The sequence below is a fragment of the Pipra filicauda genome, unplaced genomic scaffold (assembly GCF_003945595.2).
Source record: "Pipra filicauda isolate LSUMZ 115617 unplaced genomic scaffold, ASM394559v2 scaffold90_size2875636_pilon, whole genome shotgun sequence".
In the NCBI taxonomy this organism is placed as follows: domain Eukaryota; kingdom Metazoa; phylum Chordata; class Aves; order Passeriformes; family Pipridae; genus Pipra; species Pipra filicauda.
The window spans coordinates 68,235-140,323 of NW_024105098.1; the positions used below are offsets into that span (position 1 = coordinate 68,235).

Below are 72,089 nucleotides of genomic sequence, written 5' to 3' on the forward strand. Positions count from 1 at the left end.
ATAGCAAAAATGGAAGTACCGCTTTCCTATTAATATGGAAATTCAGAAATTATTGGAGTTATCTGGTATAAATCAACCTTCTCATTTTTTGCTGACGGAAACGCCATTTATGCACTACAATAAATTCCCAAACTACTAATGCAACTCCCCTTTTACTCTGATAAATCAGTGTAATGGTTGTCATGCTTACCCTCAAATTTGGCAGTTCTGCTCTTAGATTAAAATGGGTCAAACCAACACTTGGTGCAATACCACTACAGGGGTTTTTTTGGGAATTAGAGCAAAGAAGGATTTGCTCTCACAACCTTGTTAGTCTCACAACCTGCTTAGTTCAGCTGCCCCAAACAGATGCTTCCCAGCCACGGGGTAGCTGCATTATTCACTTACACTGACCAGAGCAGGCCGAGGCAATATCTGATGTGCCTGCACTGTGGGAGTGACCTAAGGGAAACTGTCAAGAACAAGAGATTTTTCAAGGATTTGTTTTCGTAACAAGAATTGCACATTGCTTGATATTCAAGGCAATGTTAGCCTATCCTCTTCCACAGAGGAGTGCAACAGTGGATGCCTTCTTCTGGAGCAGAAGAGCCATCTGTCCTTATCTAGAAACCAGCTGGCAGATGCTGAAATCACAGTTTGGCCCCCTAAAGACATTGTTCCTCTTTCCCAAAAGTTGTTTTACAATTCTGCAACACCTCTAGAAGATGTGGCAGCTGATATAATAGCTTATACCAGGACCTGACATGGATCTGCTCTCTCTTAATGCCAAAATTCTCTGTCACATAAAGGGTAATCATTGACACTTAGTGTTGTTCCCCCAGTTTCTCCATGTATCGAACTTGTCCTTTCTCAAATGAACATCAGAGCCTACCTGGGTTGGTTATTTGCTGTTTAAAATGAAGGTGGATTCTCAGGCTATTGACACTGTGCCTGTATTTAGCTCTTTATAAGGTGAACCACAGATAATGCAACTGAGAGCTCAGAAGTTCTCAGGCTTCAGAGTGGGGGTTCACATACCCAGAATAACCTGTCTCCCAAGATGATGCCACTTCAATCAAACGCTGGAAGAGAATCCCACCAGGCCCTTTCAGGCAGCACCTGCTTGCTGCACAGCCTGTGAGGCAGTTGGCTGGAAGAGCATTCCACAGGCACGGCACTGTCAGAAGCAGCAGCAACCAAATGTGAGCAGTAACACCCTTCCCTGTTTTTCCATAGCACTAATTCACACATAAAAGGTGAAATGCTGAAGCTGCATCCAACAACATCAGCTTCACAAAACTGTCTCTACAGGGGACTTTTCCACCCAGAAGAAGTCAAATGAGAGACTGCTTCACTACTTAGCAGTAGGGTCCTGGTATGCACAAATGAGATGGTTCTTACCTGTTACGAGGATAAATTTAACCTTCCCAAGGAGACACCCAGAAGAAAATTTGACTTTTATGCTGTGTGTTATAAGTTCTAAGTGCATCCCACAATCTTTAGAGGGCCCTCAGTCTACCTGCTCAGAAGAAAAGCTCTTCCATCAGTGTTTCCTGCTCCTGCCAGACTCCACAGTCTCTTCTGCGTAGCTCACACAGCACAGAGCAGGCAGCTGGGGCAGAGAGCCTGAGAGTGCTTTATACAGCATTGGGCAGATACATTCTCCCAACTAAACCAGGTCCACAGGCGAGGCTGCAAACAGCACCAAAGCCCAATCAGCCACATGCCTGTCACCACTCCACACCTCGGGTCAGTAATCCCATCGGGGATACTCTTCCTTGTCGCTCTGGGTGGGTTTTAACTGTGTGGTTTCAAGCTCAACCATTACCTTTTCCCAAAATCACTTCAAGTGCTTCTAAAGCAATGTTCACGTTTGAAGAATGGAAGATCCCGAAAAATCCCTCGTGCACAGGTTAATGAGGAGCCAGGAGCCCTGCTGATACCTCTGCCACTCTGCTGCTCTGCATTCTGAGCCACAGAGATCCCTCTGCCACGACCATCGTGGCCTCCCCTCCTCCCACAGCACCCTACACCCAAAGCACACGCCACAGTTCAAAGGTCAAACAGAAAATATTGCAGAATGATGACGTGAATAATTTGTTTCAGTAATTTAGCAACATTGGTTTGTTGTGATTACTGCTACAAACTCCTTTTATATTTACAACTGTGATCCTTTTAACATCTGAATAATTTATATCCAGTGATCAGTGGTGCGTGTGTCAGACAATCAAAAAAATTAGCTTCTCTAGTGCTCCCTGACTTTAAGAGAATATATTTTCCTATCCAGTTACATTGTTTCTCTGGGGTTTACTTTTTGAATGAACAGAAATACCAGGCCAAGAGATTCTGAACAAAAGCAGCAAGATGATCTGCCCTTGAGATGTAGCGATACAGACACACCTGTAAGACATGCCAAGAGATTCCACCTTCTTACAAGAATCTAGAAAGTGCCAAGAAGATGGGAAGAACTGTCTTTTTCACCAACTCACACTGTGCTGCAATTTAAAACCAAAACACAACAATAAACAAAAAACCCCCGAACCAGACACTTCACTCTGCAACGGGTTACACAATAAACTAAACAAAAAGAAGGAGCTGAGGAAGGAAAAAATTACACCTCGTGATACTCACTTTAACTGTATGCAGGCAACAGGAAGCCTGAAGGACGATGAAGGAAGTCCTGTAACTTCAGAGACCCAGAATAAGAGGTGTTCTATGAATATTGAAGACAAACCAGCAGATAGATGGGAGATGGGTAGCGCTAAAAGTGAAATAAAGAAAAAAAAAGCAGAAAAAGTGGAAAGGAAAGTTTTATTAAAGGGCTTTAGGGCCTGGGGCAAATACCAAGGAACTTGGCCATTCCATGGGCTTACATCTTCCTACAAACCATCCTAAGCATGCCAAAAACTTCCAAGAAACAGCAATCAACAAGGCCAATACAGTTTACGGATAAGATAAATCAGAATTCCTGATTTTGGTTAACATGATCTACCAAAACAGGGGCTAATGTAATCAAGCTGCAATCATGGCAAGCAAGGCTGAGGGGACCTTTCCTTAAGAAATAGCAATATCTGGAATGACATTGACAATGATGCACTTGAGGGACTCGTCCAAAACGTCGCTTCCAGCTCAGAGCTGCCATGTCAAGGCTTGCACCAAACACCTCAAACACAGTGTGTGCAGTGTGTTACAATTCAGCTCCTACAAGATCAAGATAGGTACAGGGACAACCTGGCCTCCAGGAAACCCTTGCAGACACAGTACCTCAGACAAAGCAGAATTTTCCAAGATCCATCAAGGTGTTCAAAACAAAAAACACAAAAAGTGATAAAAAATCCCAGGTCTGCTTCCCTGTCTAGGTGTGCAGAACACAAGCAGCACAAGGTTTATGGATCCTGTCTCAGGAAACCACCACCTCAGCAAAGAGGTTGCACCACATTCCCCAGTCCCAACCAAGTGACAGATGTGAGCCAGTGCCAATCCCCCCTTCCAGGAAAGGCAGAGACAGAGACAGAGCTGCTCTGGTTGGGACCAGGTTTCACTCAAAGACAAGATGAAGCATAAAAACTGCTGCTTGACTTGACCTTCGCAGCTATTCTTTGAGTCTCTTCCTTCCTGGCAGGCTTAGGTCAAACCCGAGTTGCAGGTTGTGGAAGGCACTTCCCCAGTTCATGCTGGATTGCTCTCACACAGCAGTGCACACTGAAGAGCCCAACCCCGTTCCTATAAGCACAGTTTCCGGACACTGAAAAGCTGGAGAAGGTGCTCTCAAAAATTCCTTACAAAGAGATATTAGAGGAGCATTAAGGTATGATCCTGTTACATTAGCAAAGCAGGAGAGTTTTATCATACGGAAAAAAGGGCAGATATTAAGATGCTTATGCTTTAACAGATGAAAAATGGGAAAAAAAATATGCTGATCCCAAACAATCTCCAATATAGCAAATAGAAAAGCAAAATACATTATGTGTGGCCTAACAGCTGCAGCACTTTGAGCTGCCAAAGCCAAAACTTATAGAATATTCCTTTTGCTGATTGAAATCTGTAAGACACTTCAACATCTGTTAGAACAAGATGTTTGTTTACCACATTCCTCTACAAAATGGAATGATGTTTCTTACCTAATGTACTGAAGAATTTTTAGATGAAAGAGGGATGTTTATGAGATCCATGCAGGATGTAATTGAAAGAATATTTCTGGATAAAGATACCATATGTTTTGTATTTCTATCAGACCTATAAATATCTCTGTAACAGTTTGGGGCCATAAATATCATGATTGGGAAGAGTTTTATGCATTTGCTTAAGGCTTTTATTACTTTCAATTATCAGTTTGCTAACAGCATCTCATTTTCCTCCCACCACATAGCAGTATTCCCAAGGATAAATTCTGAGCCGTCAATAAGGTCACTGGAATGTGCACAGAACTGAGCAGTGCTGGGGCACAGACAGCAATTCCTCCCCCACCCCAAAGGCCACGTGCTCTCTACAGTGTGTGACCTGCAGGATTTATTTGCTGCCTGGGTTGCAAGGTATGATGGGGAAAGCCTTAGAAATGCAAACCTCCAGGAAGTCCCAGCTGCACAGCAGAGCTGTGTAATGTGATTCTTCCTCACAGCACATTAGCAGGAATAGTGGAATGTAAGTGCACAGAAAGAAATCTAAGCTCCTAGAGAGACAGAAATTATGGTACCTTACAACTGACCACATAAGAAACTCTTATTGGCTTTATAAACAAAATAATAAAATAAGAAACATCAGTGCTTTCTAAATCCTACCAATGGAAGAATTTTTTCCTGGTTGAATGGGAGAAACTGCCAGTGTCTTAGGGGAGGTGCCATTGTCACTATTTTTTCCCCCCACTGTATTATAGTAGTACAAGAGCTCTGTTTGCCCTTGTTTCAAGAAAAACTAATTTACTATCAGTCTTGTTAAAATCTGATTTGTGCACTACTTTTCCATTCCCTCAGAAAGATATACTCCTAAGAAAAATGAACCTTTTCAGCCTCTACTTATTGCTTTTTCAGCTTAACTTACACAATAGTTTTATTCCACTGACGTTTCATGTAGTTAAAAAATTGGAGAATGTCTCTGCACAATTAATACAAGCCTTGCAATTCACATGTGCAATGTTCCGTGGTGCCAATAATGCTATTCAGATGCATGAACATTAAAACGGGGTTTAAAAGTTGAAGAATTCAACAATATGCATCCACCCCACACAGAAGCTATTGAAGGCAGCTGAAAGAATGCACAGTTGTGTGCTTCTCTGAATTCTTTCTCATGCCACTGTCATTTGAAGGCTTTGAAGCCCTGCTGATCTCTCCATTTTGCACACAGATCACTACATGCCCCAGACCTTTACCAGGTGAAAGCCAAGAGCATTTTGTGGCCCTTGCCCAGCTGGGAGCTTTGAGGGATATCAATAACTCCATCAGTCAGGAAGACAATATGCTGTTCCCAAACAATTCCATAATCAGACTTTTACAACTTTCTTTAAGCTATAAAGATGGAAAAAAGGTAGGAAAAAATTATTTCTGGAATTGAAGCCCAAATTCAAATTCTTCAGCCAGATTCAATGGCAAGTGAGGAATTTAAATAGGATTCAGAGTTCAAGAATAAAATTCTCTGAGCCTGTGGCCCACAGCACCAGTTTAACTCTTCAGAAACTCAGTACTGAATATACAAGTTCATTTCCCAGAGAGTGCAAAACTATATGCTGCTTTTTTTTTCTTTTTACTTTTTCTAATAATTCATTTATTTTAGGTAATACTATAGCCATATACCAGGGATAAAGAAATTTATACATGTGGGTGTTCCTGATACAACAGCTATTCAACAACCAATTGTTACAGACAAACCCTACCACCACTGCTCAGACAAAACAGCAGCTTGTAAGTGGTTCTTGATTTCCTACTGCTCAAAGTACCTACTGATCATGAGGACACCATGTTTTCACCTCACCAATTTAAGGAGATTTGTATCAAGTGTTTAGGTCCTACTGGAACAGAGCTCCCACCCAATCTGAGTTCTGCAGGGTGAAGATGTCAGTGCCAAGCAATAACCAGGATCCTAGTCCATCTTTCTGGAGTCCACAGGAGCCATCAAATCAGACAAATGCCATCAAATCAGACAAAAGACTGATTCAAAAAGGACTTCAAAGTCCCTCCAAGGGAGAAATAACATCTGGTTTAGGGCAGAATTCTTCTCACTGATTAGCAAGAGATTTACAGTTACTGCATAAAAAGCAGGAAAAACCCTTTGGAATAGTGATTTTCCAGGACAGTCCAAGTTTCCTAGGGAAAAAAAAAATCTGACTAAACTGACCTAATGGCAGAATATTACAATTCAGCCAAGATCTCCCTGGGACACAGGGGCAGCTGACTCCCTGAGTCTTCTGACTCACAGCTTCCAAGGGATGAGAAAATCCACATGGCCTAGGAAACAGTGCCATTATCAGAGGAGTGTGAGGTAATTCCCCCAGCCCTCACGTGAGCCAGGAGAGACCAAATCACAGTGATCTGTGTAAACCAGCACTTGGAGCACAGAGTCAAGGACAACAGCCATGCAAAGGGTGAGGGAGAGAGGCAAGAAGTGCAACTGGGCTGTGCTCTATCGTGTTGCTGCAAACTATTGTGCTACAGTCCAGATGGAGGCGTGCACAGAACTGACTTAATGGGAAAACTTCAAGGGACCAAAGTCAGCACAGATGGCTGGACGTGCACAGGTTAGAAAGCAGGCTCTCCACAGACCTTGGGCTCCAATTATGCTGTTCCTCTCGGACTCTTTCCATAGCTGAAGACACTCCTGGAAATATCTGCAGCAGCAGCGAAGCAATGGGCTTTTCCCATTTTCTAACTGTTCACTTCCCGTGCCTACTGCACCAAAACCACCTGGAGACTATTTGCTCTCCCAGGACTGAATGACACCAACATGGATGCTCACAAAAGCCCTCCAAAATGAGGTGCTTCTGACATTTTCCCAGTGGCCTGGACCAAACTGCAGAGTTATGAACACCCCATGTTACAGCCCTGCTGCCTCACAAATGGATTTCAGGGCACTGGGAACCACCAACACCAGCCAGATACATTGTGGACATGTGTGCAGCAGCTGCCCTAGCTAAATATCACTCCACTCAACACTTCCCTGCACAAGCCTGTGCACAAGCTAAACCCAGCAGGATGTCTTCAGTTCACAGACCATTCTGGAGAGGAAACGAGTCCTGGACACCTACGGCCAGGCAGAGCTCACACAAAGGGCAAAGTCTAAGGCAGCTCTGAGCCACTGGTCTGATTTCCTGTATTTTGGTTTCCCAGACACAATATTAAAGAACAGGTTTTATATTCTGTCTTACATAAATCCCACCTCAAGGAATTAGTCTTTTGAAGTAGGCTGTTTCAGTGCAAAATTTCAGGACATTTTCTCTCAATGTTAGATCTACTTCATGTTATTCATCTGCCTTATTTTCTTCCAGAGTATTTTGAAAGCTTTTTTCCCCCATCAAGTCCGTGCTTTAGGACATCTTGAGCTCTGGGAAAGCACACAGTTGGCTAGCCTGACTTTGTAGCAGTAGTGTTGTACTCAGAAATCTAGAGCAGAACCAGGTAGGCTGAAGGTGAACTGCAGAGAACTCAAACAATCACTTCCAAAATGAAGGAGGAGGAGCCAGTGAGAAGGTTACAGATTACCTGTCAGATATGGACATCTGGACCTCAGAATAAGGAGTCTCAATACACAGCTGCCATTCAGAAAAGAGTGCTCCTGTGCTGTTTGCCAGGCTAATGGACAGAACTTTTGGCATGCCTTGTTTCAATAAGAGGATTGATTTTCTGAGAGTGCTTTGGTATCATGTGACTACAGTCTATTAGAATAGTTCCTCCTTCATTTTTACTGACTCCCTCACATCCGTCCTTAGACACAACATTGGAGAGAAGCCAAACAGGAAATAGGATTTCTAGATTTGCCAAATTATCATTTGATTAGCTTGGGTATGGAGAAAAACCACTAGTGTTGTTTTTCTTGCTTAAACTTGTTCCACAGTTGATACACAAAAACTTGCACACCCTTTAAAATAGGTTCAAAACTGCCTGCAAGAGAAGAATGGCTGTTTCCCAGACACATTCTTTGTGTTAAATCTGAAGGGCTCACATTTTCCAGAATATTATTTCTATTCATCACAGTGCAAGACGTGACACTGCAATGACTCAGTATTGCAATTGCCTTGGTGTGACATGCTCCAGCACCCATTATTATATTCTGATCTGTTATGCCAGGTTAGAATCTGGAAGAAGCTTGTTCCTGTAAAAACAGCTGGATAAAGATTCCACCTAATGGCTATTTGCTGCAATTAGACTGGAGATGGAGTGGGCCTAGAAAATTCTGTGGCCTGAGACAGAAACGTGGTCTTGAGAATTGTTTTGAATCAACGTTGCACAGCAGTTTGGGCTTCAACGTGCATGGCTTCAAAAATTTCTCCTTTAAGAATAGTATTTATGGAAGTTACAAAAGCACTACCCCAACAGCACAGTTTCCAAGTACATCACTGATCCCCTTGCAAGAGTTTTGCAGAACTAATTTACTCCGATAAAGAGCTCAATGAAATAACTCCTAATAGGTTAAAAAATTGAGCATAAATCTTAAAACATACTGAATTTAGAACATACTTTTCTATTTCTTTGCCTTCTGTCTGTGGATTGAGAAGCTTCATGAAAGCAGAGAAGGTTTTTTAGTAGAGTTTATCTGCCTTCTAACCACCTCCTGGAATGGCCATCAGTTGTACACTACAGCACAGTAATTACACAGGGAGGACAGTGGCCAGCAGATGGTCAGGACCGTAAAAGAACAAGCAGAAGTTCTATAACTGTTAGAAAAAAAATTGCTTTCTGTAATTACAGTGCTGTAAATAAAAAAGGAAGTTCATCTATTCCCATTTAAACCTGGGGCTCCTTATACAACCTTTTTTAGTGCAGTATAGTATTACTTTTTAATGGCCAATACCTCTCACTGCCTCTAGTGAAGACACTGTTCCAGAACTGCATATAAATTCAGGATGGCATATAAGAGGTACTACCCAACTCAGCTTCAGCTCTAAAAGTTTGGAATGACTGACAAGTGAAACTTGCCTTTGACCCATTTTTAACTAAGATTTTCTCAGCACCAAATGCTTTCACATAGGATGTCATTAGGCCTAGGAAGTTCATCACTACTTCATTTCAGAAAAGCTTAGCTGGAAGTGTTCTAATTAAGAAACCCTTCCAGAAGTCTAACTGCAAACATCCCAGAAACAGAAGGGCCTGACCCAGGATAGCAGGGGACAGGAAAGCAGCCTGGTTCTGCTGTTCCCAGCTTCAGAAACATGACCCTGCTGCAGCTCTGTCCTTGTACAAACATACCCACCAAGGAATAGAGTCAGACTGTGCCAGTGGCAGCCACTCACCCTTCCCAGAAAGAGCAGGTTGCCAGTACAAGTAAAGGACTGAGCTGCTGCTGGGAACACTGTTGTACTGAAGCTTTTCTGCTCACCACACACACGTTTTTCACTTCTACAGAACATGTAATAATCTCAAGACCCTCACTAATTTGAGTGTCCCTTGAAGATTGAGATTCACTGTGTGAGAAATGATGGGACGAATGAAGACAAAATTTGAAATACAAAAGTTAGAGAAAAGACAAATGGAAGTTCCACCCTGAATTAAAGGGAAGATGACCCAGCAGTGAGCAAGGAGGTGAGGGAGGGTTTAATTGCCAGTCCTTACAATAGCTCTGAAGTCCTCTGTGAAAGGCAGTAACGACACTGAGTGCTACCACATCATGTTCTTCACTTCCAAGGTCCAAATCTTGGAGAAATCCTAAGCAAACACTAGGAAGAAAGACTAATAGCAAATACATTCTAAAATGCATGTTTTACAGGTTTCAAATTGCATAAAAGCATTTTGCTAGAACGTTTTTACAGCTTATTAGGTGTTCAAGGCAAAAGCAAGAAATGGTTGTAAATTTAAGCACTGTTCTTACTTTGGAGATGGAAACACACCTTCACGTGCCTGGAACCCAGAACCAACAGAAGAATATCTGTAAATATGGGGGTTTTTTCACATCATAATGCAAAACTCAGCACTTTAGGCCTAAAATTACCAATTGCCAAATCCTGGGAGAGGTGATAAGAGAAGCCATTCCTCAGACAACAGTGTCTCATTCAACAGTGTGAGTGGCCCTAAGGGACTCCCCTTGTTGCTGCTGAAGAAAAAACCATAATAGTGTCTCCTCAATAACTGGGGGTCACCAACAGTGGGGGATTCAGCACTGACTCCTGAAGGTGCAAGCTGAAGAGTTTTTGAGAAGGGGTCAATGAGAAGTTTTAAATGATTGCTGGATAATCACAGTCCCAGCTCCATCCATCCCATGCACGTCCCAGGGGAGCCGAGCCAGGCCTGAGCACCACGGGGACTGATGGAGTGGAGCACGGAGAGCTGAGGATGTTTGCCTTGCTTTGCAGCACACCAATGCATCTGAAAGTGTTATTTCATCTATTAAGCAGCTGGCTGGGTGCAAAGGAGAATAGATTCTCTCTTTTCTTGGATGGCACTATACCTCCCACTTCAGTGATTCATTCCCCTCAGCCTTGAGAGAAGCAGCTTCTTTCCTGGCTCATAAACACATTTGTGAAGTATCTGGCAACACTGGTGATCTCTGCTCAGAATCCCTTCCCTTATCCTGCTTCCTCCTCAACTCAAACAGGCTCTTAAAAATATCAGTAGCCAACCATAAATATTCTTATTATTGTTTATAACTTTGTTGGGGAAAAAAAATTTTAAATCCTTAAAAGATTTGTGAAAAGGTCACACATTTAAACTGCATCTGTTGAAGAGCTTTCCATGTTCCTGCCAGGTAATATGGAAAGTCCAGGAATTCAATGGTACAAATATGTCACTGATGCCTGAGAAAAAACTCAGACACAAGATTTTCACCACAGATTACAGGAAAGTAGTACTACTTCTTGAAATTCAGATGCTAGACTGAAAGTGTTTCTTAATGGCATATTTACATGCTTGATGCTAAAATAAGAACTAACCCAAATGTCTGCATTTTTAATGAAAAAACATGATTGACCCAGTTTTTAATCAACAGTCTGGTTGAAATCTCCATGTTTTTCAAAAAACATTGTGCTTTCTGAAGCTGTCTAAATTTACATTCAACGTACTTGGTTATTTTTTCTCCTTTTTTTTGCAGTTTTCCTTTCCACTGTTTTCTTTTACTAGGAACTGGATGATATCATAAATGCAAAAAAAAAAAAAAACCTAAACAAAATTTCAATGTGAAACTCACTGGAAAGATTTATCAAAGACTTAGAAAAAAAATGGTTTATAACTACTTTTATGAGTTAATTTAAAATGTTAAAATGCACACACACTATATATAGTAAAGAACATATGGTTAAAGGTACTTCATTCTCATTGGTCAAACAGGGACCAGCAGAAAACAAGAAGATACTTCTCCTAGGAAAGCAATTTCAACAACAGATTATAATTTCTGAGATAAAGGAATTGCTAAGTATAGAGGTTTTCCCAAGTTCTTCAGGAGAAATGCCATGATTACCAAAAAAAGGCACTCTCTAATGATAGATTATGTTGTGACCTTAGTGACTGTCAACATTAAGATAACTGAGGTTTGCTTTCAAGTCAACATTCAACCCACTGAAATGACAGGTTCTGTATATCCCTAATCAAACACAGCTCCTGCCCTGACCTTTGTGAGGTGTGAATGTTCTGCTTTCTGTTAATCAACCTGCTAATTATACTTAGTCCCAAACAGAAATGTTCAAGTACCACAAGACTGCTGTTCTAAGACAAAAAAAATCTAAATAGGCCCATGGAAGCCTGAATTAGTGGCATCTATAGTCAACCTTCACCTATAGAACACGTGGACAGGCAGCAAAGCCAAACACTTCAGTATAAATATGTACTTTGTATATTTAATTGGTACGACTTTGGTGTTTTTCCCCTAGATGCCCACGTTAGGAGATCAGGAACTGATTGCATGGCTGAGCACGAAGTGCAGCCCATATTGAGAGAGATGCTTCTTGCAGTCCCCTGCTGAATGCCTTTCCAGAGAGGAAAATAGGGCACTGTTCCCTTCAAGCAGACTGTGTTTATAGTGCATGAAATTAAAGCACAGGCAAGCCACATCCCATCATTTAGCAGCAGTCCTGGCTAACTGGGGAGGTCCCAGTTGACTGGAGGTCAGCAAACGTGATGCCCACCTACAAGAAGGGTCGGAAGGACCCAGGGAACCACAGGCTGTCAGCCTGACCCTGGTGCTGGGGAAGGTCATGGAGCAGATCATCCTGGGTGCATCATGCAGCACGCACAGGACAAAAGGGGAGCAGGCCCAGACAGCACAGACTCGTGAAAGGCACGTCCTGCTCGACCAACCTGATCTCCTTCCATGACAAGACGACCCATTTTAGTGGATGAGGAAAAGGCTGTGGGTGTGTCTGCTTGGACTTCAGCAAAGCCTCTGATAGTGTCTCCCACAGCACTCCCCTGGAGAATGGGAGTGGCAGCCCATGGCTTGCACGGGACCACCCTTCACTGGGTCAAACCTGTCTGGGTGGCTGGGCCCAGACAGTGGTGACTGCAGTGACACCAGCTGGGGCTGGTCACCAGTGAGATACCCCAGGGCTCAGTGCTGGGGCCAGTTCTGTGGTAACATCCTCCTCCATGATCCAGGCAAGGAGATCAAGGGCACTCAGTTTGCAGATGACATCAAGTTGGGTGGGAGTGTTGATCTGTTGGAGAGCAGGAAGACTCTGCAGAGGGATCTGGACAGGCCGGATCAATGGGTCCAAGGTCAATGGTATGAGGTTCAACAAGGTGAAGTGCTGGGTCCTGCACTTGGGTCACAACAACCCCACACAGTGTTACAGCCTGGGGGCAGAGTGGCTTTTCCAACCTAAATGATTCCATGATTATCCTTTCTTCACCTGGAAATTTTCTCAGCTACCAGAGGAACTATACAGCCAAAGCTGTGTAATGGCATGACCTGTTCTTACCTCCTTAAATTTAAAGTACAGATGTATTTAAAATATTTGCTGTTCTGGCAGTTGCTTGTTATGATTTAAATGACCACCTGTCTTCTGCTGTTCTTGAGGTTGCAGGTTTTTAGCTGTGTGACACGCACCTACCTGGAGCCCAATTCCAAAGAAACAAGGGTCTGCTTTTGCCACCTTTGCACAGGCAGTGTTTACCTTGTGTACTGCAACGGGATTGATGGGACAGCTTGACACACAGTGAAGGTTTGCTTGAATTGGACTCTAATGCAACTTAACATGAATGAAAATCAGAACAGTCACAGCTGGATTTCAGTTCATGCCTCATTCAACACTAGTCAAGCACAAACTGCAGTTGGCTTTTATGTAGGCTATAAAAAATTCAAATTGTTTTTGTACTGTGACTTCACCATACTGAATTTTTAATACTTATAGACAAACTTTAGGTAAACAATCATAGAAGATACTTTAATTTTCTATGACTGTTCAAGAATGGGAGGTGTTCTTGCCACTCCACAAGTAAGTTTCTGAAAAATTAATCAAAATGTTTGTGACTAAACTACACTTTGAATTTAATATATTTATCAATATTAGTTTTGCAAGATGTTTATGCACTTCATTTGAAATATTAAAAGCTGAATTTGTTGGGTTGGAAAAATCTCAAATATATATTTTATATATTGCAATTTCAGTTTTTTAATATACTTCCATTTGCCTTTTTTACTATAAAAAAAGTGCAGAGACTCTTCTGACATTCTACAAAGGGCAGTCAGTGTGATCAAATATAATGATAAAACATAAATCTTATTTTAAATATTTGACTTCAACTTTCTGACTTCTGAGATCCAGAAAGACATAACATTACTGGCCTGGATACACTATACCTAATTTTATGGCTTCACCATTGTAAAGTCATAGTATCTCCCAAGGACACAGGGTTTCCAGATGCACTGAAAATATCAGTGCTACAACTTTTTTTATGTTCAACAGATTGTAAATTCCCTAAGATTAACTACTGGCACTCATAATAAACTTTGCTATCAGCGTATGACAAATTAGACTTATAAATTAAATATTGAATCGACTCAAGTTCTTCTGCAGATCAGAGTAAACTGTTCAGGTATTTAGGCATCTGCAGAGTTCCCCCCTTTGCTCTGAAGTTGTTGTCTCCTGGAACTAGAGAATGCAGACATACCTTTTGGATAGGTAGATTTTTAGAATAAAAAGAAGTTTTGCACAGTCCATTAAACACAAAAGTGCATTAGTAACAAGCTCTTTTTAAATCCACATCAAGCAGAAAGAGGAGCTGGTTTAGACTGTCATTATTCCCTGGCATCTTCAAGAAAGAAATGTGAAAAGCTGCTCAAAACTCTCAGTTTGCCTCTATTTCTCCCCCCCACCATCTGGGGTGGCACAGGGTGCCTGAGCCACAGCTCCAGTCAGGCTGTGCCCCTGCATTTCAGCTGGCTTTGACTCAGGCTCCAAAGGGGGGATGACACCTGCCTGTAAAGAGCTCTCAGTCACAACACCCTGCAAAGGCAGCTCAGCAGCCCCCTAAGGACTGCAGGAGGACTGGCCATCAGCTTTCACACAACAGGCCAAACACACCCAGAGTTTGACTGCAAAGAGGGCAAGGATGGGTTTCTAGATCCTAAATGATGCTTGCCCTGTAAGCAAAGAGCAACAAACTGTTATCACACAAACAGCTGGGGAACCCATCAGCTCCTCAGCAGTTCTGGTCTGCAAGGCAAGTGCACCTGGTTGGGACCTTGATGCCTGGTTTAAATCACAAAATGGTCTCCTACTTTAGTAGAATATTTACTTACTTTGGAGTGCTCTACTGCAGAGCACACTTTACCTGGGAAATTCAGGTTGCAGCCACCTCACCTGGATAGCAAACAGCCTCCTTTCATCTCGGTGATGTAAGTTTGCCTTGAATATCTTGCTCTTAAATCTGAATTTGTTTCTATAAACTAGCAACTCCTGAATTTGATGGAGCAGCTCATCTAATGCTAGGCTATCTCAGAACCAGAACTTTGAAGCACTTAGCTTTTTTCAGCAGCTGAGCATCATTCAGACATTGCTTCTTCAGCTCATTCTCAGGCTGTCCCTGGGAGTGAGCTGCCTGTCTGCTGGGAGTGCCATCCCACTAATATCTTCCACCTATATTATTTTGCTTTCTTGGATGCTGTGGTTCTTGATTGCCACTTCACCCTCACTGGACACATCTGCTACAGTCCAAGAAAAGTATGCTGCAAATGTCCACTATTTTCACAGATATTGGCCCTGTACAGATCTGCAAAAATAACTTTATCCTGAAGTCCTTTCAAGCTTTTTAGGCCCTCCTTGCTTGTGTCTTAGACTGAGGTTTTTCTATCCCTAAAACATTTTGACCACAGTATGTGAACAAAGCATCTAAATCAAAGTACAGATCCCTTCAGCTGCCCTAAAACCTTGTATTCTTCTGAGGCCATCCTGTTCAGGCAGCCTTGGACAATGAGTTCCTTTTAATTCAGTGGATAGCTTTAGCATATTAATGTTTATGAATATAAATATGTTATATTAACACCTGCTTGGATTGTCCATTAGCTGCCTCCAAAGATGAAGCGTGACAAGGTTCCTCTCAGCTCACAGCTGATTGAAAGCACAGCAACCATTTGTTGTACTTGGCTTACAAAAATCAGCATTCACAGTCTGCACGATTTCATTACGCGGCACAGCAGGGGGATGAACTTCAAGCAGCACAAAAGAAAGGAGCATCCTCCCTTGTGAAATAGCTTTGTTGGCATCCTAGAGTCTGATTCAGATATTAGGTATTTTAAAAAAAGTTACCTTTTATGCTTTTGGTACAGTATCATGCAGCCAGGTAAGATCTGTAAAGCTGAGAACAGAACAAGGAGTTATTTACGACTCACAACAATTGGCAAGCTGATCACTGCTTTGTACTTTTCTTGTCCATTGTCCCAAAGATGGAGGTTGAGCTGGATGCTGCACTGGTAGCTGAGAAGTCAAGTGCTGACAGCCTTGCCTAGAAGGTCTCTCAAAGGAAGCACCGTTATAATAACAGGTCAGCTAAAAAAAAAATAAAATTAAAAACTTGCTTTAAAATATTCTGAAGTCTCCTTATGCAGTTGCTTTCTCATAAAATACTAATATCATTTTAGCAGATGGTTACAGCTGTTAAAGGCTGAGTTGATTATATAATCAAAATATTCAATTCTGCTTGAACATTATCCAGAGAAGTCATTGGCTCTCATGCAAGATCTCAATGCACCCCTAAAAAAGGAAAGATTTGGACCTTAATTCCTGTTCTTGCTGTTTTATTTTATGGTGTTATTTTTACACCAGTCACATCCAAACACCAATGAATTTCTGCACTGCAGGTCTACATTGTTTGTAGGGGTGGTGGGAAGCTCTCAGGCCATCAAGTGAGCTCAATATTAATCACACAGTTCATGCCACAAAGCTGTGTGACATGGACTTCAAACACTTTGACAGACAGCACTCGTTTTGTAGCTAATCACAGACTTGGTGCCCTCTTGCTTCAAGGCTGAAAACGTGATTAAGTCAAAATTGTTTCAGTACATTCAGTACATGCAGCTCTTCCAATCTCCTGCACAACTACCAACTACTTCAGCCATTGATCTGCACGTGGGATATTTGATGCCTGAGGCAGACAAGGCAAATTACATGCACAGCACAATCTTTTTTTTATGGTTTTGGGTTTAAGGCCCTACATACAGAACATGGGGCAGAAGGTCCTGAAATGCTATGCTTGTCCCTGCAGGAAACCAGAGAAGCTGGAGGAGATTGCTTTGTAAGGTAGAAGCTTATCTGGTCGTTTGAAGGGTCTAGAGGGGACTACTGAGCATCCCTGAATGGGGATACCCTTAGAAAGTAGGTAAATTCACCACTGCACCAAACCTCTTAAGTGTTTACTTTACATATAAGCCAAAGGATCCAGTCACAATTCCTTTATTTTCTTCTCCAAAAAGGCATTTTCAGGTTGGCACTATGGGGTGAAAGCTGGATAGCTTTTTGTCTAACTTTAAGATAAACAGCAGACAGGTGGCACTTGCAGGTCCCCTGATCTGACACCTGCACTACACAAAGCCAGCATCTGACAGCTCACCTGCTCCACAGCCACCCAGCTTCGGGGAAACAGGCTGGAACTCCTGGTGTTCTGTGCATCTAAGGCAGCTCCCAAACCAAGAAGAAAGCTCATCCACTTTAGAATGCCTTAGCAAAATCTACCTTGGATTTGGTTCTACAGGAATGAGTTACTCATTGCAGTAACATCTTAATTTTTTCAGGTATAACACTCTGTCCCTACATTTGCACTTTTTTTTTTTTGCTTAGTTATGCCAGAAGCCCTGGAAACCAGACCTTTACTGGAGCAGATAATTCCCTTGCATAATCTAGTATCCATCTCCACAAGGCTGCTCTTCCACATCCCAGCTGTGCTCGGAGAGCCGGGGAGGAAGACAGCTGATGAATAATGAATGGCTGTCAGAGCTTCCCAATAAGTGCACTGCTTGAGGGAGAGGAGGGGAGATAAACCTGCACTCCTGCACATCCTCTCAAACACCACGTATCCAGCACTTTGGCCCAGGCAGTTTTCTTAGCCCATACCCAGGTACTTAGGGAGAGTGTAAGGAAGGGCACGGTGAGGGCAGGGGGGGGGCTTTCAGTGTGACACAGTCAGATGTCTGTAGAGGTCATTTGAGGCCCCATCTTCGAAGAAACAAACTAAAGCACTTTGTTGCATTCAGAGAAGGGGAGGCACAACACCATCTTCCTACATGAGAAGTAGCTGTAAGCCACTTAGAAGCTCAGGGTCCCAAACATAACTTGTTTTCAGAACTACAAACAGTTCCAAGATTTAAGGATCCAGCCAGCGGGTCTCCTTTAATCTCTTAGCTTATTTAGAATACTCTTAAAGTGACTTTCAACACACCATTTAATACGGTTAACGTGGATCAGTTTTAATATGTAGCAACCTCAATCATTTACAGTTTTTGAACATCAGCCTTCTGAGGTTTGGAGAGCAGCTGCTATCCAGACTGAAATCTACCTTTATTTCCAGGAACTCTTTTCTACAGTTCACCTTGTCCATTACTCCTCTAAGCCCACTTACATACTGCAAATCTCACTTTGCTATCTCTTCCTAGCTGCCAATTTTCTCTGCAATGGATGCATTTCTTTCCTCCCTATAACAGTCCTTATCTCTTATCCCCTCCCAAGGGACATCTTAAGTTCTTCCTAATCTTCCATCATTATTCTCACTCACATATTTATTCTTTTCCAAAAACCTCCTTCCAGTGAAAGCAATATTATGGAGATCTATCTTCACACTGCCCCCTTGAAACATGTCTGTTCACATTTTGTTCTACTGATGTGTTTTCTGCTAATTGGTTTTACATAGATTGTGAAGGGAAACGGCACATTTACCAGGAATACAATGATTTCTCTGGACAGCAAACTAATACAAATAATCAAATAACCTCCCAGAAAAAGTACTATTATTCACAAGCATATATAGGTGTGTTTAGGCATTGAAAAATTAAGTGAATAATTACTGTCCTACAACATGACATTTTTTTGTCTTGAAATGTGTCCTTCCTTGAAAGCAACCATTTGCTCTCACAGATCAACGCTTCTGAAGATAAATCTGGGTTCCAACCCAAAGCGTATTTGTACAGACTTAAAGCTCAACACAAACTTTTAACACCAAGTTTGGATCATGCAGTTTGTTCTGACCAGCTAATTAGAGTACACTTTTTGAGGAAATACGACTGGTAATAGAGAGCAGCATGGTACCCAGACCAAATCCAAGGCAGCTATTGCTGTCCAGAGATTTATCAAATCTAACTGTCCATTGAAGCTGCTCTAGTTCAGATTTTCTGCTTAAAATCCTATTAGGGCCTCGAGTGTTTATTTGGCTTCAGCAACACTCATGCTTAAGAAAATCCAGTCTCAGACCTTCTGCACCTTCTTTTGTTTTTAATCAGAAACTGTTGAGAGGTTGAAGTGACTCTCTTGTTCCAACAGTGCTTCATGAATTGTTACATGTCTAGAAAGGCTGACAAAGAACACCACACAGTCTGTGAATTTAAGAGGGATCCAACAGCAATGACAGCATGTTCAGATTTTGGGAGAACTTGTCTCACTTGCTAAAAAGGGCACTGCCCTCCATTTGCAGTCCATAGATCTCTACTTAAAACTTTCATTAAAGACCCAGATATTCTAGTAGTTTTCTTTCCAAGTTCACCTTGATTCACATCATTCAAATCTGCCTCCTGTCTCCCTTCCCCAGCCTCGTGTCTGCACAAGCCTGAGCTGTCATGGCAATGTTACAGGTTCAGCCTCCCTGTGTTTGCTGCCCACAGATGATTTTCTCCACCCTACAACAGGAGCTACCCCCTGCCCTAGCAGCTGCAGGAATTAATTCAGGCTCTTGTAAGACTCTGGAAGCACCCAGCAATCCAACATATGCCAGTCTGAGGCTCAGGATGTTACATTACTCTGATTCTCTTATGTAGAAACTATCAACATTTCCCCACCTTTCTCTGGCTTAGGTAAAGAGGATTTGCTTACTGCTCCTACTTCAGGGGAGAGAATACTATGGGAAAAATATGCCCTTTGTGTGGCCCAAGGCGGGCATGTTTTCAGTTCAACGTTTTGGAAATTATTTCCCAATTTCATTATTTAAAAATACAGCATTCTTTTGGAAACGAAGTGTCTTGTTTTTCCAACAACACATGGGAGAATGGCCCTGGAGATCTTACATGGCTCAGTGGACACAAGGATACGTGTCTTGACCACAGTCTCTGGTACACTTAAGCATAAAACTACGACTGAACCCTCACACGGGGCATGACAACCCTGCTTCCCACTTAACAAACTGAGTTTGTCTGGGTGGTTCTCCCAGTGCCAACTTGTGGAGGGCAACACTGACAGACCAGTTTTAAAACTGTACCCTACTAATGCTTATGTGTGGAATCCCTGTGTTTCAGATCAACAGTCCTGAAGCTGAAGCCTGACCAGGGACACTGGCAAAATTGAAAAGACCAGGCAATTTTAGTAATTCCTGCTTTCTGTAATATTGTTTTGTTAAAGCTGTGAGGGTTATTCAGACACAGAAATGGATGGCACACTAGAAAGAAACAGCAATTATTCAATCTGTAAGTCCAGACTCGAATGGTTACAGAACCTTCCTTTGATGTGACTAGAGCTGTATAAATTTATACCTGCAGAGAAGAGTGTGTAGTTCCTTTTACAGCATAAATAGGCCTCCTTAGGATGACAGCACCTTGGTAACATGCTGTAGGTCCTCTAAGGCTGACCTCCCAGACCACTCAGCACAGGAATTTTTACCTACAGACTTCTGTCAGCATCCCATCAACTACAGTTTAGGAGCTGCAATGACAGCCTCAGCTATCCCCTCCAGCCACTCTAATACAAGTTACTATGACTTCAGATTCTTTTTATGATATGCAACTAGACTTTAATCCTTATCTGCTAATGTGAAACAAACAGAAATCTTGGCTAATCTGAGAGAGGTGCACTATTTACTTGTTTCTGAACTGCTAAGTCTCCTCTGTCTTCGTAGGGTATCTCCTCCAAGTGTGTTTTAACACAGGCCCTTATTCAAAATTAAATGTCTCTAACACTGGGACCATTTAAACTATTCAATCAGTTTGAATATTCAGACTTAGAGGGTCTGAGCTTTTCTTCAGATTTTCACTCAAGATCAGAGAAGCACTTCTTGGCTGATCCTTTACTTTGCACGGACAACACCTCTGAAATCTCCTACTTTCATGCAGCTACTCCATATTCCCCTTGAAAAAGAGCTGGCTGCTAAAGCTGGCCTGTCCGTGACTTCGAGGACAAATGGAACAACCACAGGTCTGCAAGAAAAGATCAACCAGTCTTCAAATTATGCAACTGTTACTTGTGCATGGAGTTTATCTGCACAAATCCTTCCCTGCACTGCTCTCCCAGAGAGCAGCAATATTCATTTGGAGCTCTTCTAACTCAGTGACACTTATCAGGCAGAATATCCTACCTGGAAAATAACAAAGGTGGGTGTAGACTCGTTTCACAAAGAATAACTTTTTAGGAGTCTATTGTTTGGGTCTTCTTTGGATGTAACTTCTCCATACAAATAGGATCAGCCCTCACCTTCCCATGGATAAGAAATAAATTGCTTTTGACAGATCCAGGCAAGGTCTCCCACCATGTTAAGCCTCATGCTTAGATCACCTGCCAATGGATCCATCCTTTCAGCACGAGTGGGTTAGGCACTTGTGAGGACAGATGGATAGAGATCCAGCAAAGGAACTCAAATTCCCAGTACAGAAACGCCACACTCTGCTAACAGGTACCTCTGGAGAAAAATTCTCAGGCTTGTACCACTGCAGCAACCTACAGCTATTCTAAACAAGAGGAACTCTTCAACAAACCCTTCTTGTTACCTTATTGACTAACTAGTATATTTGCTTAAGACAAGACACACACTGTTGGAAGCTGTTTTAGGATGACTCCACTGCTGCTCTAAGTTACTGCACACGCCAAACCCGGCGTTCAAGGTATTCCTCATTCTGGGGTGCAGCTCTCAAAGGACACTGTATTTAATTTGCCTTTTTCACTAGGACCAACATTTAAGGGGTTTCTGTCAGTTAATAGCTGGGATATCACATAGTAATTGCAGAAAAATCCAAAGGCTGCCATCACAGCTACCACAAATATCAGTCACTACTGACTGGGCTCAAAAGCCAGTGCCAAAAAATTGCATTTTAATCCCTCCCCCCCAAGCTGCCCAGCTCTTCATTAAAAGCAAGGTAAAAAGACCAGTCAGACTGACACATGTGTGTGTGGTATTCCTCAGCCTGACTTTCCTTTTGACTGTGCTGTTCCTGCACACGCCTCATTTCATGCTAGAGTGCAGTACTGTTACTTTTCCTTTTAATTTCCTGATTTTAGGAAACTGTCCTTCCGTTCCTTGCCATCAGATGAACTCGGTTTTTTTTTTTATCCCTAGTAGCTAATTTTTAATTTGTCATTTCTTCTTGCAGCTGTGTTTTGGGTTAGTTATATGCTATCACCTGACAACAAAAATTACTTTTTTTTTGTGCTATTTTACCTCCAAACTACAATTTTATATTTTTTTTGCAGAAAACTGAAAAATGAGTGACAGGTAACAGTAATGGATTCTAAACCAGCCAGGACAAAGCCAAATAAACACAGCTATTTATGACAACCATTTGCTTCTCGTACACACTGGAAAAGCAGCTGTGCTCCTATTTCCAATTCTGTACTAACTTCCATTTATAAATTATGGGTAGAGGGAACAGGTATTGCCTGGCCCTACCACAACATACAAAGAAATAGAAAAACTGACTGATAAAATCCCATAAAATCAAAATGTTTCCACCCCAGAAACAAATTACATTGGAAAAGCCTCAGCCAACCCGGCCGTGTGTTCCCCTTTATGAAGAGGGGAGAATCTGCCCCTCAAACAGTGATGTGCAGCATCCTCTGCCTCAGGACACCCCACACAGGAAGGTGCTGGCACCCCACACTGCCAGTGTTCCCATATCATCTGTTCAACTCAAGGCAGAGCATTCGGCACAAAAATATAATTAACTGGCACATGGACAAAGTTCAGCATTACGGGTTTAACAATTCAAATAGAAATAACATCTTATACACTAAAAGGAGTTCTAGAGCTGATATTTAAAATACCAGGTAGGGTGACTTCAAAGAATCAGGTCATAATTTAAAAATGCCTATACGAGTAGCTTAATAAATTCCAGTAAAATGAAAAGCAGTTTAAGCATATTACAAACACAAGTAGCAGAGGTTAAAGGTGGTGTGCAGAGAAGGACTAAGTGGTTATAAGCCATGACTAAACTACTCTGACTAAAACAGCTGCTTTAAATGTAAGTAATAAGTTCATTTTAAAATCCATTTTAGTTAAACACATTGAAATGAGTGTCCATAAATCATAAAAAGTGTCTTGTTGGGTGACGGGGACATGAATTAGCCCAGTCCAAGGGGTGGGCATCACCACTTTGCAATGCCTGGCTAGAGAAACTGGTTCCCCAGAAGTGCTTTCTCCTATTATTTGCTGTGATTTCCATGGCATGTCCCAGGAGAGGCTGTGCTACAGGAATCTGAACTATGGATTCTTCCTCCAGAAAAATCAGAATGGGGGAATGAACTTCTTCTTGAGCATACAAAGAGACTACAGAACTCCTGAAAACAAAGACTGAATTTAAGCTGTGTGACACAAAACCAGGACTGTAAGAAGCAGAGAGAGCTCCCTACAACAGGACCACACCCACCTCAGCAAGGGCCCAATTTACTGCACCCCTAATTCCCCCAGGGTTTGTGGGTAGCATCTGTCATAATTTTGTCTACCAAGACAGAGAGAACAGTTCCCACCTCCGAAGCACATTTCTGGCTGCAGGCAGCTTGGGCAGGATGGCTGCAGCTACATCTAGAGAGCCCTCACAACCAGGATCTAGGAGTACTGCTGCTTAGGCAAACAAAGACTCTAATGGAGCCCTGATTACAGAAACTGAGGAGTAGAAAGACTCTGGTCATGCTTGAGCTGGGGCTGGTCCCCGGGCTGCACAAAGCCTTCCTTTGATCCTTGGGGCAGCGCATTTGCCTTTCAGCCGGGGCCTCATTTCAGCCTTTCAGACCTCTGACATCCCACAACAGCCAGCAACTCCTGGAGGAGGAATTCGAGAAGCTTCAGGACTCATTAGCAAAGTCTCATGCCTACTCATGAGGGGGCCTCACCAGCTTAAGTGCTGCCCTAGGGAATGTCTGCTGCAGTCACAGATATGGGTAATATAAAGATATCAAAGTTAAATTTAGACACAGTTGATACCAGGGTACTTAGTTTAGCCACAAGAGCACAAGGCTCAGCGTGAACTGACTCTCCTAGCAGGCCTGTGGGTTAGGCTTTTATTAGCAGATCTTATGCTCTCCTAAAATACACCTCCTCAATTCTTCCAATACACTGTGTGGGAAGAATATGCCTCACAGTAACTCCACTGTTAAGTGGATTTGTATGCATACCTCCCACACGACTTGAACATTCAGAGAATTTCTCACCACACCCTGTCCTAGATAGATATATATATCTTGCTGCATTACCTCAATCTCTGTTTCAGTCTTCTCTGTCTCTGAGGCTGTGCTAAATTAGGGTTATAGAGTGCTGTCACCTTAACCCCTGCACTGACCAAAAAAATGGGAGTGGGTTCAGCGGTGGTACCATGAGAAATCCAACACCACAACGGTGGCTTTGAAATCCTCCCCAAGGCAGCCAAGGTTAAACAACGCAAAGTAGAACAACTGGAATATTCAAGTCATGGGAAAATAACTGTCACCAGCTAGGATCAACAGAATTCCCCATTTGCTGTGGCTCGGGCACCTGTGAAAATGGCTTCCTTGAGACACACATTTAAAGGGGAGCAGCAAGGAATTTTTTTGCTCTTTGTATGTAAACGTAATGCATTCATTTAGCAAACCAATCATGTAGATTGCAAAGGTTTTCTCTATTTGCAACACTGAGCTTACTATTACAGTTCTGGATCCTTGGTTTTGGTAGCATGTATGCTGCCAATACACATCTGGCACATAAACTGCAGATGAATGTTCACAGATGGCAGAAAATACCTCAGCAAATGGTTTGCCCAGATATAGATGTGGATGAAATTACTCAGAGTGCACTGCTGGCAAAGTTTTGCAAGTATGTGAAGCTGTACATGAAATTACTCTGCAAATATCTTGAAGGCTAATGGCTTTCAATGCTTAAAGAAACCTGCAACAGCAGTTGATCACTGCCTGGATTAAATTTGCATGACTTTAGAAATCTAATATCTAGACACATTATGAAATTTAAAGACAGACTCCTGAAGGAAAAGTGTCCACAACTTACATGCTTTTTCTTGCCATTGCACATGCACTTACCAGAATTACAGGGACAAGCTGAGAGAACAGTTTCTGTTAAATGCCCAAAGGTGTCTCTGCATTTCACTGCTGTACACAAGTTGTACACACCTTACATTACAGTGCAGTTTTGAACAGTGTGTCCCAAACGTTTAGCCACACTTAAAAATAAGGCAAGTATGTTAACACTAATTAAATATTTTCACCTGAGCTAACGTGAAATGGATGAGGAAAGCTGAAAGCATGTGGCTAAAACTAGATGTAAACATCAGTACCTTTATCAAAGAATAATGTTTTGGTTTTCCTGTTCACCATATGCTATACACCCTTGATTTCTTCTGTTCCTTCATTTCTTACGAGATTAAAATAATTTTATTTTAAATATAAACCTTATTAAATTAACTCTCCACTATACAGTGTCCCTAATCAAAATATACTGACATTCCAAAAAAACCCAAACCAAAAGAACCCCCACCAGGCACAGTGGGAGAGCTGTGCCTGAGTTTCCAGGACTTTATCCTTAATGAAAAGCCTTACTCAAAGGGTGGTTCATTCTTGAGGAGAAATGGCATAACTCCCATCTGGTTGCCATGCTGCAGCAATTTGGCAGAAGGGATAACAGATGCTGGGACTCCAAACTGCTCCCACACTCTTTTCCCTGTCTCCAAAGGGAGTTGCACAGAGTCATCACTAAACTGTTAATGGGTGCAAGATGTGTATTTCTGCAACACTGAAGACTGTGAGCATGGGCAGGAAGTGAGGGTGGTGAGGCTTTTACAGCTAAAGAAACCACTTAAAATTCTGTTAGTATTCAACTAATGTGTATTTTCCTTCCTTCTCTCGCTAGTAAGGCATCTGCCTTCCCTCTCATCCTCTCAATGTGGCCATGAAATGGTTTGAAACTCGAAACAGATTCCCAAGGCCTGCCGAGTGAACCATAATTGTTCCTGTGCACTACTAAGATTCCCATCAGACATGGTGCAAACCTGGCTAAATCACAGCTCAGAGAAATCAAGCAGCTTCACACACAGCTTCACACAGCCAGGCCGTGTGTGTGAGCCGAGACACAAGTGGGGGCACTTCTCAGCCAGACCTTCACTGGCATCGTAACCTACACTGGGGCTTTCACTGCACCCTCTCATTGCTGCCCAGCCCTGAGCAGAGGCTCACACTGGAGATGTGGACAGGAAGGTTTCCCAGACCTGTGTAAAAGATGAAGAAGGACTGGGGAAGGAACACAGCCGAGCTTAAAATCTGCCTGCCAGGGAACAGTTAGAACACTTGAACTATACAAGATGTTGTTACCTGGATTTATGCAGGCAAAGCAAGTTAAAATCATTGATTCACCATCCACAAAGAGGTTTCAGAGGATACTCTGTGAACAGTGTCCAATTATGTTTTGCAATAAAGAAAATCACTCAAGGGTCTATTTGGTCAGTCTCATGCAAATGAGAATTGCACCAAACTGGAAACCAACAATTTTAAAGAGATCTAATGAGGCATCTGAATAAAAAAATTATTTAAGTGGGAGGGAAACTTGATGGAATCCTTCAAACTACAGACTATTTAAATTTAAATTCATCTGGCACAAAAATAAGTGCTCCCTATGCAGAGCAATCCCATATGAATGTCCCATGCATTTTGGGTTTAAGGACAACACTGAATAGAAGCAATTCACTGAGGTGTGGGTAAACTCTTGCTTCCAGTAACAATGACTCCTCCAAATCAAAGTCCTATGTCCTAGGATAAAGTCATCCAAAACGCTTTCTCCAAGTTGTATTAAAAATCACAGTAAATTCAGTTATCATTTCTGAGTACAAGAAGAAAAAAAAACCTCATCTGTTCAGACACAGAAGGGAATAATGGCATGAGTATGGGGAACTTTCAGCATTAAGGTGGTTCATTCCCTTAAAGCAAATTAGAAATTAGGATTGGATAGAAAAAAAATGTGTTTTTTTCATTCATTATGCCAAATGTTCAGCAAAAGCTGATGTAAGGTGCATGTTGGCTGAACCACATACAGCATCTTTTGGACAGATCTGACCTATACAGCTGCTTCCCTAGGCAAGAATAAATGTAGTATTGTCCTGAAAACAGTGACAAGCTGTAGTTAAACTCAGCTCCCCTTGGTGATAAAATTAATGGTGCATTTCCTCCATTTTCCTCAGGATTTGCCTGTGATGCTTCTACTGCTATAACAAGAAGAAGAGAGAGCTCTTCCAGAAGTGATTTCCACTTGAGTCATGCCTACAATAAGCTTATGCACTTAAGGGTTCCTCAAGTTGCAAGCAGGGAATGACACAGTTAAAGCACTCACAGCACATGTAATGCAGTTGCTCACCCGTGCTGCCTCCTCCCCAGGGTGGGGTGTAATTCAGGCTCTGCTCTGTGTTCTCAGCAACCAGATGGCAGCAAAGAATCCTGCAGGACTTGGTGCTATTTCAGTCTGGGGAATTGCATTTTTGTTCCATGAACTCCACTTCCTTGGCTCCAGCTCAGGCAGTCCTGGCTCTTACGTGCTTCCCAGTGCAGAGCACTTTGCGTGACCTCCCTGAAAAGCAGCGCCGCCTCCCTGAGCCCCAGCTGCTGGGAGGGGCTTTGCTCAGGAGAGTCTACGCTGGGACAAACCCAGGCCACTGATCTGGTGGTGCCACTGTTGTGGATATCAGGAAGATGGTAAAACTTCCCAGGCACCACCTTGTTAAGTGGGAAAGCTCTGCACAACCCAGGAACTGCCTCAGGATCACTGTTCAACTGCCAGTCTGGGCTTCCTGGGAGGCCAGTTCTGGAGAAAGGCTGAAAACTTCAGCAGGGACAACATGCTGGGACGTGGTGCAGCTTCTCTGCCAAAATGCCTCTTGCTGTTTTCCACCAGCATTTCGACAATACAATACTCTTCCCACAGATACCAGCCACCAATATTTTCAATAAATACCTGATATTACAGCCAAAACTACCACATTACTGCTTTGCTTCGTTTCTATGAGTGAACACAACTCTCTTTCCATAATGCTCCAATTATTAGTAGAACAAGAGTTTTGTGTGTGCAAAGCTGAAGATGAAAATTCATCCTCCGAGACATGAGACAACTATAGTTGATTTCTCCTGTGCAACTAGCATTCTAATTCTTGCATTACAAGCTGATAATAAAGCCAATACTTCAGCAGATGAACAACACCATCTCAAGTCAGCACAGACATCATCTTTCCAGCCAGAAGCCCATCTTGAGATTTTTAATATTTTACTGAATTATTAGAAAACTGTAACATTTCCCAATGCCTACATGCTTCTAACATGCTTTGAACTTAAGAACCCATTAGTGTATAAAGAAAAAGTCCAGTTCTATTCCCCAGATATCCCAGGCTGTCTGAAAATCTTAGTCACAGAAAAGACATTCTGTCCAGGAGCGAATGACGTATTGCATTTCTTTGAAAGCAGCACATAATCAGATTCTCCTCAGCAGCTGCAAATCCATTTCTGCTGAAACAACCAACTTTCTCTCCAGATTTTTTCACTATGAATTTCCCAAGAGATGAGTAGATTCACTGGTACCCTGACTCTTTGTAAAACAGCAGGAAAAACTTGACCAGTTAATTACATTGGCTGCTCTGTACTGCTATAACCTGGTCCAAACGAGGAGATGCAGTCAGATTCCCCAGGAGTCAAAAGTATCCATGTCCAGGTTAACCCCTCATAATCCTCCAAGTATTACTCTCTGGCTTGCCCAAGCTCCTCCTTACAAACCTGTGCCAAAAGCAGGGAGGCTTGGAAATGCCATCCACTACCTCCATCAAATCACGTCGACAGAGTTAGTCACTGACATCTGCCAGTACCACATTTGGAGTGCTGCTGCTTAATTACCTATGCTCCAAACATTAAGCTTGAAATGAAGAAACTTCAAAAAAAAAAGATGTTAATGGACATTGCAAAGGGATCTATCCCATTAGGTCACTTCTTCCACTGCAGTACTCCTGCAAAAGAGCATTTAGAAATCCAGTCCTAGAGAATACTGCAGGAACCCTGCAAGAAATACCACGTAGCATAACATGTGGAAAAGGTGTCCTGTCAGGACGGCTGGGAAGACAAATCCAGCGATTTGTCTTGGCTCAATAATTAACAGTGAGAGCTGAGATGGAGCCTGACAGTCCTTCCCAGCTTTTACCAGGAAGGTTTTTATCCAGGAGGCATACAGGAGCCCTTGAGTGTATTCAGTTCTCTCAGTGTGATCCAGAGGGAAGGGTAGAAGCTTGTGGAAGTTTCCACAGGGTTTGCAGAGACTCTTCTGTTTGGGCTGGTTGGGAGGAGGGCATGGATGGAGTGAGCCCCTTATGGAAATGCAGTGAAAACAACCACTGGTAAAAGACTGGGATTCCTGAAGTATTCCACAATCCAGAACATCTTCAAGGGAGCTAAATACTATCCTCTTCCCATTCTGATGTGATCTTTCTACTGAGGGGAACCTGACCACGCTGAATCATACATGCCATATATACACATGTATCTATATACATTCCCAAAATCCCAAGATATTTTGTGCACAAAGCTTTCCAGCACTATTGGTGCATTTACATGTATAAATTGACAATAACACATTTGGAATACTCAAAATTAAGGTATTAAATCCTGATTTACTCGTTTAGCAGGTAAGATTCCAGTGTATTAGCCACACTACTGCACAGTTTGACTGTACCTTTTCTTTCCCATTCCTGAAAATCTGTATTGTTACAGGTTTTCACTACACTATCAATTCTCTTTCCTGTGCCTGTAGGTCTCACCATGAAACACTTTCTATCAATTTTGCTAACCTCTTCATTATAGCACCATTTCAAAATTCAAAGTTAGGAGTACAAACATAGGTCTAAACTACTTTATTTCTGGATGGCAAAAAATGAGGGCTTGGAAAATATGAAGGGAATACAGCAGATGGAGAAAAATGAAAAATGAGTTCCAGAGAATGCATCATTTTCCAAAGTGGTTCTTATATTTGTTCCCAAACAATATAGAGCTACCTCAGGGCTTGCCTTACGTGCATTGTTACATTACTTTATCACCAAGAGCATTCGTGTCCCTTTTATGAAATACTCAGGGAAAATTATATTGCTGCAGCCTGCAACTGGAAGCTATAAAACTTCCTAATGCAGGAAGGAATATTGCAGTTGTCTCGATAATTGTAACCTCAATTAGCATGCTAATACAGGTAACAGTGAGCCCAAAACTTGTTCAGTCTGAGGGAGCTGTAACCAAACTCCTGGGCTCTGTTCACACAGTGCTGCAGTGCAGCCTCAAGGTCACGCTGCAAGGAAGAGCTACAGAATCATGAAGCACTGCAGCTCCTTGCAGCCCTGTTAGGCAAATGCTGTACCAAAGAGTTACTGTTTACAGTTGTATTTATTCTGTTTGCTTCCTGTCTTAATACCTGACATCACTGTATTAATTTTCAGCCCATAACTCCTGGAAACATCTCCTTGTTCACATATTTTCACAGAAATAACATTCTCTAGAACTATCACTCTTTTCAAAAAGTTAAGTGCTGAAGGAAGATTTTGGGATATAAGAAACATCTAAAAGTAAATGAGCTCCAAATACATGAGACCTTTACGCACAGCTACTAGTTAAAAAAAAAAAGTGTGAATCCAGACTTAACTTTTTGCTTTTCACAAATTTTGACATGTGGCTAAGGTGGTTTAGCAAGGGCTTCTCGGTATTCTGAATTTAGATTGCAAGGCCAACATGCAAACATTAATGGCATCACCCACAGCCAAGTGCAATCTTCCCACCTGAATCTTCCTGAGCTGCCAGCTGGCTCTAGCATTTTTTACCATCTCTTGGATTTAGAGCTCCCATATTGTATTTCTACACCCAAGGCTCAGGCCCAGCAGGCAGGAGGGTGCCCTGGCAGCAGTGGCACAGTGCATGTGGGGTGTGCTGTGCCCACGGCTCCCACGGCTCAGCACCACCATCAGAACTTCTCCACCACTGCTTTGTGCAGGAAAATACTGGCCAGAACTTGGAGGAGGACCAGAGTCAGAGCCTAAATGAGCAGAAGGCTGAAACCCAGCTCTGCTGAAAAACTGTTAGCTGAAGAAAAGACTAAACTGGAAGAACAACTGAAGGAAGTCACTGACAAGTACAAAAGTGTGCCTTGGCAGATGTGGAAAACGTGAGGCAAAGAAGCCAGAAACTGGTAGAAGAGGCAAAGTTATACGGGACCCAGAGCCTCTGTAAGGACTTTCTAGAAGTTGCAGACATACTGGAGAAAGCAACAGAAAGTGTTCCAAAGGAAGAAATTAAGGATGATAATCCTCATTTGAAGAGCTTATATGAAGGTCTTGTTATGACAGAAGTACAGATTCAGAAAGTGTTTAAAAAACATGGCCTGCTCAGACGGGTTCCTGCCGGAGCCAAGTCCGGTCCCTGTGAACACACAGCATTGTTCCATACTGCCAAGGAAGGGAAGGAGCCTGGCACCACTGCATTAGTAGCCAAGACTGGTTATGAGCTGCACGGGAGTACTCTGCAGCCTGCCTTGGTGGGTGCTGGGAAAGACCCTTAGCTGCTCAATCTGAGAATTTAAAATGCCATACAACTATTAAACAGCTGGATGGTTTTTGTCTCACACCATGCTTTCCTCGTTCCTCTGCTCCCAGAGAGGTTTAAATGGTTTTGGGGGGTTTTTTGTTGTTGTTGTTTGGTTTTTTTAAATATTGAGACTGGATGTGGCACTTAGGGCCATGGTCTAGTAACCACGACAGTAGTGGATCAAAGGTTGGACTTGATGATCTCAGAGGTCCTTTCCAACTCAGCTTATTCTATGATTATATGATAGCCAAGATGAATAGGGCTCGGTCTTTTCTTTCCCTGCTTCATCTGTGTCCCCATAGCTTTCAGCTCAGTGTACAAACACTGCTCATTCTGAAATGACTGTGATGGCTGAAAATCATCCAGAAAAATCTTCAGTTTTGGCCAGAGAGAAATAAACACCCAACCCTGAAAAATCAGCATTTGATTGTATGTGCTACTGGTACACATGGAAGCTTTACCGTGATATCAAAGAACTTCTAAAACCCTTCCTTCCCAGCCTCAATTTTTAAAAAGGAAGCTGGTGCAGTACATTTTGGAAGGGGCATGCAGAAAGATCTAGCATTGGCAGAAATCAAACCATGACCTCCTGTACCTCAGTTGACTGCCTTCATCTCAAGACTGCAATGGGATCTCTGTTGGGGTGTGGGACCCAGCTGAGTGCAGCACCTCTGAGGAACAGGGGCAGCTAAATGTGTCCCAAGTGGCACTGCCAGCCAGTACAGCTCTGGCACTCAGTCATACCTTGGCTTTGTCAACAGCCCTCTTGATTTCAGCACTGAACTCGTAAAATAAGAGAATAAGCACAGGACTCACCATCTGGCCCTCTGTGGATGTCCAAAATGCCATAAAGCTGCAGTTCCCGAGGAAAATTTTATTTTATGACTTGCTAATGACTTCAGATCTCAAACTTACCATTTGCCATTTGCTCTAATGCTCATTAAATTTAATATTTAACCTGGCTGGCTGGTTGCATTGTCACAACTTCTTGTCAGAAATCAATGCAACCCCCTTTCTAGCTTGCTCAGTCCCTGTCCCTCAGGCTAAACAGCCTCACTTGCAGGCATTACTAGCCTAGAGGAGAACAAGTATGCACAACTGAACCTGACTATGGGAACAGGTGATAGCTGTACAGAAACCATGAAGGGAGCAGCTTTCATTTAGGGGGTCAGGGAGGCAGTGAACTTTAGTATAGACATCTGAAAGCAGGGTTTGCAAGTTCAGCATCGACGGCATGCCTGGGTTTTAATCTTGCTTCAGCTGACTAGATAATAAAGAACTAGAAAACACCTTCATAAAAGCCTTAAATCATGGCTGAAGGACCAACAAAGCCATTTGAATGGCTGCACCTCCCAGATCTCTTTTTTAATTACCTATTCCTCAGAGGCTGGCATCTAATTGTTCCTTGCATCGATCCAGCCTGTCCCAGCCACCTCGCCTGACAGGCTGCTACAGCACTGCCAGCATTCGTTATGTTCCCAGGGATACTCACTTGCCCCATTTTTACTTTGAATGGCATTGTCTGCAGCTACCATATCCATTTCCAGCTTCAATTTCCATTGAGTAACAGAACAATTTGAATTATTAAAATTAGAAGTCAGGAAGATGCTGTCTTTGCATTTATTTCTTGCCTTGCTGTACCTCTCCTTTGAACACGGTCCTACAGCTTCAGCTGTAAAAGCCATTATTTTTATCTACATCAGGAATGTTTTGCCAAAGCCATTTTTTGAAGTGCAAATGGGTGACTGATTCCCTGTCATGTGAAGCCTCAAGAAAGTACAGGGTGAAAGTCTTCTCGGGAAAATGATCCTAATTTTCATTAATCATTCATTTGTTTTCATTTAATAAGAGTTCTTTCAAAACTGAGCCTACCAGCAACAGGGGTTTTCCCATCTCTCACTACATTCAGCACACACAAATGCAGAGTCAACTTTTAGGTAAGGCTGAGCAGAAAAAGCTCATTCCTTGCTCCTTCCCAAGGACAGGCACAGTGCCATGGGTATGCACCAAAACTAAACCCTTCATCTACCTAAACCTTCACCCAATTTCTGCATCCTTCAAACTGTAGGCTGAAATAAAACATGTTGCCACGTGCTTTTCCAGCTCCACGAGCTCTACTCGACATTCTCTTAACTTCCTTCCAGGTAGGTCCAACATTCTACTGTCCAATGCAACATCAGTAAGAAACTGATACCTCTCGTCTGGCTTTCCAAGTACTTGGTCTTCGCTAAATCTCTAGCAGCCAGTGATTATGAACAGCTCACTACAGTTACCTTGACCTCGTGTAGCTTTCAAAGTGAGTCCATGAGAAGGAAAACATCCGATAACCAAGGTATCAGCTTCCATTTCAGCACTAGTTTGTCCCTATCACTGCAGGCACACTAAGAATGTGAGTGTGAAATTATTTGCCAAGGGTACCACGGAGATCGTCAGCAAGGTGGGACCCCATGGATACCTCGAGAAAGCAAAAGAAATTGGCTTTATTAGAATGCTTGCTATTGCCCAATTGTCATACATCATCAGCTCTAAAATTGCTGTTTACCAGTATTTACTGAGATTATTCTTAAAAATATTGTCAAAGTCTGAGAAGAAAAGGCGAGTGACAGCAAAAGCGATGTCTGAGTGTGTAACGTTTCCTCATTGTGAAGTATTGCCTAAAGTGCTACAGTCTGAAAAAATGAAAGACCAAAGGTTGGACTCCTTTACAGCTTATTTTTAAAACTCAGTTTCTGCCCCAATCCTTCAGCTCCCACTGAACAACTGGAGTAATCCAAAAATGAATCATTTGAGCAATTCCCACAGGATTATTAGAAATACTAAGATTTGCTTCCTCTATTTGACACGAACACAAACCAGAGCTGTGACCCAACCTGGCCTTCTTGCTTCAGTAAGCACAAACAGACCCATTCTTACTAAAGAACACAAACTTTTCTCCCCAGCACTTGCTCCCAGAGGACACAGGCCATGGAGGAGGGTGAGCTAATTTTCTCGGGTCTTCATGACAAAAGAGTCAAGGTCATTTCATCCTACACAGATGCTGTAGAAAATGTCTGGCAGAACATGGTTTCTGACATTTGAAGCAGCCCTCTGATTCTGTTAATGTGAACAGTTGTACTGCATTTTTTGCCAAGGCCTGAATTTGGCTCTGCATAGACCAAGAACCATCCGCCAGCGTGGGAGATACAGCTGTGGAGTTCCTTCCATCTCCTAACACCTGCCTTACCCACTCCTTGCAGACCTTCCCCACCTGATCCAAGACCTGGAAACAGTCTCCATATGTTCAACACATCGTCATGTTAGAGCACCACTCCCCTCACTGACAACCTGTCTGGCTGAGCTGAGTCAAGTTCCACATGAGCTAAAAAGGGTTTTAGAGCTCTGCTCCCCACTGCAAACCACTCTGTTCCTGAATGCAGAGTCACTTTATTTAGATCAACTTATTTACATTGACCTGTAATCAGACATTAAAGTTATGCAAAAGTACCTGTCCATATCCCACAAGTCATTAACTGTAAAAGCACAGGATGATTTACAATTCACAGACCCTGCCCTGTACTCAGCACTGAGCACCATGTTTTACTGCAGGCTGGTAACCAAACTTCTGCTGCAAATGCTGAGTTTTCTGCTAGTAATAATACAGCCAGTGAAGAAAGGTGATTATGACTTGGTCATGTCAGCAGCACGAACCTTTATGTTCAACTGACAGCAGCTAAACACCAAAAGGTAAGATTCTTGTCTATACTAGTAACACAGTGGAGTAATTTGTTTGCTAATATATCTAAGTCTACACAAAATGTTTTAATTTCTAATTGCAACTTGATGGTAAGCTCATATCTGATTTAAAATATATTTAATTTTAAAAAGTAAAAGTGCTCAAATGAAGCCTGAAATCAAGGAATGCTGCATTTTAAACCTTTGGTACCATAAAAAAATACACAAGGCCAGCTTTTATTCCAGTAAATGTCAATTTGTACCCCCTTTCTCTTGTATCAAATGGAAACAATCTCAGAGAAACAAGACTATTTAAAAGGTATCAAATATTCTTTTTGTAAGTGCTTCTGTGGGGACGTGCCATAGAAAGGCAGAAGAGAAAACCCTGTTTTCAGAACAAGCTTGGAAGGCATTAAGTCAGAAAGCTACAAACTGAATGTTTTGATAATGATTTTAAATGGATCCCTAATTCAATGAGCAGCATTTGACTGAAGCAAAGCCCTTCTAAAGGAAAGACTTTTTTTCACTCCAGCCTTCTCCTCTGTGGAACAACATTCCTTTCTTAAGAATGAGTCCTCATATTCACAGCACAAGTGGCCTCTACTCTCACCACAATGTACCTACCCCCAAAAGCAGCCCATGACAACCTGCCAGCCTCCCTTACAGAACACAAAGCTCATTTCTAGTTTGCAGCTCTTCACAGCAGCAATGCTAACTGAGCCAGCAGGTAAAATTCCACTTCCACGTAAGCCTGTATTAAATGCCCTTCTGGTTTCCATTCCTGGATATCTATCAAAATGCAGTTTAGAGCAATGTCATTAATTATGCTCTCCAATACAAAAAAAGGAAGGTAGCAAGAGATGCCCTCATTTAATCAGTCAACCACGTGTGCTGAAAGACATGATGCCTTCTCCCTCTAAAAGAGACTTCTGTCTCTGGGTGGCCTCTGTCCTGAGAAATAAAGGGACATTGACTCTGTATAATTGTTTGCACAGGTACACTATCAAATTCAAGGATGTACATTAAATGGTTCCCTTGGCAACAAACCTTATCAGCATTCTTTGACTACAAAGAGGAAATATTTTTTCGTCTAGAAAAGTTCCTTCTGCTTAACAGCAGCAGACAGAATAACATTTTGAAATTCCTGCTTTGCACAGTGTTCTTTTTACTACAGGCTGCATATTAGGAAAGTAATGGTACAGTTCAAGTACACTGAAAGCAAAGATCCTCTCAGCTCCAGGTTACCAGACTCGTGCTGCACCGCTGTTCCCATCTGTGGGGAGGTCTCAGGCCACAGCACTTCACTCCCAGCTGTTCAGCACAACCCCACAGCAGGCTCTGTGCAGATGATGAACAGAGGAGCAGAGGCAGGAATGACTGTGTGGAAGGAGGGAACCTCTCATGCTGGCTTTGTTGTTGGAGACATTACAGTGTCAAACTGCACCTTCATCGGTTCTGCCTGGTGAAGACAAGCCTTGAGTCCGACTGAAAGCCCAGAATTCCCATCAAGCAGAAATACAGATTTTGGGTCAAGACAGTAGACATCCTTTCAGCATCAACTCAATCCTAAGAACAACTAAAACATAGGTTCTTCCCAAGTGGCACTACACAGGTGCCATTCATCTTTAAATTTTTGGCCCACTCCATCCTTGTTTAGGGATTTGATCCAGGAGCTCTCATCATCAAGCCACTGCAGTGGCTTATGATTATACCTCCTTCTATTTCTTGAACTTAATTGTGTCTTTTTGTTTCTAATGCCCAACAGCCAAGCACGTGGGCATGTCCTTCCAGCAGCTGGGTTAATGCTGCTGTCACCTCTGTTTCGCTCTTCCAAAGCACATCCCTTTATAACTCCTGGAAACACCCCACGATGCTGCTCTGAACACAAAGCCCTCTCCAAAGCTCATTGCCTAACGTTGCATTGCTAAGTAGAAACTATTTGTGATAAAATAAAGGCAGATTCTTAACTACTTTTGAATGCTAAGCCTCATGCTGGGTGCAAGTACTCTATGCATCTGCCAGTGTGGATGCTTTTAGCAGATTTTAATTCCAGAGCACTTCAGATGCAAACCATACTTGCAACTTCCACTGTCCCAGTGCACAGAGCCCTCAGCCCAGAGGCTGTCACAGGTGAGGCTGTGTGACTGAACAAACTCATCACACCCCATCAGCACGTCATGGCTCCCTCTGCAGACATTTCTTCCCTCCTTTTATACAAAGGATGACTACCAATGCCAAGAATAGAAACAGCATTCTGCTGGCCAGGGCGACAAGAAACCATCTCTCTGACACCGGAAAATACTTTCTCCCCTGTATTTGAGGAGTTTTGCTGCTGCTGAGAGCAAAACATACTGGCAGAATAGAGTAGGACCTGTATGGACTCATCATTGCCCAGAAACCAAAATACAGCTGACAGGTCTAAATTTAGTCCACTAGCCCTGACAGTGCCCCGTTAAACCAAGGAAAGAAAAAAAAGCAGAAAGGGTTTTTCCTAGACGCTGATATGAGTTTTATATTGGAATTAAAAAGGATGTAAAGTGGTAGAAAGCTGGTTAAGGAGCTGGGGCTAACCTTGACAGTGTTTAGTTAACAAACACACACGCAGCTCTTGAGTAGCTGGCCCTGAACTATCAGAGAATTGACAGATCTCTGCTTTTGCTGTGGGATGTATGGAGTGAGAATTCTCTTCAACCCTCACCCCTGAACTTTAAGATACAGTTACAATACACGCCTCATCAAAGCCTTACTACAGTACAGCAGCTACAGAGAAAACCAGGATAGAAAACTGAATGTTACAAATTAAGAGCAGTGCCCAACTTTGAGACTGATCATTTGGCACGAGTTGACTCAACTCCCCGTTGCACACACGTGCAGGAGGGCAATCAGGCCCAGAGATTCTGGGATCCAGAGCTCAGAGAGCAGGACCCATCTCCCAGCTGCTCCGAGCTGCTGGTTTTGACAGCAGGCATCAAAAAACAGATCTTGCAATACAGTTCCTCAGAAATGGGAACTCACACACACACAAGTACTAGAGCCATTTTTCCCAACAGCTCAAGCAGAATTAGGTGCTCAAAAATAAGGGCAACCAGTTCTTTTCGTTCCAACAAACAATTACTAGAACTAGGACCTTTGTGATGGATATTTATCTAACCTGTCCTCAAAAACACCCCTGACAGATCCTACAGCTTTCTTGAGCAATTTTTCCTTGTGCCTTTCTCCTAGCATTAGGGATCATCCTCCATAAAGTTTTAAGTTCTCCTTAAATAAATCCTATACAGGACAACTACTTAACCCAGCTACCCTGGAATAGACTCCTTCATAGATTTTCTAGCGTACGTTACTTGTAATTAATCTACTTTCAGAACCTGGCATTTTCCACATTAAAAGCAGGTCTAACATCCTTGATTAAGCTAATCTGAAAACAGACCCAGTGTAAACATGCCAGAGACATGTCCCCTACTTCTCAACCTCAGCTGCTTCCGAAACCACAAGCATGCCCCAGAACTTGGTAAAGAAACACAGAATTTCCAATGCTTTAGCCATCTACAGGGAATATGCACGGGCTGATAATGGGGAAACGTGCCCAGAGTGACCTACTGAGCATTGAGGGGCTCTGGTAGCTTTGCTCCAGCTATTGGTGTGTTTTGCTTCACACAAGCCTTTAGAATACCAAGTGAAAATGTCTGTGCTCATCTTTAGACCTCTTGGTGCTTTAACTTCACGTCTGAAGGACTGGATGTCTCCCTGTCACGTGGCATTTACCCTCTGCAGTCATCAACCAGCACAATGAGTTCAACCTCTCCAGCAGCAGCTTAGCAGAGGGTACAGGCACCCAGCCCTCATAATTCTCTGCAGGCTTAAATGCTCAAGAAGGAAGGAAAGTGCAACTCGAAATTCTGACATAAAGGGACTTGATGCTGGTGGCAACCTAAGGACTGTTTGCATCCAGGGTACACAAAGAAGTACTGTGTATAAGGTACTTACATTCCCTTGGAGATATTTTCCTCTTTTTGGAAACAAAACCGAGGCAAATTTGATTTTTGAGCTACCTGGAGTTTCTCCTAACCACACATTACAAGAGCTACATAAAGCTTAACCTTAAAGACAGACATGGAATTCTAACAGATGCAGATGGAAGAGAAAATTAATGTTTAATTGTAAAGATATTTTGCCACTTTCTTTTTCAGGCGGCCCTTCTCCAAGTACAGAGCTTCACAAGCTTATCTGGAAAAAAGGTGCCAGACTCCCTTAGATATTGCACCAATTACTGTATTTTTAAATTGATGTAAAATAAATGGATTACATCAGGATTTGTTTGGTTATCCTATTTGCATAAAAATCTAATGGACTTAAGTTGAATCTGTATTACACTTGTCATTTCCAAAGATAAAGTTCTTGGAGTACTGTCTGATTTTAAGACAAATCCCTTGCTGTGTGGTGTATAAGGCTGGTTTGTTTATCAAGTTTCCATTGAAGTTCAATTAGAATAGCATGGATAAATATAACCAATCCCAGCTGTTAGTGCAAAACTAATGTAATTATAAAATATTAAATACTTTCCCTTTTATAGTAGCCTACTCCAAAATATCTTCTTTAGAAATTATATTTTTTCATTGGGGAAATATAACACTAGAAAAGATGTTATTTCTGCAAGGGTATGTAAACTAAACAAAATTCCCTATAAAACTTCATGCATCTTTACATGCATTGATTTTATTAGATCTCTTGGCTTTAAGAAAAGCAGTTGGAATTAAATTTGCTTCACATACAACGTAATTGATTTCAGAAGAGTATTGAGTTTCATTTGATATGCTCTGACTTGTAGATAAACAAGTCCAAACTTCAAAAAAATGTGCAAATCACCACACTGGTGGTAGTGGGGGCTCAGCAGAACACAGATAGTGGCAGGTCAATACAGAACTGCACCACTTAAATGAAAATCAAAACCCATCAAAGTCCTATTTCCTTCAGATCCCAGCAGAGTAGACTTTTTAAGAGGTTAAATATATCATCCCAAATGCAGGTTTAAGAGTCTTTCTCCCTGGCCGAACCTATTGGATCCAAAACTGTTAATAAGCAACTTGGACCCAGGGAACCTTGTTTTCTCAGGATGGAAAGCACAGAAAAAGCCACTTCAGGAGAGTTATTCATCTATTTCAGTGTGAAGGTTAATGGAACAGTATGTGGGCACCTCGAAAGAGAAGGTACAGGAGGGTCTGTCTTGCACAGTCTTGTACCTTTTATGTATATTTTTAATTGCCTCTTAATTTGCTCCAAATATTAAAGGCTGGTAATGTACTGCAAAGAAAAAATCATTGCACATATGACTTTTCAACTCTGATTTACCCGATTACATAATTTAATGGCAATGGAAAAGAGAAATTATAATTTTAAATTTGCTACAGTGGTTCAACTTCCATATATAAATACACAACACAAACCACTCAGATTTCCATAACTACTTGCCAATGCTACATTCAGTAATATTATATTCCAACTGAACAGGAGCTACAAAAGTGAGCTACACAGGCTGATATTTAATGTCTCTAGTGTGAAATTTGGAAGCTGCACTTAATAGTGGCTGTGATTCAGTGACAACTCCTTAAACAAACAACACATCCCACTCAGTCACACAAACCTCAAACTTTCAAGTTATCTCCTAAACAAAGCACCTTTCTGACATCTAAGAAAAAAGCCTCCCAGCACAAAATGAAATTTTAACCAAATTTTTCCTTGCCCAATGCATTTTTTTCCATACCCTGTCGTTGAAAATCCTGAGAGACGCAGAAGTCTTGCCCACGTGTAATTAGCCTGCTTAGCCTCAGACTAGTACTTACTCTGAAGAATCAGGAAGTTGCAGCCATTCAATTTAGGGGCAGCAAGCTTAAACTTCATTTGAGATACAGAAACATCAAGGTGCTTTCCTGGAAAGCACTACACTAGGCATTTATTTGCAGCTACTGAAAATCACTTCAGGAAAAAAAAAAGAAAAAAGAAAAAATCCACTCACAGACAGCACCAGTGCCCCAACAGATCAGAGCTGGGATGTCTGCTTTCCTCACTCTCACGGAATCTCAGGTTGCATTATTAGCTCCAGCCCCATGCAGGGACAGCACTGCATTTCTGGCTGGGCAGCCTGTGCCTCACAGAGCTCACAAGTGTGAAGGTGCCACTTCAGCAGCTGTTTTCCAACACTGCTTTTACAAAGAATTGATCACAGTGAGTTCACAGCATCAATTTTAATGTCCTCTGGTTAGCCGTGGAAGGACATCACTGCTATCATGCCTATTCTATTTCTCAAAACATTTCCCTCTCACTGAGATATATATGTATTGGAAAACAATAGCTTCATTGAATAAACTCCATTACTATTGCAAGCAGTATGCACTGTGTGCCAACCATCATATTTATATGGAAATTAGACTTCCCTTCAAAGAGGCATGTTTCCATAAACTCCAGTCGCTGTCCACTGAACCCAGGCATTTCCCTTAAAATCAATGCATTTAAATTTGAGATAATATTTTCGGCTTGTGCTGTTCCTTGTGTTGTTTTACAAAAGCAGGGGCTGGTTAGTGGTTACAGACTGACCTTTTTCCTGAAAACAAATTGAAGCAAATGGAGTATTCTTCGACTTTACATAGGACAACGTTCTACGATGAAAAAAGCTGATCAGAGTATGAGTGAATCTTAGCACAATCAATTCATTTTAATCCCCTGAAAACTTCAGCACAGGATAAACACTAAAAAGGCAGCCAGGCAAGCAAACTGGAAAGATCCCAAAGGCCTCTCAGGCTTTTCAGATTACTAGACAAATCAAGTTTTCCGTTTTTACTTAGGAGAAAATTCATAGTTCTGTTAAATGGATTCAAAATGCAGCCCTTTGCAAGAACAATAAAACAAAGCAATCCTTCAGAACACCCATGAGTTTGATACAAGACCAGTGGTAGCAAAAGCTTTAAAACCAAGTGACTTCCTTCTTCTAAGATGTTCAGGGTCTTATATAAAACAGATGGGCTCTCAGCTGCTTCATCCAGAGCCATCCCATCAGCACAGATTACCCCACTTTAGGAATATCCAAGCAGATCATCTTGCTCACCTGACTGAGCAACAAGATAAAATAGGGACAGTCACTGGCTTTAACAAGCATTATGACACAAGTAGTTCTTCTGCATGGAAAAATGGAAAGGAATCAGTTGTCAATCCAGCTGCCCCCAAATATTAGAGCTCTTTTGCACCTTCCTAAGACAGAGGACTGCACTCAATTGTTGTTTAACTTAACAGTTAAACCATTTCTCAGATGTAGATTTCTACAATATGCCAGGGGAAGTCGCTTTTGTGTGTTTTTAATAAGGAAAATCTCAGGAGATGAAGTCCAGTTGGCATAGTGGAGTTTAATCAGCAATGTCCCACTGCTGCAAACAAAACGGTTACAAGGACAAGCAATAATATGTTGCTTTGCTCTTCTTTGTTTGTGCAAATGAAAGAGAACTCATTTTTCCTAACTTTTAAGGCCCTTGTATTCCTTACCTTTCTTCGCATTGTTAAAGTGGAAAAACTGTGTTTAATATATGTAGTATTGCTGTGTTTTGATCTCAAAAGGAAGCCAAACCAAACAGCAGGAAGTGGGATTCATGGCTAGTGGGCAAATCCACTTGTGCAAATACAATCTCATTTACCTATTCCTAAGGCAAAGGAGTAAACCAGAGCAGAGGTTATACAGAAATATTGCCTAATTAGAATTATTAAGGGTTTTCCAGGGTTACTTCTCAAATTTTAAATACCAAGGTGACCAGAGAAGTTGAAAAGAAACAGCTTGACATCTACCCAAACAGTTCTTGGGCACTCACACAGCTGGAAATACATGGCAGCGTTTTTACATCAGCCAGGTACTAACTGCACAAGTAGAGGGCTTGTAGACAACTTTGATACACTTAGAAATCATTTCTTCATGTTTGGAAATTCAGGACAATACCAGGAAATTCTTACAGCCAGCTGCTTGGCAGAGACACTCACTCAAGCGTCTCTGTAGGGTGGGAACATAAAACTATTCTTGCTGTGGTCAACAGCTTCCCACTTTTGGGCCTGTATGAGGACACAGGGAATACCCTGACATTTACTACAGAAACAAAAAAACCAAGAAATTACTTATACCAACAGCATTTCACTATTACAAAGCCTTTTGTGTGTCACACTCGGGAACTTTTAGCATTCAAGTAGAAATTACACTGTGCTTTAAGTGTCACTGAAACAACTTCCAGGATTCCTGCCATCTTTGTCATCCCTTTCACAATGTCCCAATTTGTCTGCACTCTCTGTACATGTGGAGCCACCACCCACACTGGGGACAATATTTAAAACTCATATTCTATGTTTTCCATTACTGGACATAGTGCTGCCACATGACTCGTGCTGACACATGACACAGCACACACAGTTACCACAATGCATATGCAAATTACAGTGATGCCATTTTTGTAATTAAGCTGGAGAGAAACCATGGAAGAGTTTGAAGAAGTTCATGATAAATAATGTACAAGCAGATTTAAATTATGCCAACACACACAAGCTCGTACAGGAGAAGTGATAAAGTCTTGGGCAATGGGGCAGCTCTCCCCAGTGGAGAGGCATAACTTCCATCTCAGTGAGTCCCTGTGCAACAGGAATCTCCAGAAAAGGAGAAAGAGTGCTCACCCAGGAAAATGGAAATCAAAGGGAAGAACAAAAATTGAAGGAACCAGAATTTAGAGGTGTGCACCAAACAGGGAAGGCTCGAAATCAACTGCAAGGGTGGCTCTGACAGGAGAACATGGCAAGATAGAGAAGGTGAATTAAGAAAGCAAACTGGACTTCCAGAACAAGCTGAAAAGGTAGAAAAAAGTCTAGCATAAAGCCAGAGAAACAGTTGAGTGGGGCTGAGGGCAGATATCTAGAACTGGGATGGAATATAAGGCAGGAGAGCAGGTTAAGGCTCAAAACAGCATGATGGCTGCATAAAACCCAGCTGGAGCAAACTTGCACTTGTTAAAAACAGGGAGATTGCTTCTGTTCTCAGCTCAGTGCCATCAGGCTGCTGGTTTAACAAGAAAACACACTTCAATTCTTAAGCAAAAGCTTAGAGAATAATCAGCGGGAAAGGCAAAACAAGTTTATACTCCGACCATTTTCATGTGGTTTTTATTATACTTAAGTAAAAGTACTTTTTGTGACATTGACTTTAAGTGATCTTTCCAGAAGGCAGCAGCCACTGGTCAGTGACCCACCACTATCAAGCACACAAACATTAACCTTCAGCAAGTCTACTTTGCTTGGAAGCACCTTATCTTTTCAGGAGCAGAAAGCTCATAACTGCCAGAGCACAAATCCTTCAAGCTCCGTTATTCTAGCAATTGATGCTTCATTATGGTAAACGTGTTTAATGTTTTAATCCTTTAAAGAAGCATTTTAAAGGGCAAGAAAGTACACATCTGACAGTTTAAAACACTTCATCAGTCCTAATCCATAGGGTAGAAGCCATCAGTTTGTCTTCAAAGTGGCTCAGGCTTTTAAGAGAAAGACATGAATCTTACTCATGCCCTTATCAGAGCATGGCCAGACAATCACCTGCAGCAGTACCAGTGTCCTGCATCCAGACATCTGGCACATCCAGATTCCCTGACCATGCAGCCACTCCTCAAGCAGTCTGCTTCCCATGCTCCAAAATTAGTCACTTCAAAAATAGCAACTAATGCCTTCCTCCCAACAAGGCATCACATCACCCCTCCCCATATGTGGCTTCTTCCACCACTTTGATATTTAGAGCTAAATTTGCAGGTTGGTTCTATTGCAGAGCACAGTATTTTTATACATTACACAAGCCCTCAGGCTAGTTTCTCAGCCTGTTTTGCTGGAACCTGTGCCTTCTTACACTACAAGAAAAAAATCTTTCTTTAACCAAAGAGAAATGCACGCTACTTTCCTTTTCTGCTCGTTGGCAGTAGCACCAGTAAATGGTGGAGTCTTTGAAGAAGCTACCTGAAGTAGGAGAAAAAAGTATTCAAAAACCCTGAGCCCCTCATAAACACTTAAGAAATCACTGTTTTATTTCAGTGTCAAAGTGGTCACCTAAATCACCTCTACTGCTCCATTCCCTCATTGAAGGATACTTTATAGAATAGCAAAACACTGGGAATAAAATATATTTTCAATGTCGAAACTATCCTGATGCATACCTAGAAGAATGGGTCCAAAATACCTCCTATGAATCAGTTCTGGTTTAATATTTAAGAATTTAAAGAAAGAATTCTTGAGCCTTGTAAATATCTCTTGCTAAATAAATTGGAGTAAATGAGGTAGCTGCATCTCCAGACACAAACAATCCACTCTCATATTACTTGGACCAGTGTTACTGGAGTACACAACTGAGATTGTCAGACATTTGATTTCCGTCTGAAAAGCAACTAAGACCAGTTCCAGTACTGAGTAAAGGTCAAATAACTCACAAAGGATAATGCTTCCAAACAAAATCAAGGATCCATCCACAAAAAATATCAATGATCTCCATATATAAATCCTACATGAACAATTCATGTAGTCTGAAAAGTACAGAATACCCTGCTTTAGGTTGAGCTATGGCCAAAAATCAGGGCTCTGCACAATTATTTGCATTCAAACAAGAAATGTGGATTTAGGTAAAACAAAAATAGTATTAATGTGATTAATTTCTCTGGCATAATAATCTTAGTTATAAACTAAGTCTATTCCTAGTAAAGAAGTCACTACAAAGGTGGTGATATATTGAAACAAGGGCCCAGGGAGGCTGTGTGATCTCCAAAACCTGACTGGACAAGGTGCTGAGCAGCCTGCTCTTACTGAATCTGCTTTGAGCAGAGAGCCAGAGCAAGAGGCAAGCAGACATCCCTACCATTTCCAACTCCCCTACAATTCCAGAACTGAACGTTACTATAGCTTTTATTTCTTTTCTTTCCAGTCCTTATAGCAGTCTAAAGAGTTCTAGACACTAACACATACCTACTTGTGACAGATACTTATTTCCCTGAGACTCTAACACTCCAGGAATTTGACAGGACCTGTGGCTCTAAAAAGCAAAAGGTGCTTTTTAGCTTTTTAGCGTGGCTGCTTTCCTGTGAAAAGTGCAGTTGTCCCACCTGATGCAAACATTATGTAGAAAAATGATTGCCTGCATTGTAGAACAGGGATGAGCATCAGTCAGTACAATGTTAATGCCATCAGCCCGATCAGAGAAGGTTTCGTGTGAACAAATGCACATTTCTTAGGCCAAACTAATACAAACAATTTTACAACTTGCATGTCCCTTAGAGGACAGTGAAATAAGACACCAAGAACACTGCAACATGAACTGAACTGCAAGCTAGGGATAAGTTCAGTGTGAACCGAGACCGAGCATGACGAGGTACCTGCCCACCCACTTTGTGCTTTAATTTAGAACCTGTCCTATATGTTTTTCATATTTCATATATGAGCTGTAGAGCTTTCAAAATAACACCATCAGATCACTTTCATGTTTCGAGAGCAGATAGGTTGCAATTCAGATTTCAGGCCGCTGTGCAGGCTGTCAGCTCTCAGTAGTAAAGCAGAGCCAGTTCTTTCCACCATCCCCAGCCAGAAATAGGCTGCAGCTTCGCTCACCTCCTACCAATCAATTTAGGCTGCATGACTTATGGAAAGAATCCAGGGAGCAGTTACATAACAATTTATTTTCGGTGGTCCTGAACATTCCCTTTGCCCCTTCAGTGTTTATTACTCTCAAGTACCTGAAAACAGCTACTACTGACACTGATTTGAAAAAGGACTTTTCTAGGGCAGCTTTTGAGAGGGGACTGAGATTGCCATTATGATACATTGGTTTTGATGTGGATACTAAAGTTGAATGAAATTCAAATTGTGATAGATCTTAAAGATCAGTTATCCAAACTATGGTCACTAGAAGGTGGGATTGTTCTGCAGTCTTCTTCTTCTTTTTTTTTTTTTTTTTTTGGAGGGGGGGTGTGGGCATTGGTAGGGGATGGAGGTGGTGGTTTGGTTGTGTTGAAAGAATTTATATAATTTCAGGAAGTTTTGCCTTGGTCCTATTATTAATTTTCTTTCATCAATCAACTTGTCCATAGGATCTGTCTGTTAATTCACTATCTTAATATCATTTGACCAGTGCTAACTTTGGACATCTACAAAATGTTCTGGGGTATCCCAGTTTAGATCATAACAATGCCTTCTCCTAATTAGTGTTTCAGAAATCTTCTGAGGACGTGAAAGGACAGAACCAGAGCTGGTCTAGAAGGAAGCATTTGCCAGAGAACTCTGCAACCTTGAGTGCATTGTTTCCCTTCTTCCCTCTCCTCCTCTGCCATTTTGATTGCAAGTTCTTCCAAATGACCACCAAACCTTCACAAAATTGCTATATTAGTGTTAGTTGAGGCTTCTAGAACTGCAAGAAACACCATTTGTCTGAGACCTCCTTGTACTGCAGCTTACACAGACAGACCTTAAAGGCTGTGAACTAATACAGTGTTTACATGGGCATTATTAAAGCAAAGATGTCTCTTGCTGGGGATAATCAAGACACTGTTAAAGGCCAATCAGCCAGTGACCAGCTGCTGAATTTTCAGTGGCAGTAACAGCTATATGCTACAGAATACTTGGAAAAAAACAACTGAGTCAACAGTTCCAATCTTTCACAGCAGAACAGGATTACATCAGGGTTCAGTACAGAGGGGGCAGTTTCATCAACAATTTGATAAGGCCAAGAAAGAACATCACATGTCAGTATATCTTCAGGAAGCCCTTATCTCTCTGCTCAGAACTTAGAAACGTTAATTTTCTGCACTCTCAGTAATCAGCTTATCAGCTCCCTTTGCCATACAGTAGCTCGAATGCCCCAGTGATTAGTCAACTCTAAGGTACATGAAGTAGTATGGACTGGATTTTGCCTGAAACATCTTGATACAGCCAACTCCACTCAAAGAACATTAGAAGAAAAACAATAGTGGCTGTTCTATTATCAGAGGAATAATTAAATGCAAGCTGGATTTAGCACTACAACTGAGAAATCAATTGGATCTTCTCCTTTTCTCTCACTTTATTATGTGATTGTTGCTGACTCCAAGACATCAAGGTGAAGAATTAAAGGGCAAAAAGCCTTCATTTGAGTAGTTTAGGTTAAATCCTTACTTCCAACATAAAAGACAGAAAAATCAGACATGAGGCTGCTATTTGTTTTCTATCTCATCTTGCAGTGATGAGATAGAACAAACAGAAAAACAAGGCAGACATGATGAGTAGCCCCTCACAACAATTTAGGCATAAACTGTAAGAAAAAACAAGTAGAGATGAGACAGATACTTCCAGAAGTATCCCAGTCTACTGAACTTTAGTACAGCACTTATGTCTCTCCCCCTTGCAGGAGAAAGGGATAATTCTGAGACATTTTAGAGCACTGTAGTGTCACAGCACCACAAAAAGCAACTTGAGACATCAGTACAAAGCTTGAAAAAAGATAACAGTAGGAAAGGGAGCAGCAGCAGTCCCACTGCTTAAATCCACCCATATCACAAGCCTTGGAGGATGCCGGGGCAGGGAAGGTTGAAATGGAGAAGATTCCCCCAACTCTGCCGTCTTATGCTCCTTAATTCCCCCTGAGCCCCTACACTGTATCATTTCACAGCCACGACTTTCCCTACTCCCATCTCCTCCTAATTTCATCCTTTAGACTTTGCAGTCTACTCTCTGGATGTGCTTTTTTTCTTCATTCTCTCAGAGCTGTGAAATTTCAGCCTGCCTGTCCCACGTTCCCAGTACCTCCAGATATGGATCCTTCAGTCCAGGCAACTCAGCTTCGCCCCTGCCTGCCCTCACAGCAAGGCCTGACATTGCTTATGGGGAAGGACTGAAAAATATGGACACCAGCAGCCCCTGCCAAAAAATCTGCCCAGCAGAGCAGCATCCAAAGGAGCACTTGCACAAGAAACCAGATGTGGCAGCTTTCAGGGTCTTGTTAAGCACTCCCCCCCCCCTTTAGGTTGGACCAAAGCTGTTACACACAAGCAAGCTTTATTTTTAAGCAGAGAGTGACTTCTATGAAGATGCAAACTAGATTCCATGGCGCTCTGAATAAAAATATTTATACTGAATGTATGCAACTTCACTTCTCCTCCTTGCAGGTCAGGCTGTATTAACAGAAGCATCCAAATGTTCATCTCAGATGGCCAGTTTCCACTTGCCTCAGCACTCCCTACAGGCAACAACTCCTTTTTTTAGTTGAAATTTTATACTATTTGCATTGTTTTACTCAAAATCAGCTTTATTTTCCCCTCTAACTTTGGATTTTGCTGGTTTCTTATCTTCCAGTACTGGAAAAAGAAACTTGATTTCCCACGGGAACAAAAATCTCCTGTAGCTTTTTTCACACTTACACAAAGGTTGATTTCATAAACTACAAAGGACAAGTCCCCAGAGAGAAAGTGTTGCCTTTGGTCAATGTGGTGCACGTGGCTCTGTCTTCACTTGCAGACACAGAAATGCACACACAGGCAAAACTCGTCAGGCACTGCATGGGAACTTTCTTTGCCCAGTTTGGACAATCAGTCGGTCCATTTCTAGCTGAGGAGAAGGAGAGGTAGGAAAAAAGCTGATTGCTCTTCCTTTAACACAGCGTGCCCTTTCAGCAGTTAACAGGCCAAACAATAAAAGCTGCAGAATATTCTACTCATGTCATTCAAGCTGAAAAACAGACCCAAATTCTAAAAAGGGCTTCTTACCCAGAAGATCCTGTCCCTGCACAGAGCAGTTAGACAAGCTTTGTCCAGGTTAGTGCTCATACCTGTGCTAGAAAGGCTGCATGAATCTTCCCAAACAAGCAAACTGTGCTGGAAAGAAAATGATAAATAAAAGAAAGAGCAGCTCCACTATCCAAGAGAGGCATGAGATCTCTTATCTGAGGTCAAGACCAGGCACCCAGTGCTCTGGAGGCATCCTGCTGCTGCACAAAGCTCAAGAGAGTAACTATTTCCCAGCTCCACACGACTGGATAAAACAGGCCCTAAATGCACTCTGCTGTCCCTATCGTGCATCCTCTTGAGGGGCTGTCACATGGAACCACAGCATGACCTTCAGTTGTTGTTCCTCATCGTGTTACTATTTCCTCATGGGATGTGTCCCAGCACTGCTGCAAAAAAATTCCCAAGCCAACTCCAAGTGCATGCTCAAAGATACAGCAGTGATCCTGCTGCAGTAAGACAGATGTACCACCCACCAAACGGAGGGCACCTTGACACATTTCAACCAGTTAAACCAACAGCAGGTAGTTCATCTGCTCTCACTGGCAATGTCAAAGACTTCCACACCTCAATGGAAGATTCAGTGCACTCATTCTCTGATCACAAGTGATCACAGTGCGTTAGAAGTCATTTTGTTAAAAAAATACTCATTTGCAAGCCCTTACAATGCATCTGAACTGAGCATTGGTAATTGGATGATGGGCACTCCAAATAAAACGTGATTCAGATTGAGGAACTAAATTCACCATAAGGTGCATCAACTGTTAGAATGATGTACAAGTAAAATTCTACCTTAATTTCCCCCATGTGTTCAGACAGCATTATCAGGGGTGTTGCATAATCACATAACTCACAGTTATTGTGAGTGACCCAGTGATGCCTTTGCATATTTGGTAAAGCTACACTGAAAACAAAAACTCTGATTTTGAGGTCTTTCTTGCTGCTTCATTTTCTGCTAGGGCTGAGGGGGTTATTTCATGCTTCAGTCGTTGCACTAATAGAACCACACTGTGGTAGCTCAGTGAGATTTTCCCGGTTGTGAACACCAATGGCTGGAACAGTTGGGCTAATCTGAATTAACCTATACTGCATAAATACGCTGGAGTCCATGAATACAAGATGACATTAGCATGGATTCTTAGCAAGCTAACTCAAATTTCGACACCGTAAAAGCCTGGGGGAAGCAGGGAAGAAAGTTAATTCAAAAATTCAAATGGGAAAACCAGCGAACCTACATATATACTTAGAGACAGTTGTAATTTGTGTGCATGAATGCTAGCTAATTCTCTGGTAGCATTCTCACAGGGAAAATAAAAACCCAAAACAAGGAAAAAAGATTACCAGCATAAGGATGCCAGCAGGTCATCAGCCTTCTCCAGGTAGAAATTCTAGGGGAGGACTAAAATTTGCCAGAAGGAAATGAACCAAATTCACAGTAGGGTCTAAACGGGTTCATGTAATCGCTCGATACCCTGAGCTTGAACCTGAGGCACAAACATGAAGGACACTGTGCTGGCTGAAAAGAACAGCAACAATCCCTTTACTTGCAGTGAATAAGAAAAAAACCCTCTGCTTTTAGAATGGCTTCAGTAGCAGTCGATTATTGTTTCACAATGTACAGAACGAGAGAGATCATGGGGGCGTAATTAACTGCATTCTCAAAAAACACCACAAAAATACCATGTCTGAGCAATCTAAGAATAAGCAGTGTTCTGTGCTTCTTCCTTCAGAGCCTGTCTCAGTGAGATTTGTGACACAGCAGCTGACACATCACTGCTTCTAAAGCTATGCCTCTCTGGGCAAAGTGCAGCAGTACCAGCACTCCTCTGAGCCATCTTTCTCTAACAAGAGCAACCGTGTCGTTAAACTGAGACCCTTTCCCTCCTCCTATGAAGAAATTCATTGTTTTCTGCTCTATGATGTTCAAAACAAGAGTCTAGGATCTGCAGGTTGATATTCTACCAAAAATCTGCCCACTGATCTCTTTAACCTTCCCTTCCATCCTCCCTCCAAGGAATGAATATTCATTTACTCAGCCCTCAGGTGAGCTCTTTCCTTAGAACTCCACTTAAAATAATCTAAACCACTATTTTGGTGATTAATTGCCTTTGAGTTTGATGGATCTTTGAAAGATGCTTCCTCCTGTTGTGTGAAAGGAAGCCCAGAGTGTTCACTTTGTTCCAGGGGAACATTTAGACACCCAGCTCTAAGCTGCCACTTCAGTTTTCCCAGCAGAGGACACATCACATACCCAGGAGGAACTGAACGGGTTCCTACCCACAGTCCTGTCATTAACAGAGCCAAGCACCTGGTGTATTAGATACTTCACAAATATTCATTTGAATAGGTGCCCATATGATGGATGGTCCATACAGGTATTTCAGGTTATGAATTTTTAAGTTTCAGCTGCAACTGTTGTTTCTACTGACATCTATAAGTTGTGGGGCTGTTTTTTTGGTGGTGGTTTTTCATTACTTACAGCAAATACAATTATCCCAGCCCTCCTGGATGACTCCTAAATTTGCTAGGATGATCCTTAAACTGTGACAATGCAGTTCAGCATAAATCCTCGTGCAAACACAGTTGCAGAAATACTGTGTTTCTTTCAGCTGGTATGAAAACGTTGTTTCTTCACCTCAGCGCAGTAACTAACAGCGTTGAGAGCCTGAGTGATCAGGATGCCCAGAAACTTGATCATATCCCTAATATTAACCACATAAGTGGAAGCAAAGAGGAAGGAAGAAGGTAGCAGAGCTGCTGCCCTGCTCTTTAGATACCTTTCAGTATTAAAATGACTGCACAGATGACACGAGCTTGGCAGCCTTACTGCAAGGAAGAATCTACTGCACATTTTCCTCCTGCTTTAAATTCAGCTCAGATCATCTGAGAAACGTTATGTAAACAGAAAAGTTTAGATATCTGTGAGCTGGAACCAAGCAACAAGAAAGGGTTAAAAGTTATACCTACTACAAGAGGTTCCATGTAGCAATTATAAAAATAAGTACTCTTAACTAAAGAGGTTTTCTGAAAAGGAGGAATTTGATCATATTTATGATACGAAGTAGGAAATGGATTAAGATTTGCCATTTACTTGCTCAGCCTGAGGTCACCAAGGAGATTAAACAACAACAAAGGAAAGAACAAAGGAGGGGAAAGTCAAACTGAGCTACGAAATAGCAAAAAGTTATAAAATTTAGAAACATGCAAATAGGTTCCTGAAAAATATATCTGGAGAGCATTAAATCTACACTACAGTATTATAGCTTAGAGCCAGTAACTCACAAGTCAGGAAGGACCCAGACTGAGTTACAGCTACAAATCATCCTTTGTCTAGTTGCAGGCAAGTCAGTCCTTAATTACATGATCAGTTTGGCTTTTTCCCCCTTACCTGAGTCAACAATTAATAGATACGAATCTTAGTGTTCCTTGACTTTGGTCTTACTCAACAAGATCTAAACACAGCTCCATGCCTTTCAACACAGGACCTCTCCCTACATTAGCTCTTTGCTAGCCCAGGGAGGTGAGACAGCTGGGCTTTCTCTGTATCACTGGGCAGTAGTTTGGTGTACAGAGAACACAAACCATCTGCAACTCAAGTTGTGCACTGGGCAGTCAAACCCCCACACCTTCTGTGTTCAGAACCAGCAGAAACTGAATTCCGGATTTTCTGCTCCTGTGCTGAACAGGAGATTAAACCACAGGCAGTGCAGTGGGGTTTCTCATTCACTTCCACTAAGGAGTTCTGTGAAGAAGGGAATATTTACCTTGTGTATCAGGAAAGCATGATCCTCAAGGTCATTTCAACCATTTTCCACCACGAGAAATCAGATAATCAGCATCTTCCAGAATGAAGACTGCTAATATTAGTTACATAGGTTAGAGAACAGAAGAGATAGCTTGTTTCTGTCCAGAAATTGAGCCACAATCAGCACAAAAATCTTCAAATACACTGCATTAATGAACCTAAAAGTATACTACTATTCTATTTTGTTGCCAATTACCCTTAAATTTCCATCTGCACTTCCAGGAAAGATTAAAGTTTTCTTCTGGAGAAAACTACTTATACTTATGAGAAAACTGGGATGGGGTATAGTTGGAAATGAGACAATGCATGGATGGAGAGGTACTGTTTCCACATTGCTTCTCAGTAATTTCATTAGGCTTCCCAGATTTTTGTACTGTGACAAGTGTCCTTCATAGAGGTCCTGCACCTAAACAAAGAGCACTCGCCCTGAGTTATTTACTTTATTCTCATATACCTTGTTTAAGCCACAACTCTCTAAAGCAAAGGCTGTGATGCATCTCTGCAACACTGAAATTTGAACTGTAATTCAACTTGAAGGTATTATAGCCAAACAAGTTAATGTCTCCTGCCTTGCACAGATGGCACAGCACAGTAAATCTCACTCTTCTTTCTATCAGAAACATGGGAAACTAGGAAGATGGCAAATCTCTGGCTTTCTAACAAGATGTTGAGGGGGGAACTAATAAAACTTTGCCATGACTTTCAACAATATGGAAATAAAAATAGTTTTAATAACTAACATAGAGCATTCAGGAAGACTGCCAATACAGGCATTTAATCTCTTCCATAACATTTTTACTAAATCACTGAGAGATCACATGAGCCTTACATCACAAATCAGGGCCATTTACAGAAAATGAAGAAGTAACTAATTAAAAGCAGATAAATTACAATGCTTCCTCTATTGACTCTTCCAGCACCTCAAGGAGACTGACAACTGCAACCCTGCCTGGCTCACGGGGCCATGAATGAGGCTGAGAGTAATTAAGGGATGTTTACATTTCATCCATGACCCTGTACGTCCCTCAGATTCCCCCCAGAATGTTCCCCCCTGTATTAATTTGATGTGGGGTCCTTACAAGCAGTTGATTTAACCCGTATGAATCAGGGGGACCCAAAGAGAAAATCCCTGATAAGTATTCTTCAGCAGAGTAGGCAAACAATGCCTCCCACAGAAGGGCAAGTTAAAAGGACTATTAGCCAAAGTAAATTGCTTGGCAAGCAAGTCACAATCCCTCTTCAAAACAGATTGTCTAGAAAGCTTAGGACAATATATTCCCCAGCTAAAAACATGCCACCTTGTAAGCAGATGAAAAGTAGCCACCTTCTTTCAACAAGACATACATTTAAATGATGTAAGAAATTTTCATTATATTTGATACCAAAATACACAAGCTCCTGCTATCAAAAGAACATTCTCTTTCTTTCAGGCAAAGTACAGAAATTAATTTTTAAGAAGACTGCATGCAGGAAATAACTTTTGAAGTGCTTGCCATCTCAGCAGGCAGGTATGAGACTGGAGGATTTCTTTGAATTGGCAATTGTGATGTACACATGTGTACAAGAACTTATGTCAAAATGAGACATAGAACCCTCTTTTATATTCCAAACAGCCAGTGTTCAAGTGCCCCCATTTATCTCTCCAAACTTTTCATACAGGCAGGTTTTGAGCCTTGACTTGTACAACATCAAGTGTTTTATACTCACAGGTACAGTGTTCAAGCCTTGATTTATATCTCAGTATCTTACACTCACTAGTACACAATTCAAGCCTTGATTTATAGCTGGGTTGAGAGAACCAATTCAGATAAAACACTATTCAGCCAAACCTTCCCCTTTTCCCATGATCCAATACAAAGGCTAACCTTTTCTATGTAGTCTCAGAGATCTACAGCCCAACCTTTTTCTTCACTTTTGTGGAAGCTATTTCATTCAGCAGAATCCCAGTTTTTCTCTAGTATCCTCTCAAGAATCTACACAAAAGTTGATTTAGCTCCTAAAAGTTTCAGCAAGTTCATTGAACGTAGATTGTTTGCTTTCTTCTGCTCACAAAAATGGAGATCAGCAGATAAAGTATCATCTCTGCAATTCCCTATTCCTTTAGGCCATCTTCCAATTTAGGCTGTTTTAAGAAACATAATTACAGACAATGTCTTCCAACACCAATAGCTACATCTATCTTATGGTAAGAGCACCTGGCTTTGCAAAAAAAAAAAAAGCTTGAAGCTCTTGAACATTATGGTTTTTAAATAAAAAAAATGTTTAATGAAAAAGTTAATTATATTTGCCATTAAGCCTTTGAATCAGAAATTTTACTTTCAGCCAAAAATAGAGAATCTGATGAAAACACGAAGAGTTGCTACCCAGATTTATTGCATGTGTCTAATCATGAAACCTTAAGCATATAACCAGTAGACCTAGACCAGTTTGACAAGAGGAAAGGTTACCAAGAGTTGTTCCTGCAAGCCTCAAGCCTCATGTACATAAGCAGCAATAGGGTAGATATTCCTGCTGAAGGGAAATCTGCAGCATCAGCCAAGCCTTTACTCTGCACAAAATGTCTTAATTTTAGGACCAAAACAAAGTTTTCATTAAGCAGGATTTGAGCATGAGAACAAAGCCACAAGAAAAGATTTCAGTAGACCTGCTCTTCAGAGAAGGGCTTAAAACCAAAAAGGTCTTCAAGGAACTCCAGAAGAGTGGGGTGTGGGGAGGAAAGGTGTGGTGCCCACCAGGAAGTCAGAAGGATTTTCTTCCAATTACTGTTTCCACACAGACGCAGAGTTGACTCAGCCTTGGTACAACTGAGGGGTTAGAAGCCACCTTACACTAATTGGTCCCACTAAGACATTCACTTTATCTCAGACCTGCTTTCAGAGACTTCCATCTCTGCCCTTTCACATGCATTACATATCAAGACAGAATGCACTCATCAGAAGGGGAAGAATGACAGCAGAGACACTGAGCTGCCCATCTCACAAGAGATGCAGTTTGCCAGCCTGGGACATGAAATCCTGTGGCCTCTGAAATCCCAATACAAAATTTTAACTGCAAAGCCATATTATTGCTTTTCTGATTCCCCTTTAGCAGCTTAGTTCCCCGACAGCAAAAGCACTTTTTATGTTACAGCCTCCTCATCGCTTTCTCCTGAAAGTTCTTCTGAAGTTATTTAAGCCTGTATTCCATAAAAAAACCTCTGAATGAATTCCAGGTCATCACCACAGAATAGCACTCCACTTACAAAGCACTGTTTCCTCCAAGGTAATTTTCATACTTTAATTATCTCATAGCTTGAATCATTCTCCATAAGAAGCCCACAACAGAAGCACAACTCAAAGCTGTGCACTTGAATAGAGAATAATACACACTGTATTCACAGGACTGTCCTTTGTGAAATCTCATGTACACATAGGATTAAAAAAATAAAACTTTATTTTTGTCTTCCCTAGTTACATTAGTTCCTTTTAGACAGAAACTATTCACAGTTACACAATTGCAAGATCACTGCAGGCCATTTTATGCAGGCCATATCAGTTTAAACATCTTAAAATACTTTCACTTACTGAAGTTCTCAAATTTGCACTTTGTTGGGGACAATTGTTGCAAAATGTATGTTCTGCTTGGACCCTTTTCTTCTTGGAACACACGCGAACAAAGCCAGAGAAGGATCCCACATATTACAAATACAAGCCAGGAGGAAGGCAGCACAGATGCAAAAATAAAAACTAACACATTTGAAAATCTGCTGCAGGTTCAGACAATTGACTGTCACTGGCTACAGTGATGCAGGGCTACAGCAGCAAACAGAAAGGAAACAAGTACACAATCTTCCAACTTCTCTCTTTCAGTCGACAGGTAATTAATAAGAAAAGGAAAATATGAGTATAAGCCTCATCCCCATTACTCTTTACAATTGATACAGTAAACCATAGAAACGTGCACACCCTGCTTTTAGCAATAGCCTGGAGACTCCCAGCCTGCTAAAAGTCCTACAAAACACCACACACTGAGGATGAGGCCCAGCAGCTTTAGGCACTGTTTTCTGTTGTCAGTCAGAACCTCCCTGCATCCACATACCTAGACGTTTTCCACAGAGCTGCCAGACAGCATATTCTGCACCCCTCACCTCTGACACACGAGTCACCTCTTGCTAGCCCATTCCACCTTCCTGTGCCAGTCTGAAAGGCTGGCTCCACCCTTCCAGGACCTTAATGTCCTACAGGACAAGTGACAGGGTGGCTTCCGGGCCACTACTGGGGGAATGGAATTGGGGGGATCTGTAAAGTCAAAAGCCTGTTTTACTACAACCTCAGCAAAGATCTAACTAAGCATCAACAGCTGTGACGTGCAACAGCCAGGGTGGTCTGTGCCTGGGGTACAGAGGGGACCTTCTCCAATTCAACGTTCCAGAGGGGAGACTCGTTATTCCATAGGGAGACCCGCAAAATGCAGCCTCCTAAGTCCAGTGCTACTCTCCCCTAGAGGGATCCACAGCTGCTGGGACGTGTCAGTGCACAGCTGTCACTGTCACTAGCTCAGGGGGGTGAGGACACTCTGGGGCAGCTGCTGCAGATCTGCCCCAAGGGGGGAGCAGGGGCAGAAGAGCTGCCTCCCCTCTGAATGGCTGTTCTCGTTGTCGGGATGGAGGTAAGTGATGGAGGGGGAGTAGAAGTGTCTGCTCTGATTTTAATTGCAGGCAGCACAAAGTTCTTGGTTCGGTCAAAGTCATCAATGGGAATTCTAGACTGAGCACTATTCAATGCATAAGGACCCTCTCCATATAATCTACTAAAGGTATCCGGTATTGGAACCCTCCTGCTATTCAGAGTCCTGTGCATTCAAAAGATGTTACTAAAAACGGAAATCTATTTCTCAGATAACAGAAAAGGGGGAGATGTCAGGATTGAGGATGAAGAGAGTTATGAGAAATGGAAAAGAGAACAGGAGATTTGTCAATAGATCTGTGGTACCCCGGAGAATGAAACCCTGGTATGAAGCAACTGAGAAGCTTGACCCCAATGCACCTCAGGTTTTTACTATTATATTCAAGGTTTTGTTGTATTTTACCCTCAATTGTATTTTAAAACAGTTTTTATGAAATTTCCCCTGGTTCTATGTATCTTTTAATCCCTTTCCCTGACTGGCTCCTGCCTGCTGCACTGCAGCAATTCCTTTTATGGCCATGATCCCCTATATGGGCAGGGTCAACCCCTACTTTCCTTTTTATGGTCGTTATTTGCATGCTTCTCCCTGGTTCCTCCTCTCCTTCTAGCTGTTTCTGCCCCAACCTTACATAAAGCCGGAGCTCCCTTAATAAAGTGCATTTTCTGCAACCATCCCGAGAGTGGTGAGCCCCTTTTGCCCTTTGGGACGGCGTCACTCCGTCTCCCTCCCTGCCACACTGATCTTGTGCTCTGCCCTTCTCATGTTGGAGGGGCAGTGTTTCGCTTGCTCAGCCTGGTGTTGCTCCATGCTCTGCCCCACACATGTTGGCAGAGACCAAGGTGACATCCCCAGGGAGACCGGATCGTTCTTTGCCCGCTCACACCACAAGCAGGTTTCAAAGCTCCCTGGGCATGGGGACGTCTTCAGGACCTCATTTAACTGCTCCAAGAAAGAGTCCCCAGCGGGATCTCAGGATCTGGCAGGTAACTCTAGTTCCATTTCTCTCTGATGCTGCAGGCAGAAAAGGGCTCAGCCACTTGACCAACGCCCTGGGACAGTGCAACCCCCGGGGGCTGGAGCCAGCAGTGCCATGGCAGGGACACACCCACAGCCCCAGCTCAAGCAAACTCGACAGCCCTTCAGACTGTTAGTGCCTGAAGGAGCAGTCATGGCTTTTCAGAATTGCACTGAAAGTCAGGATTTTCTAGATTCCTTAAAACCTGCAAAATATCATTCTGGGTAGTTTGACACATTTTTGCTACAGATCATTCCAAAATTCCAAAGACCAAGCTGTCAATGAGATATAAGATCTACAGAAAGGACTGAACCTTGCTGACACCAATCTAAATATTAGCAAAGGCTCCTGATTTTTCCTGCCTTATGAGAAGAAAAATTTACCATGTAGTATTTATAAAATACCTCTGGTGGAACAACTCCTTTTCCAGGCACTCAACAACAGAAGCAGAGGCATGAAAGAATATGCAGACAGAATTCAATATCAAGAAATCTAATAACCTAATTTTTTTTTCCTTTGATGTTAGTAAGCAGACCATTTACACTCTGCTTTGCACATAGATCTGAGAACAATGACTTTCAAGACAATGAATAAACACATCTGTAGAACAAACTGCTGATTGAAGATAAATAAAAATAGAGTATCAGAGAAATAAAATGCTATAATGTATGATTTAATAGCAGGAAACTATTTCACCCTGTGGCTTATCTTTGGTTTTCCTGTCTAAATTGACCAGACAGTAAAACATCAGAAAGCAAGCCACAGGGCCAAAAATTTCCAGATCAAAGGTGCAATGGAATACTCCAAGGACCCTGTCTTGCTAAGAACAATGGAATTTGAAAAGGTAGTTAATAGCCTGGGTTTAAAGAGGCCAATAGCTGAATATTGAACTGCATGAAAGCATGGGATGAGTCAACCTTGGCTGCAACCTGTTTGTACCATATCAGAAGTGCAATGCAATAGTGCTAACCTCTTCACAAACCTGAACCCAAGGAAAGGTCCAGTCTAGATGGCATATTTAGGTTGTTTACAGGATATCCAGTTATGGATGGTGCAAGTGAGAGAAGCTAGACCTTTTTCTTTTTCCAGTGTGCACAGGGGAAAAAAGAATGTACAAACTGGCCCAACACTGAATAAAACAAGGCTCATATAAATATACTTCTGCAACTTCCATTCTTCCACCTGTACCAAATTTCATCCTGAAATGTTGCAAATGTTTACCCATCTCATCCAGCTCAACTGCTGCTGCTGCAGCAACCTCTTACAGAAAAAGGCTTAGTAGAAGGCAATGACAAACTTCAATCTCCCTTGTTTCTTAGGCTTTCTTTAGAAAACTGCCTCTAATAAACAGCTGCTGCCATGCATGCATTGAGAGCCAAGTATCCAAGGCACAGCCAAAGCAGACTGGTTGGCAAATCACATTTGGCAGCCAGCAAGACACGGGCATACAAGTCCTTGCCACAACAGGTTCCCTGTGCTACGTGCCTGCCAGAGAGCCAAAGCTGCCAGCACTAACAGGCAAAGCAACCTAACATTTTCCATGTTTGAGACCTCATTTAATCACTTTTCCCTTTCCCAAGTCACTTAGGATGACATTTCCCACAAAGACTGTCTCAGACTTGGGATTTTTCTTGCAACCACGCAGAGAGAGTTTATTTGCTCAGTGAAAGAACGCTGTTTTGTCAACAATTTTAAACAACTGTTAAGTCTAAAAGCTTTTATATCCATCTGCTTTTGAGCAGAGACTGGAAATTATCAAGCTGTCAGGAATGTTGCTTATTTAGCCCTCTAAAATCTTTCAAATTTGGCAGTGTTAAGCCTCTGTAAAGCTGCAGCTTGCCCAGGCTCTGAACTGACAGGTTAGAATCTGGCAGCTCCATCTCCTGACGTTACCATCTGCCCTGATCATTCTTCAATCCAAGACTGAGTAGCACTTCCTTCACAGTTGCTGCTTTCAGTGCCTGTCAAGCTGGACTAAGGAAAAGAGGGCTGGATTCATGTATTTTTACACTCATGTCAAAGTTCTGGCTGTTTGTGCACAGGAGAAAAAGTGCAAGTCCACTCAAAACCAGACTTCATGAACCATAAATCAGAGTCCAAGCACAGAGCTAACTTTCTCAATCTCATCTTCCTGTTCCTTTGTACATTCAAATCACTTGGAATTCCTCCAAAGACCAACTGGAACTTGTAACTGCACTGTTACTTCCTCTCCTGCCTTTATGCAGTGGACACTAATACAAGGCTGTATGTTAGCAGGTAAATTCTAAAATACCTACCTTGGTACACAGATGCCAGAGTTCTGAAAACAACAGAATTCTACAACCAAGTAAGCAATAGTCGGTCTTTTTATTTCAATACATGCAATTAAACCCACTTACATGCAGGCATAGTTTCATGGACAGGATTACTGACAAAAATAACATGCATTCCTAATTACAGAATTGCTTTAACTGACTCTTGTCAGCTTATGTTTGTATCGCTCAGCAAGTTTGACTGCTTAGTATCATTATAAAGTAATAATCTATATAATTTGTACCTATTTTTACTGGAGCAAAAAGGAAGATATAGGCCAAATATTCAAACTGCTGTACTTCACAGGAGTTAGGAAAGTAGCATTTGCTAGTTATTCACCTGACTCCAGTTGTGAAAGTGTGAAATTTTCTGCTTCATAGAAATTTGGAATATTGTGCTAGCCAACAAGCACAAGCCACATTCACACTGCATACATGTAACATAAAGAAAAAAATAAAAATCAGCCTCTGCCCCTCATGAACAGGATTAGGCACCACAGACAATCCTCAGCAAAACAGGTTCCCACAGAGCCATGTCCCATTACCTGCAACCAGCAGAGCTGTGACCAGCACAAGAGATTAAAACATCTGGAGCCAGCAGCTGAGTTAGCAAACACTTCACCACCACCCCTCTTCCTAAGGGCTTCTCTGACCACTTGCTCAGGAAGCCACTCAGCAGCAGCACCTGTGGGCAAAGCAACCCCTCCCTTCCCAGGCAGCCACCAGACCTCCCCTCGCTCTCACAGCTGTCCCATGTCCAGGACTTACCACCTCACTGGGTGGGACCAGCCAGCTCCATTTCTAGGTTCAGTAGCTCAAAAACAGGGTTTCCCACACACACACACCTCCAAATTTTCAACAGGGTATTTACAATAATAATTTGCAAGTTCCTTCTTGTTTAATCACACATATTGACAAAATTAGTAAGGTCTCATTGTGTGAAATGGAATAAAAGCATTTCAGAGCAAGTGTTCAGAAAATTAAGCATTTGAAGAGTTATTTTATTTAAGCTCAAGTCTCAAATATGTCTTCTTCACACTCTTAATATGGCTAGAGTCACATCTTGTCCTCAGACACCCCTGAGAACATGGTTTTCAGTTTCAGGAAGAAAAAGGCAGCAGAGACTAATAATGAAAAGTTCCTCTTAATCTACTAGAAAGAAAGAACAAAACCTAAACTGAAAGCCTGGATTCCAGATGTTAGAATTTATTTATTTTAATAGAGACCATAAATGAGTGGCCTCATTCCTTTTTACTGCTATAGCAATCCCCTGCCTACAGTGAACCACGTAGAATACACAGAAAAACCCCTAAAAGTAATTTTTGAGTCAGCTGTCGTTGTGACTTTGCCGCTAGAACCACACCTTCAGCTCCTTTGAAATGAGAGCTCAATGGTACCAACCAGCCCCTCCTAGGCAGCAGTTATTTGCCACCATGAAAACAATGCACATAATTGAGCACAGTTTGCTTGCCATGAGGAACATCTGCTCATGAAAGAAACATCTATCTCAGCTCATCAAAACGCTTCAATAAAACGTTTCAAGGTTATAATCTTTTGGCTCAGAATAAATTGGTTTTTTTATCACACCTCTTCCCTCTCCCACGTGGATTCCAACTAAGGAAGGACATAAAATCCACACGAAATCTATATAACCTACAGTCTGGATCAGCATCCAGAACTGAAAGGTTCTCTTTGCATCACTATATGTGTAGGATTAAATGTGTACCTACATGTTGACAAAAGATGTAGAGCTTTTAACAATTACTCATATGTGTTCAGAACAGGACAGAATTCAGGGCAAGCATGAAGCATTTTTTGGCCTCTGTTCGTGGCCAGAGTGCTTGGAGGCTCCAGAAGAACAAACCCAAATTCAAGCACAGATTCCTACAGCGTGCCTGGCTGGAGTACCAGCACTGATGGTAAGGGCAGCTGGTTGACCCACACATATGGAGAAGCTTCACACTTTTCATTTGTCTTTTCTGAAAATAAAAAAGTGATAAAACGCAAACCCCTGATATTTTCTGAACATGTCTCAGCTTGATCTTTTCTGGATGGGAGCTCAGGCAATGCCAGGTTTGGCATGGCAACCGACGAGTTCTGGGACCTGGGGCGAGTCAATCCACTTTCACACCTTCGTCTCCCTCACAGACCTTTGTTTAACTGCTATATTCTTCAGGCAGAATTTGTCTTTTAATATGCCTCTATACAATATCCCAATAAAATCAGGTCATCATCAAGCTCTAACATCAGCTTGAACCTTAAGGCATTCTAACACTATTTTTATTCAGACTAATTCATTTTTAGTTTAAGAGTGCTGGAAGACTGTTGAGACCTACTGAGCTGCAAGGAAATGCAAGCTTGCTTTTATGAGCCGAGTATAGAGTGGTAAGAGATTCCCCAACTACAGTGAGCTGTAAAACTAAATGTTTCTTTCATTTGTACTTATGCTTAAGTGCGTTGTCTGTTAGTTGTTGCAGTTTAAACTGTTTCATAAAATAACAAGTTATTTTTATTATCCCTTTGCAATGTTCCATAATTACTCTATAAAGGCAAAAGCGTTTATCAATCATGTGTAATTACTTTTAGTGCAAAGACATATTTGTGAAAATTAAGAAATACTTTTAACTATTTCAAGAACATATTTCTTTTATTCCCTACCTATCACACTTACAGGGAAATCATACCTATAAGAAACAAACACATTAGAACAACAGGTACTTGGATAGGTTATCACAGGTACCTCATATTTACATGTAAAAGACCCTTAAGCGTTTCTTGGATCTCTGTCCCAAATCCTCCAGAGGCAAGAAAGTGCTGATTTGTCAGTTTTAAAGGTCAGAATTTGAGGCAAATAAACTAAACTGGCACGTCCTACCCCAGCTGATACCCTTGAACAGGATGGAAAATCCCCTTCTCTATTTTAGCCAGTACATTTGCACAGGACCCTAGGTCTGCTTGCCAAATTTCATTTGCATATCAGGGCTTCAGCTGACATAATGACAAAATTACATATATATATATATGTATATATATATATATATATATATATATACACATTTGCATATATACACACACTCTTCCCTCCAGTGGTATTTTCTACTCCTGGTTCTGACTGATTGAACACCCAAAGATCAATGAATTCCATTACACTCTTTCTCTGGGTATTCTATTAGTTATTTGATTACTTCATGAAGTTTAGGGTAAACCATAAAGTGTTTGAGATGAAGAAACTACATAGGAAGAATACTGGGGAGACAGATACATTACACAAATTCCTACTAACACCTACCCCTCAGAAGGAAGTTGTATGAACTCAGGAAGTCTGCAGTAAGCCTGAAGCAGTTCCTGCTGACAGCACAGTGTGTCCCCAGCAGCTCACTGTGGCTTTGCAAAGAGCTTGCTGGTCATGAACTCACTATTTGCAAGATTAGGCAACGCACAGAGGACTGGCCTTAAGATACCTACTCAAAGTCAAACAAGATTTCTGAGAAATCAACTCAGGTCTTCTCTTATTCCAAGATTAGAGGTTTTGGTCTTAAGATGGCACTTCTAGAAAATTTGACCATCAAGGAATATCTTCTCAACAGTTCAGAAAGCATCTAATTAAAGCTCCTGTAATATTTTAGGCAGGGAGCTTTTGCACCCTAACCCAGGATGTCAGACTTCACGCAGTCAGGAGAAAAACAACACTGCAGAGAACTAATTAAGGTGTTGAAAACCATCCTCTGAAGAGTTTCCCTCATTGAGATTTACATGCAGCCCAGAGCAGGAGTCTCATTCCAGCTGTCCATTCCATGAAACTGGGAAAATGAGTGCACAGAGAAAGCATGCTGCAGTCTGCAGCAAATACAGGGGGGACAAGCAGCGTAATTGGTCCCTCACTTTCAGTGCCAGCAATATTCAATCTCATTTTGCTTGACTGACAGAAATCAGAACTGATTCAAAAAAGGAAATTCAAGTATTAAATTTGATTTCCACTGAAAGGGGCAAGGTGGTAGTGAATGAAAACAAAAACTGAGAAGCAGCACAGAAGGAAAACACACAAATAGGGAAGTGATTTGTCTCTGTGTTTTCACACCACCTTCAAATAACACAGTGCACAGAGCCTAAAAGTGTTCACCATGGTCACACAGGCAAAGAAATTTCATCAGATGCCATCGATCTCTTTTTCCCTAACGCTCTTGGAACTCGTGGGGATCCTAATCATTTGCCCTACTACTTCTCTTTATTTCTTGTGAGGGTATGAGCAGCAATGCCAAATTCCTGTGCCTCTCTGCCAGTGCAACTCTGTTCTTGCTTTTTAAAAAAATCAGTCAATAACTATCAGCATAACAGAGCAAGTCCTCGGTGAATGGTGAACTGCAGCAAATGCTTTTGTTGCATGGATTCATTTATCTCATTTGAAATGGCTTCACACGTCTCTGGGAGAGTATGACCTGAGGGAAGTCAAGTTAGTAAAAATGTCTCCCCCACCTCCACACGCTCCAGGTCAGATTCCAACTCCAAACAGACAAGCACACTCCAGTTCCTTTAGAAGTCAGAGGTCCCTCGGCATCTTTGGGACCTGAAGCACTTCCCCTATATTGCAAACATCCCCTTGGAAGATCAGCATATTGCTTTGTTCACTGTCTCTCTAACAGCTCAGGGTTTGTGCTTTTCTTTGGTCAATTATAACAGCAGCAAAACCCCTCAGTTACAGCAGGAGTTTTGAGACGACTTTACAGAACAAGTCTGAAGAGTTCCACTGGTTATTTTAGTCAGCCCTGTCTATATAATTTGAACAGTGAAAGCCTGAAGCTGTTTCAGAGCTTTGCTTAGAGTTCACTGGTAGAGGTAACTCAACAAGACATCAGAATCTGGTTATCATTTTGGCCAGGATAGTTTTAATAACTTAACAATTAGCTTTTATTTAATTATTACTGCTACTCCTAGCAAAAGCAGCAATCGTGATTTTTTAATAAAAAATTTAAGCATATTTCAGTGTCTTACATTTTCTCCTTAGCGAACAAATGCTTTCTTACTTCCGAAATTCAAATATTATTAGAAGTACCACTTAGTATTTAGACCAAAATCTAAAAATTAAACAAAAGAGCACCTAGAATCAGTAGGCTTACAGCAAAAGTTAAGCCCCTTTCCCATGCAGTCAAAAAGGCATTCAAGGGGAATAAGAGACAAGCTGTAAAAGCCTGACTTACAACACTAGTCCTTGCAAGAGCTGTGTCTTCAGCAGTAGTTACTCATAGGCTGATTCAACCTAAGGAAGTGTTCTTTCATTTCTAAAATAGAATATAGCTATGAGTTACCAAATGGGACTCTACCACTACCACAGTATTGATGAAACTCCACTTTTCAAATGCTGGCTAGGAAAGGCATGGTAAAGAAGGGATAAAATCTAAACCACCATTTAGTTTCAAAATTGCTTGGGGAAAGGTATCTCAGCAACAACTGAGAACTTCCTCAAAAGTCAAGATGTAGGATCCACCTCCCACATCCTTCCCCACATTCAGAAGTTTCATACAATCACAGTGAGAAGTCAACCTTACATTATATACCTAATTTATGTCAGAACACCATTGTCTTATATCTTCGAGATTGCTAAAAAGGCAGGAACAATAAGAACAGACTGTACCAGGTAGAACATTTTGTTATTTTAATGATAAACATACTCATGCATAAATACTGTTACCTCTAGCCCAACCAGACTATCTAGACAGTACATTAAACGCTTTCCTTTTCATGTACAGTTCAAAGTTGGAGGACCATTGCTGTGAACTGACATTGAACCGCTCTGTTCAGCGTTTCCCTGTACATTAAACATGCCTTTTCTGTTTATTTTCCTAATCTCCATGCCAACAATTACAGATCACTGGGAGGTAGGAAGGGAGGTGAATTGTCAGGAGCAGAGGGAAGCAAGGGCTAAACCTACTTGTTTTGATAGCTCCAGCAGCCTCTGTTTGCCTGCTGAGTCATACACTCCAAACTTGACTTTTCTCTCTTCAAGGTGATGTTTATAAACAGCCTACCCCTCACAGTGCTATCAGCTTCCCAAATGCTGGGTTTGATTTTACCATTCTGATGTGCAAATTTCTTCTAGACTTTAGGGTAGCAGGGGTTTCACACACCAAAAAATACCATATTTTACATCTTTCCTCTCCTTCCTCCCCTGGTGCTGTCAGATAACCTGGATGCCAGGGCTTAGTCTGATGGGGGCTTTTGACTTGTTTTGGTATGTGCTGGTGTCAAAGTAAGGGGAAACTAAATAATTTAAATAATATAAATAAAGCAGCAAAGAAAACTTGACTTCAGCGATCCAAGAAGGGAGTATACCAGAACTGACTTACTGCTGCCCACCCTTTTTGGTTAGAAGAACATGTACACAAATTCCTCAACGAAAGCCCACATCACAGGCATAGCTCTGTCTTCTCATGAAGGCTGACAACAGCTTGTTAACATTAATTGAGCAGAACCTAAAGAATGCTGCAGAGTTGTTAAGCATTAGGCAGGGAACTCCCAAAGACAAATTCTAAAACAAGGCTATGGATGAATGGCCACATATTGTACTACATACTTTTCCTTCATCATAAAACTTTCCAACTTATTCTCTACTTCTCAACTCCTTCTTCCCAACAGCTGTCATATGTCAGGCATCTCAGATGGTTTTACCAATCCTTTGTAGTCTTACATTGTCAACACTTGATCAAGTGTTGTCAAGTCATCACTAACAAAACGCTGTTTTCTTTAGAAAAAACCAGGATAGACATGGGTACTTAGCTTATAGCAAGAACTGGGACTTCTGTGCTACCGTGGGGTAATCAATAAAAGATCCCCTGAGAAAAATGGTTTGCGATGTGTGGAATTCAGTCTGATTTATTCTGAAAAATAATCAAAGTATTTAGAACCCCGATGCTGTTCCTCTGAAACATTGCAATGCTGTAGAAAGTGTCGTATTAAAATCTTCACACATCCAAACACTCAACACCTCACTGTTGGCCTGCAAGCTCTCAGTTTGCCATACAAGCCTCAGCAGGGCACTAAGCACAAACAGAAGTCTAAGACTCCCTCCCTTGCTCTTACTTCCACATGACTGGCCACTCTAACTGGCTCTGTATCAGTGAAGAACACTCACAGCAGTGAGTGGCACCATGCTGCTGGCTTTCCAGAGGGCAGGGCTGGCCCAGTTATTTGAAACACTGATTTTCTTTTCAGAACAAAACCCAATAGTTTTTGATTTCTATGCAAATTCTCATATTTGTTTCCCCTGAAACTGCACACATAAAATATGCCAATAGATACTAAAAGCAAGCAAGAGATCAAACTCCAGTTTTTATCCATTTGCTGCTACTTTCCTAGAAAATCAGAAGGGAGTCTTGAACTTCACACTCATCAAATGAGTTGAAAAGCATGAAAAAAAACACTTCTCTGCCTGCAGAGATCAATTTTGAACTAGTTTTGACTTCTCTATCTTATGGGAACAGAAGGGTAAAGCTAGGATCAGGTCCAAGAATCTGTGTCACATTCCCTTGTTACCAAAACACTGCAGTTCTTCAACCAGCCAGGTGACCCTCACAGCAATATGGTTTCCTTGGGGGAATCCAAGATCAACAGATACAGCAACAGCTACATTCCACATTTAAATAACTATTTCCCCCAACTCCTGTGTAGCTACAGAAAGGACTACTGCCTTCAGAAGATTTTACTATAAAGGAACAATGTGTTTTAGTATAGGTAAAATATCCTAAAATTGTGATGACAGTGACAGAACAGTGTCAGATTCAGCAGATCACACAGCTTGCTTCTACTGATACCAGTGTATATTGAGTTACCCTTGCCTTTGACACAGAGCCTTATTAGCTCAGCATGTGAGACTGGACTCCAGTCTTACGTTCTTATGTACAAAGAATGACCTGAGAATTTATATGAGATTAGTTGTGTAGTTGCTAAGAGGAATTTGATAAAGATTTAATATCACAAGCATATTTTGAAATTGTAAACAACGTTGCCTGTCATCCACCGAATGATGGTTGATGTTTCAGAATGTGCTAAGCTCTGCCACCAGGCCTGCAATGGTTTGACTTTACACACAGGAAAGGGAACAAGCTCCCCCTACAAGCACCCACAGGCTGGAACCACAATCATCACAGGTCCACTGAAGGCAGTTTACTTATATGACCAGTTTTAATGGTAGGCATATCAGAAAGTGGAGCTGTGAACACTTGACTTCGGAGTAGCAACCCTAGTATAAGCCACAGGAAGAGCAAATCCCACTTCCAGCAAACCCTGCAGCAGGATCCTGACTGCAGAGCTCCAAGAAACACAAGCTTGGACTTTGCCAGGGTTTCCTTTAACTGCACAGACACAGTGGCTCAGGTGCACACCTGACAACTGCCAAAGCCAAGGCCCACAGTCACTAAGGGCTGCCATCCTAGGCAATACCTGGCTTTACAGAACCATGGTTAAATAAAAGCTTAGAGATTCCACAAAAGAAAAATGGTCTGGACAAAATGCAGAGGTCAATAAAGCTAAGACGATCCCAGGGGAGGCAAGAAACTGGAATGCTTTATTGGACTCATAAGGTCATATTTAAAGGGTTTAGGGTCTACATATTCAACAGGGGGTTTGCATATTCATCGGGGGGTTGCATAATTATTCTATTAAAATTGGAGGGTTTCACAAGGATGAAGTAATAGGGAAAAGCCCATGTTAACAAATCTTGGAGGTCTTACAATTACATCATAGGAAAAACCCTACTTCATCTTGGGGGATTTTATGGGGGAAGAAAGGTATTCAGGATTGCAAAAATGCACGGGACACAGGGGACACAAAAGGACAGATAAAACACAAAAGGTTTTCTGCACAGGTTTGATGAAATCAGGGCATGGTTTCTCCGGGTTTGGGCAGGACATTCCAAACCCAGGGCATCAATGGATCCTTGTCTGGACTCTAGATGGAGGTTTTTTCCCAGTCTCTGTCAGCCCAAGGCTTTTGTTTAAACCTAGCAGTTTTCTTTTTCTCATATCCAAAATTTGGAATCCAACAACAAAATACCCTGAGGTTTCCATGTCCTCACTTCATTCTGTACAGTAAGACCTAAATTTACTTTCTGTAGCACAGCATTCCTGATTCAGCACAATTACATTTCACATACCTAAGGAATAACACTCTTGATGCAAGTAGATTTTCCCAAGATTCTTCATTTAGTCAGAGCTGATTAGGTCTGCTGCATCAGAAATGCTTTACCATATGCAATTAATTACCACAGCATAGTGTGTTTCCCAAATCATCCCTCAAGTCACAACTATTTTCTGAAAGAGGAGGTTTGGACCTCATGCTGTGAAGCCAGTCTAATTTCAGCTAATCAGATTTACCACAGAAGTGTTTCTAGTAATTTGACAGCTAATAACAGAATCGTGCACGTACTTGAACACAATTTGAGCTTTGCTCCAACTGCTGCCAGAAACACCACAGCTGAAAAGGAAGTTAGCATACCTGAATCTATCTCATGTTCAGCACACAGAGGGAACTAAATAGTTTCCTTAGTCTAGGTATAAACCGGGTCGTTTAAACAAAACACTCCTTGGATATCTGCTGCAGATTTGATCTGCAGGCCTAGGAGAAAACCGAGGGATTAGAGCAGGAAGCATTTTACTGATGAATCACAAGATATTTCAAGTGTTCAAATTTTGCATAGGCTTTCATATAACCTGTGTGCAAACTGGGAAGTGCACCTGATAAGTGTACTAAGGCTTAGCCTTTCAAGAGGAAGGGTAGAAATGGCCTGGACCCTAAAAATAGTTGCTACAGTTACATAATAGTACCAGGTCTGATATCAAAGTGAGAATATTCCACTCATCTGCTGTGTAATCCTCATTCCTTGATTATTTGTTGCTGTAGTTGAGGTATCATCTAATAACTATGCCCTTCCCATTTCATCTCATTACAGCAAAACTACAGAAGATTAGGCAGCTTCAGAGCTCTGCAATTTGCCACACAACACAGGGCCTTCAGGGATCCCATACATACCCTAGGAACAATGACTGGGTTTTGGATGTGCTGTCTTCTTACCCAGAGCTAACTGTTCAGATTTCTCCTCGAAGCTAAGCTTTGTATTATGAAAGCACCTCCAGTGTTCAGCTAGAGCCATCATGTTGTCCCTTCTGAAAGGGAAGAGTGCAGAAGTACTTGTAATAAAAAATTAAACCAAAACAGCAAGCTCATCAAAACAATAGAACTGTCTGATCAACTT

General features: G+C 41.8%; 1 protein-coding gene across 1 annotated transcript; it reads left to right on the forward strand.

Annotated features, from left to right (window-relative positions):
* The first annotated feature begins 12,541 nt into the window (after positions 1–12,541).
* LOC113989976 (grpE protein homolog 1, mitochondrial-like) lies at positions 12,542–31,644 on the forward strand. The gene is given in 5 exon segments (XM_039391135.1): positions 12,542–12,831; positions 30,856–30,975; positions 30,977–31,043; positions 31,045–31,128; positions 31,131–31,644. Coding segments are annotated over 5 exon segments (975 nt in total). The 3' UTR covers positions 31,545–31,644.
* The last annotated feature ends 40,445 nt before the right edge of the window (positions 31,645–72,089 follow it).